Raw genomic sequence first — 71,437 nt, 5'->3', positions numbered from 1 at the left:
CCCTCTGATGGAGAAGGATAAGAGGCTTAAGGAAGCTTCCTGATGGGAGAGACTGACTGAGGGGGAAACTGGGTCTTGTTCTGCTGGGTGGGACCATGCTCAATAAATCTTTAATCCAATTTATTGCCTGGAGAATCCGGACAGAAGAGTCTGGAGGGCTATAATCCATGAGATCACAAAGAGTCAGACACAACTGAGTACACATGAGCACATGTGTGTATGTACGTGTATATATATATATATATAGATGATTCACTTTGCTAATATATATATATATATCAGCAGCAGACACTAACACATAATTGTAAATCAACTATAGTCCAAAATAAAAAAACCTTACATTCAGGTTTGACCCAGCAGACACTGAGCCAGTACCAATCACACACAGAGTAAGACTCTGGATGCAGAGGCTGCATAAACCAGAGACAGGCTTCTGTCCCCAAGGAGTTTCAACTCGTTTGGGAGGACGGGCAATGTGTGTTCAATGCAGTTTGCTTGATAAAACAATTTTAATGTTGTGCCAGATAAAAACAAAATTAATCAGCTGTGTAGTAAAATTCCTTAGACTGATTAAAAATGTAAAATTTGTTGCTATTTATTGTGATATTTATTCCTGCTGTAATCCTGTCATTGCAAGTACATTCATTATGCTTAATGTTTTTATTAATCTGCCATAAATCACTCATGGGATAAGAGTCACTCTCCACTTTGTTTTATGACTTAAAAAAAAAAAAGATATCCTAATTCTTTCGTAAATGAACTGTCAGTATAAATTATGCAATGTCTTTAAATTGTTAGACAAATTTGGCATATTTATTTTGTAATAAATTAAAATGCATACATTAGATTCTATTTCCCCACTTATGTGCAATATTACTTTCACTGGCCCAAAATATCGCATCTAATCCTTTCTAAAAGTCACAAGTTCTGTGACTAATTTCTTGTGCTGACATTAAGAGCAAATTGTTGTGATGCTCATATATCACTGCCCTGACTGTTTGCGACCTCATGGACTGTAGCCTGCCAGGCTCCTCTGCCCATGGGATTCTCCAGGCAAGAACACTGGAGTGGTTTGCCAATTCCTTCTCCAGGGGATCTTCCCAGCTGAGGGGTCAAACCTGCATCTCTCACGTCTCCTGCATTGCAGGTGGATTATTTACCGCTGAGCCACCAGGGAAGCCCAGGTGTTTAGGAGGATGTAGCTTGACTCCTGGTGCAGCAAACGAAAAATATTCTCCCTCTAAAAGTATAAACATGCACTTATAGATATTAGACATACAGAGTCCATAAAAACATCATACTCCACTGACAAGAACATGAAGTTCAGGCACACATCCCCTCCTAAACTCCTGTTTCCTGTCTCTCCACCTCTAAACCCTCAAGGAGCCATGGTCCTTACCATGACTCTAGGTCCAGCTGCAGCTCAGACAGGCTGCTGGCTCTGAGGGGCTAGAGGAAACCCCAGGGGGACTTAGAGGATGCCAGAATCTTCCACAGGGCTGGGTCAGGGTTCCAAAGTCCAGTCCCAGAAAGCAGCAGGGGACCAGCTGTGCTGGGGGAGGGGCAGGCAGAGGTGACAGGAGGGTAGCGGGAAGGTCATCCAGCGCCAACGCCGGCCTCCAGCAGGTGCCACTGTAGGGGGTGGAAGGGTGGGGTGCTGAAGGCAAAGGACCACTACGTTCCTCCATCACCCCCAACCCTGAGGAAGCAGGAACTGTGGGCCCCATTAGGTGCCCATCACCCTGAGCTTTCGGCCTTCAGCCTCCTGGCCCCCAGGCCCACGTAGACACAGGCTACTCCCAGAGGAGGTGAGGCCCAGGCTACTCCCAGAGGAGGTGAGGCCCAGGCAGACCCAGCAACAGGAGGGCTTTCGGTGAAGCTGGAGCCACAGTCCCGCGATCCTAACTGTTTCCTGACAATCCAACACAGCAGATCGCACACCCGAACAAAGGTTTATTTCCAGGGGGTCTGAAAGCTGGCAGGGCTTGAATTGTATAATTCAATGCTCTTGACTGGCCTGTCAGGTCACATTCTGAATCCTCCAAGTTAGGTAACAACTACTATTCAAGGGAAACCTGAGCCAGAATCTCATTAGAGATAAATCAATTCAGCACGCCCTGCATGCAGTCTTGGGAGCTGTCCTGGATGAGAGGCCAGGGAGACCGCCGTTGGGAGCTGCAGCCTGGCCTCCCCCCATCCCCGGGGTCTCAGCACTGATGTGGCTCCTCCTTTTCCAGTAAGTCTTCTTAGGAGTCATCCCACAACAGGACGAAAGGAAAGAAATGACACCCTCAAGGAGAATGAGAGGGGTGAGAGTCAATACAAGCAAAAACGAGAGACAGAAAACCAGACCGGACCTTCAGAACCAAAGCCCCGAAGGCTGGAAGGCAGATGTTGACCCTGCCCACAGAAACGACTCCAGGCTGCAGCCAGGCTAGTCGGAGGCTCAGGACACCTTCAGAGCCACCTGGCTCTCCCACTTCTCTGGCGCCAGAGGACTGCCGGCCCAGTGGCAGGTGAGTTACACATCGATAAGAGGCTAGCAGATGACAGGCCATCATCTCCTCTGTCTCTTATGGGGAATAAGCGACAGTGGACTTCTAACATAATTAAATGCTATGTTCATGTGCCAGCCAGAGGTTCCTGAAGACCGGCTGGTTAGCTCAGTCCATTTGCAGTCATTAGCACTACAGGCCAAGCACAGACACACGGACTTGTAAACCACTGAAGTCAGCCACGTGGACCCAGCCTTGCAGAGCACTCTCCTAACTCCACTCGGATGGCTCCAGACATCACCAGCCAGTGTCACTGGGTGTGTCAGCAATTTTTGACTGCCTTTCTCCCTGATCCTACAGCCCGTCATTTCCATTCAACACAAGCAAACTGGCGCATTCATCAGTTCATACGCACAGTCACAACATTCCCCAAGGAAGGGCTGATTTCAAGACATTTTAGGCTTCCTATTAAAGCAAAAGGAAAGGTTCATTGAAATGAATAGCGGAAATGCTGATCTATCACAATAGAGGGCCCTTGAACCATGATGCTGAAAAACCAGCCACTTAGTAGTCTTTTGCAAAAATTTACATGAATTCAGTCCCACACTCATCCAGGATTTATTTGCAGCTCTGCCTTTTTGCCAGCTGCCCCAAATAAGGGAGAAACACGCTGGTAACAGATCTAAAACACTTCACCAGAGAGAAAAGCCAAATCAACATGACATAGATGGAGCCCAAAGCCTGGATGGCGTTTCCCACTAACCAACTGAATGACAGATTTTGTATTTTTACACGCCTGCCTCCAAGATCCTCCAACATGTAGTTCTAACACCAATTCCAATATGTTATTCAGCAAAATTTATTGGCCTGGCTTACATGCCAGAATCTGTATGCGATGAGATTGAAATGCCTGCTGAAGAGAAGGTGCAGAGTTTGTGTCTGCCTGAAACTCGGGTGTGGTCCCGCCAGGAGGAGACTCTTCTGTATTGGGTCAGATGATTCGGCTGGGTCAACCCCTGCATGGCTGCAAGCAGTGAAGAATGATTCGCAAGCACACTTGCCCACCATGGAGAACACACCCCACAACTGTTCCTGTAGCAATGGTAGATACTGCACTTGTTAGGGAGACAGGGCAGGGATCAGAGTGAAGCCGGGCACACTTGGGTGTGTCTCCTATGATGGGGAAGGAGTTTCAATCTATTGGGAAACTTAATTTCCTTGACAAGGCTCAAGTTACAGTGGTACCAGCATCAGAAGTAAGTTCAGCTGCAACCCATCACTGTGGTGATAATCCCTGTGTAGCTGTCCAATGCCCCCATGCTGCTGGCTGCAGAACCTGACCCCCCAACCCCCACCACCCACCCTCGCCGCCCCAGGGCAAGACCTGGACTGCCAGCTCCCTTGACCAGAACCTGGCAGAGGGAAAGGCCCAAGAGGAAGCCAGTACCCATGGAAAGCAGGGCCTCTGGGCCTTCAGTTCTCCTAGACCAGCTCTTTTCGCCTTTTGCAGGGCCAACACCTATTCTCCCCACCCCCTTTGTTCCTCCTCACCAGGCTCCTCTCCCCTGCCGTCTACCTAGGCCGCTGCCCACCAGGTTCAGCTGCACCTTGGGGCTCCCCTCAGCCTTCGTCCCAGCTAGAGCCACTTTTTATCATAAGCACCCACAAGATAAACAGAGGACAGAATTCCTTTCCTTCCTTCCTGTGTGTGCTTAGTCGCTTCCGTCATGTTTGACTCTCTGGGCTCCCATGGACTGGAGCCCACCAGCTTCCCCTGTCCGTGGGATTCTCCAGGCAGGAATACAGGAGTGGGCTGCCATGCCCGCCTCCAGGGGATCTTCCCAACCCAGGGATCTAATTGGAGTCTCTTATGTCTCCCGCATCGGCAGGGGAGTTCTTTACCACTAGCGCCACCTGGGAAGCCCCTTCCTTCTTAGTTCTAGCACATAATTGCTGAAAAATGAGTGAAGCGTGGAAATCACCAGCACAAAAACCACACCCCGACTCTCTCACTTCCCCTTGGAGTTCTCAGGTGTGGGGTCCACGGTCCCTGCCACCCAGGTCTGCAGGCTGCAGGTGCCCCTCTAGGCAAAGTTCAGAGCAGAGCAGCACTTGACGGGGGCACAGGGTCTCCCGACTGGAGCTCCCGGGGCACCTCTCTGCGTCTCTGTTTCTCACTTGCCAATCAGTGACATGGTTGTCGCTCAACTTTGACCCACGGTGGGGAAGGGGATGTCTTCCCTTCCTCCTTCCAGAGGTGACTGTAAACTCAAAGACCAGAACAAAGGCTACACACAAGAGATCACTTTCTCAGAATCCACAGGAAACACGGCTCTGAAGTCCAGTTTTAGAAAGCCCCCACCGCCACCCACCTCCCAGGCTGGCGCTCTGCAGAGAGATGCCCTCCCCGACCTTCCTGCACCAACACCTCTCCTCTGGGGAAGACCCTGCACATGGAGGCGACTCCTGGATTCATCCCTCTCCTGCCCATAAACCACGTCCCTAATCCGAGTCACAGTCTGGAATGAAATCCGGGGGCAGCAGGCTCAGCTGGAAGGTGCCAGGGCTTTGCCATGGCCTCAGAGGGCAGCTGGAGAGGGTGTGAGCCCCAGCGGGGTCACCAGTCCTGCGAGAGCCACAGGCAGCCCCTTGCCCTGCCAGTGTCCGGCTGGCTGGTCCGACCACATACGTGCACACACCCCTAAGAGGACCGGCATCAGTGCTCCGTCTCCATCCAGAACAAGGAAGGGGATGCTTCCTAACACTGACTCAGGCTTCCCCCACCCGCCCCATGCCTGTTCAGGCTCCCAGGAACAAGGACACTGCCTAATGAGAGTCACGCTGCACCTCCCAGACTCTTCTGGGAAGGGGTCAGGTCAGAGCACCCACAGCCCCCAACCCCCTTCAAGGGGGGCTTCCCTGAGGACACGAGTGCTGGGGACTCACACGTGGCCTAACAGCCACCAAGTAAAGCACACAGAGGAGCAAGCAGCTGCCTTATCTTGTGCTGGTGAGGACCCCCAGACTCCCCAACACAAGCCCTGGTTGATCAACAAGCATACACACGGGTAACACTTCTGAGACAGCTGACCGGACACGCTTCCCGCCCACATGCAGCTCTCCATCTGAGAAAACCATGACAGGGGCAACTTGAAGTTCTGGGAGTCAGTGTTTTTCTTTTACCCATATGACATACAACTGTGTTTCTCAAATGAACCCAGGTGTCACCTGGACGGCCTGTTGGACTTGCCAGCTCCGGTCCACTCTGCCCAGGAGGTCTGGGCATGCCAACCAGCCCCAGCTAATCTGAAGCAGGGGGCCAGTCCCGCCACAGTCAGCTCCAAGCGCTGGTCCTGCCAGGTAAGCGACGAGATCCAGGAGAGCCGCAAAAAAGGACGTTCCTTCTAAACGGTTAATCTGCCCTCCCTGGTGCCACAATCTCAACAGGAAAAAAACAAACACAATCTATTCTAAGAGTAACCTGTAATTAGAAGGCTACGACTACGCTGTAGAAGGAAACGAGGGGAGAGGACAAAGGAGTTTGCGGATTAATGAGCAATACCACGCGGAACTCTGCAGCCACAGACTGATAAACAAGGACCTGAGACTGGCTCAGCAGACACGCCCTGACCTCTGAAGCTGAAGAAAATCCACTGGGCCAAAGGTCAGATCTGAGGTCTCACTGACATCACTCGGAGGAGCACAGCCATTCAGCAAATTGCATATGATGTAACTTTGTTCTAGTATTTTTCCTTACAATTCTCAGAAAGGATATTTTTTTTGCAGCATTATTTTTTAACTGTCATTTTTTAAAAATTATGAACGTATGACAACACATTTCCAGGAGGCTTAGAAAACACAGAACAAAGTCACATATAGTTCCACTATATATCACAATTATTTTTAAGTAGATAAATTAAGATTTTTAGTTGGAGTTTCAACATAAAAATCTCAAAAATTAAGAATGAAAATATAGAAAAGTAGAAGGATACAGTAGACCTGAAAAGTACCATGAACCAATTCAATATAATAAAGATTTATGCAATTTTCACACAACAGTATAATACAAATTCTATTCAAGTTCCCATAGACTGTAAACTAGGAGACACTGGAACATATCCAGGGACGTAAAACCAGGTGCAAAAATTTCACGGGCTAAAGGTATTGAAATCATACAGAATCTGTTCTATCACTGTGGAGTTATGTTAGAAATCCATGTCAAAAGATACTTGAAAATAACTCACATGCTTTCAAGTGCAATGTGACAAGGAGAGATCTTTGACTTAATCATCAAAAGCCTCAATAAAATTAGAAGACTGAAAAAAACACAGAGGGTGATTACAGAGAAGAAAGCATTTAAATGAGAAATTAATATTAAAGATACTTTAAAATCCCCATGTATTTGGAAATTAAATGTCCACTTTTAAATGATGAGTGTATTTAAGGAGCTGTATTTATGGGCTTCACAGGTGTCATAGTGGCAACGAATCTGCCTGCAGAAGATGCAGGTCCCATCCCTGGGTTGGGATGATCGCCTGGAGGAGGAAATAGCAGCCCGCTCCAGTATTCTTCCCTAGGAAATCCCATGGACAGAGGAGCCTGGTGGGCCACAGTCTCTGGTGCCACAGTCAACTGAGCACACATAAGACCAAGAAGCTGTAACAAGGAAAATTAGAAAATATTTGTACCAGAATTTGTTGCATGCAGCTGAAGCTGCTCAATGCAACTAAACACAATGTGGAATCTGGAAAAGAATTTTTTAAATTAATGAAGTTGAAATATTATAGAGGTGCATAAATTTGTCATTCACTTATTAAGCATAGTCTCAATGAGGACAGAGAATGTCCACAGGAGCTTGCACAGCCATGCTGCCTGGGTTCAGTGGAGAGGAAGGAAAATAAATCAGGGTCAGGTGTGTCAGATGGAGACAAAGCATACGGAACAGGCAAGGTGCCCACAAGGAAGCGCTGAGAAAGTCAGAGAACATCCAACCTGCAACGGGTGTTGAAGAAGTAAGTCTGCAAAGGGGTGAGCAAGACGAAAGGAGGCACAGAAAAGCTACAGGAACAGAGGTGTGACTTTGCATGGTAAGTCACTGGGATGGGCGACATGCTAATTCAGAGAGGGAGCTGGGGGCCAGTTCATGCTTAAACTCAGACTTTATCCTGAAGGCACTGGGAATCCATGTAAGAATTTTTAGCAGACATATTGAAATACAATTTGCTTAGAAAGAAGAGTGTGTGGAGACAGGATGGATTGAAGAGATCACTAAGGGAGTATCCTTCTGGAACGTCATTACTCTGGTTGATGGCCAAGATCATGTGACTGAAGAGGGTGGGGCAGGTGGTGGGTCTGCCCCAGCAAAGTCTACTGGCAGGTGAGTGGGCCAGCAACTAGCTAGACAACAGGGGAAAGTGGATGAGGGACTCCGGGACGACGTCTGTAAGGGTGTACAGCCGAGAAGAAGCGTACCGGTCACCGAGCTAGGACATGCAGCTGAGGGGCAACCACAGTTCATCAGTTCTGCTGGGGACAGGCCGGGTGCAAATCCTCACCCATCCTCTCCCAGGCTAGACTCTTCGCGCTGAGGACCGCCAAGGGGCCTGGGCAAGCTCAAGAGCAGGGTTCAGGAGGCAGGGACATTGACGGGAGAGAGAGGCGGGGACCCCAGCACAAGGCAGGGCTCTGAGAAGTACCAGAGTAAGCTTCCCAGGAAGTTCTTTGCCTGTGTGACCTTCCACGACAGGTGGTGTCCCCCAGCACGCTGGCACTGCCCTGGGACCAGACGAGGGGAAAGTGATGCCGCCCCATATGGTAGGGGATCCCACCATAGCGTAGAATCTGGTGGGCCAGCGCTCCCCGCATCCCACCCCAGACGGGAAACAGGCCTCACCCCACTGATCTGAAGGCATCTCTCTGGGGCCTTTAGTTGACGCCTCTCCAGCCTGCAGACTCTCCTTGCTGGAAGCTCTCCATTTCCGTCCTCTCCTCGGTGACCGTGACCCAAGAAGTTCTCACGCCCACTTCAAGTTGGTCCAAGGTGGCCGAGCGCAGTCCTGCAGGGCCCTGGAGAGTGTGGGGTCTCAGAGGAAGACCTGTTTGAAGACAAAGAGGACTATCATATTGCAAAATGACCTGAGAGTGAGGACAAGGCCTTAAGGTTTGAAAAACCAGGTGACAATGTCGTGTCCTCGTGCGGTTGTCAAAGATGCTTCCTACCCTGGAGACGGGAATGAAGGGTTCAGGCTTCCTGAAAGAACAAAACAGCTGAAAGTTCCTGAGCTCATGAAAGTAATGTTAAAATAGGGTTTCTAGGTCCACTCGCTCGTGAGCCAGACCCCCTCCACGCCCGACGCGGCCGCTTCCCGCGCACCTGCGCCCGGACCGCGCACCTGCGCCGCCCCTGCGCGGCCCGACCCAGAGGCCCGGCTGCGTCCAGACGCGGCGGCGAGCGGGCGAGCATGCTCAGTCGGGTCCTGACCCGCTTCTGCGGCCGGGCCGGCGGCGGGGGTCGGCACGCTCGCCCGCGAGGCTCACAGAGGACGGGGAGAGAGCGGCGTGGGGAGAGCCGAGCAGGGTCAGCCTGCCCTCGTGGGGCTCCAGCCCGGCGAACGTCGGCCCCCGCGGCGCCGCGATAAGTCCGCCGCGCCGGGTTTTCGCCGCAGCCCTGGGGGCGGGACCCGGGAGCTGGTGTGGGCGTGTCTGGGCGTGGCCGCCGCGGTGGGGGCGGCCCTAGAAAGAGCCGGGTCCGGGTCCCCGCACCGCGGGGTCAGGCGGGTCTGCAAAGAGGCTCGCTTGCAGAGCGAGGCCGGGCCGCTCAACTTCTGCAGGCGCCTTGGAAAATGTCTTTTCTTACTGAAAAAGCCCAGCAGTGGTCACTAGAGAAAACTTGGAAACTACAAGTAGTCTAGAAGGAGCTCTAGAATCCCGAGGGCCGGCTCAGAAGCCGCCGGTTGACATCCCGCTCCTGCGGCTCCTCGCGGCCGCACTGGGTCCCTGCAAGGGTAGGTGCGGGAGCGGTGCAGCGTCGCGAGTCCAGAGCGGGTCCCCAGCCTTGAGGGCGGGAGCCCGGGACTCCCCCGACACTGCCAAGGCCGCACGGAGCGGGAGCTGGCTGGGGACAGCCGGGCGCGGGGTCCCGCCGCGGGGCCGCTAGGACCGAGGGGCCGCGCCCCACCTCCCGGCCCTGGTCCCTCCCCCGCGGGCCGGCCCACCGCCCCCAGCCCCGCCGCTCGCCCCGCCCCGCCGCGCTGCAGCGAAGACCCGGCGGCGCCGCGGCGCGCGCACTGGGCATGCTCCGCCCGGCCGCTCGTCTCCGCTCAGCTCTGCTCGGGGAGGCTGGGCTCCGGGAGGCTCCGCAGCCCGCACATCAGCCGGCGCGGGGGCAGAGACAGCCGCCGAGAGGCTGCGGGCGTCGGCACGGCGCGGCTCCCGGGCTGGCCATGGCGAGGAGCGCACGGCAGCCGCCGGAGTGGCGAGGCGGCGTCAGGTTAGCCGGGTTAGCTGGGCGCCGGCGGGTGGGGCGCGGGCGGTGGGGAGCCCTGCACCGCGTGGTGGCCGAGTCGCCCCGGTCGCGGCCGCGCAACTTTGGGGCGCTGGGGCTGGAGGAGCCCGCGGCTGGGGCTGCGCTCTGGGAGGCGCCCGTGTCCCCGCAGTGGGCTCCAGGGTCGCAAGATGTTACGGGATCCCAGAGCAGCGGTTTGGGGACACCGCGTCCCAGGCTCGTGTCTTAGCCCTCCCACGGCGAGGAGCACGGTGTGCACCGCGCGCAGCCGAGGAGCCGGCAGGTCTCGGAGGAAAGGGGACGTCAAGCCACGGCGGGGCCTTCGCCGATTCCGGGCCGCCCGGATCACCGGACCTTAGTGACCGGGATGAGGGGTGTGCACTGTCCTGGGCCCCGCAGGCCCCGAGTGCTGGCGGCGCATCCTGGTGCCGCAGGAAAGCGGGGAGCTATGTGCTCAGGGAGCCGCCGCCTCCGCTGGAGCTCCCGGAGTTTGTCGCATTTGACTCCATAGCAAGTTGACATCGAATTGCTTCATGGCGTGGAATGGGAAAACGTGCTTCATCGGCTTAACAAACAGAGTAATTGCAAAGCCGATTTATTTTAAGCTCGACCATTAACCCGCCTTCCCGTCCAAAAAAAAAAAAAAAACTTGAGCCTGCAAGAGTTATAAAGAAAACTAGCAAAAAGGAAAAAAAAAATGTTTGTAGGTGCATTATCTGCTCACGGTGTAGAAAAGAATCTGTTATGGTTGAATTGTCATTGTTTTTCAGAAGTTGGGGTACTGTAACTCTCTTTATTGTGCGGTATTTTATATGTATAAGAATTTGGAAATACCGTGTGGCAGAAGCGCAGTGTTTTTTTGATGAAGTTTTCTCACTTTTGCTTCTAAATGAAACATTTTTTCTCAGTTGCTACTATGCTGAACATAGTAAAATTGTTCAGGATGAAATGGAAGATGGAAAAAAAATGTTTTCAGAAAGGAGTAAGTTAGAACAATGCAGTTCTACGGGGCTTATAACTTTCATGACAAATGCAGTTTGTAGATCCCACCACAGTTTTTGCTGGTTCTTGAAACATTTAGCACCATTACCACCCTTATGATTACTGGATTTCGGGAGCAAGGGAAACAATCCTTATTCCAGCGGGGAATAGTTCTACCTCTAACTAAAGTTCTAATTCTCAAGCTGGTGTCCAAAAGCACCACTTAGTGGATACAGTTGTTTTATTTATGAAGCGTGTTACAAAACATCTGCTCTGTGCTCTTTATAGACTCTAATAGACTTTTGAGGTATGTTTGCTTTTCATTGGGTTGTGAATAGCTTTTAATGTTTGTTCGTGGGTGAGATGGTGCCAGCTCTCATTCCAAATGCTCTAAACCATTTCCCCATGTGGGCTGTGTGCCCTGCCTGTAGGTGACTGAGGTTTAATAACAAGAGCATTTGACTCCATAGCAAGTTGACATCGAATTGCTTGCTTCATGGAATGGAATGGGAAAAATGGGAAAACAGGTTGCACGTGTCCAGACAACAAGAACAGCAACATGCTGACTCTTTCTGAAAATTAGACCTGCAATTCTTCATTTTAGCCAAAAAGTTTGGTTGGTGGTGTTCATTGCTCCTAAACGTTTTTCTTAGTGTATTTATAGCAAATTTTAGAAGTTTGAGAAAGAACCAAGTCAAATATTGAGAAAATGTGCTTCCCCTTTCTGTAGAAGTGCATCCAGTTCAAAATCTCCTGTGTATACTACATACATGTAAAGCTTATCTGGTATGGTGGGACTCGTGTTCTCAGACTGCTTCCTAATACCAAACAGTTACTGTGACGAAGTTGCTTTTAACCCACAGCACAGTAGTCAGCTGTGGTCAAGAATCATTTCTTAGAATTCAGGAGTAGTGCATGCGCCCGGTCACTAACTCGTGTCCGACTCTTTGTGACCCTGTGGACTGTAGTTCACCAGGCTCCTCCCCTGTCCATGGGATTTCTCAGGCAAGAATACTGGAGTGGGTTGCCACTTCCTTCTCCTGGGGCAGAAATAGTGCAGATAGTAATTCCCCAATGCAGCATCTAACCAAGCATTTGGTGTGTGGCTCACCCTTTTCTAGCCAAGCCCAGGAGGACATTTGACAGCACTTTGTGGTCTATGGCAAATCACAGAGAAGTTAGAAAAGGGTTTCCCTGGTAGCTCACTGGTACACAGTCTGCTTGCCAATGCAGGAGACACGAGTTCGATCCCTGATCTGGGAGAATCACATGTGTCGTGAGGCAACTGAGCCTGTGCTCCACAACTGCTGAAACCCATGTGCCCTAGAGCCTGTGCTTTGCAACACGAGAAACCTCTGCAATGAGAAGGCTGTTTGCTGCAACTACAGAAAAGCTTGTGCAGCATGAAGACCCACCACAGCCAAAAAATAAATAAATAAAATTATAAAGTTAGAAACAGCCCTAGATGCAAATGGTTGATTTTAAGTTCGCTGAAAAACCTCCCTGGAATGGTTAAAGGATTAAAGGGCTTGGTTGATGATGTGATAAGGACCAGTGAAGAGCTGTCAGAACTAGTTTCTAAGTTATACTCAGCACAGAAGCCCTGTGTGTTTATTGGTCTTGCCTCTGCCTGAGGTCTTTACTCATTAAAACATCACATTCATTTTTCCTCCCCACCATCTTTATAGTCAAGCCCCTAAGGCTGCAGAAATGAGTAAGACATGGTGATTCACAATCTAGTCAGAGAGATAGGCTTGAGCACAAATAACAAGGTAAGTGCCGCCCAAGAGGCATCTGTACCAGGAACGGAAAACCTGGAAGAAGAAGGCCCTTGGGGTGGGCGGGGAGGGGGCCTCATGATAATAGTGATAATAATAGGAATGCCTGAGGAATTGGATAGGCGTCTTCTGACAGGAAGTGGGCTCTCCAGACGGACCACCATGATGGTAGTTAAGCTAATAATGCCCTCGCTTCCTGCCCAAGATGTCCACTTCTGGACTTTGCAGGTGTGATTAGATGGAGGGTCTGGAGATGGAGAGATTGTTCTGAGTTATCCAGTGGGCCTCACGTCATCACAAGCGGGCTTGCAAGTGGAAGAGAGAAGCAGAGAGTGTGTGTGTGCATGCTCAGTCACGTTCGACTTTTTTGTGACCCCATGGACCTGGTGGCTCAGAAGGTAAAGCGTCTGCCTGCAGTGCAGGAGACCCGGTTCAATCCCTGGGTCAGGAAGATCCCCTGAAGAAGGAAATGGCAACCCACTCCAGTATTCTTGCCTGGAGAATCCCATGGACAGAGGAGCCTGGTGGGCTACAGTCCACGGGGTTGCAAAGAGTCAGACACGATTCACTATGGACTGGAGCCCACCAGGCTCTTCTGTCCATGGGGTTTCCCAGGCAAGAATAGTGGAGTGGGTTGCCATTCCCTTCTCCAGGGATCTTCCCAACCCAGGGATTGAACCTGAGTCTCCTATATCTCCTGCATTTCGAGCAGATTCTTTACTGCTGAGCCACCAGGGAAGCCCAGTCAGTGTCAGATGCATGTGAGGAAGACTCGCAGGCCATTGCTGCCCTTGAAAATGGAAAGGCCAGGGAACGGGGAGGGAGGCGGGGGCAGGACAGCCTGTGGAAGCTGGTGAAGGTGAGGACACGGATGTCCCTCCCGCACCCCCCTGCCAATTCCTTGCTTAGCCCATCCTGACCCATGTGGAACTTTTCACCTGCAGAATCGAAAGATAACAGAGGTGTGTTCTAAGTCACTAGGTTTGTGACTTGGTGCCAATGGCACCCACTCCAGTACTCTTGCCTGGAAAATCCCATGGATAGAGGAGCCTGATGGGCTGCAGTCCATGGGGTCGCTAAGAGTCGGACTGAGCAACTTCACTTTCACTTTTCACTTTCATGCATTGGAGAAGGAAATGGCAGCCCACTCCAGTATTCTTGCCTAGAGAATCCCAGGGTGGGGGAGCCTGGTGGGCTGCTGTCTATGGGGTCGCAGAGAGTCGGACACGACTGAAGCGACTTAGTAGCAGCAGCCTTAGGAGGGAGCCTGAGAAAGGTCATCGGACCGTACACAGGGAAAGGTCTGGTGTGATGGGATCGGGAGCTGGGGCAGAGGAGTTTGGATTTCATCATATTCTTGATAAATAATGGAACATCACCTAAGGACTTCTAAACAGGAGCCTGTGATAGACAAACTGCTGCTGTTTTATCTCCCGAAACCCCAGGATTCACCAGGCAGTTTGACACAGGGTGTGTACCCTGAGGTGGTCCGTGGCAGTGGGGAATCTGGAACCAGCGTGTCATATAACTCAGTTCTCCTCTTTAATCTGAAATGACCTTCGTCTGCATGTGTGAAATTAACAGCTTAACACAGGACTTCCATGGTGGGCCAGTGGCTGAGACTCCTTGCTGCCGACGTGGGAGGGCCTTAGCTTCACTCTCTTGTCCAGGGAACTAGATCCCACACGTCACAGCTGAGAGTCCACATGCTCCGACTAAAGATCCCGAGTGCCGCACAGAAGATGGAAGATGCCATGGGCTGCAGCTAAGACCCAGTGCAGCCAAAGAACTAACCTTAAAAAAGAGCTTAAGAAAACTTGCATTCTCAGTTTGTCAGTACAGGAAGAGCGGAGATAGTAAACCAGTGGAGTGGTCACATGTTGGCTATTTTGTTTCTGTTCCTTGTCCTCTTTTTTTATTAAAGTATAGTTGTACACTATTATATAAATTACAGGTATACAGTACAGTGATTCACACCTTTTTTTAAGGTTGTACTTCACCTGTAGTTATTGTGAAATTTGATTGTGTTCCCGTATTTTACAGTATATCCTTGTAGCTTATTTTGTTATTTAATTTTTACAGTGTTGTATCTCTGCTTACAACAATGCAAATCAGCCGTAATGATACATATTAATACATCCACTCCCTCCTGAGCCTCCCTTCCCTCCCTGCTCCACCCCTCTAGTCCGCCACAGAGCGCCAGACTGAGCTTCCTGTCACTGTCCTGCTAACAGACAGCTGCTCTGCTGAATACGCACGGAGCACAGCAGACGTGAACACGGGGCGAGTCTGTGGGCAAGTCAGGTTGCACGTGCTACCTTGAGGCGATGCCAGGTCACTGGGCCAACTCTGACCAGTGGGCGGGAGCTGTCTGTCATGTCATGGGCTTGCAGGGACTCAGCTGAGAAACTGCCACCCCCATCAGCAGCGTTTGCTGTAGGCTCCGTATTTGCTGGGGGGCAAGTGACAGTGACCATACCAGGCACCCTAACTTACGGGTTTAAATGTTAAGAAATCCAAGCATTCTTTCCAGTCTCTTTGACGTACAAGGGCTTAATATCAGTCCTGTAAAAACCTGTAGTTGGGGTAAGTTTACATCTCTGTGTGTCTGGAAAACCAAATCTGAAGAAATCTTCTACCTTAGGTGTGACAAGAGTAGCTCCAAGCTGAAACGGAACTACATGTAGAAAAATTAGTAAGGGAGAACAGGTGTTTCCAACAACATGGTAAAGGAAGCCCTGTGCTGAAAAATCCAATCCTAGGAACAGCACTGAGACGTGATCAAAACTTGCCTCAGTGAAAACACAGCTGTGAATCTACAGTTTCGCTTCCGTCTGCATAACTTTGTAAGGTTTATACCTAGACTTCCTTAATTGAGTATGAAAATGCAATAACTATTATTTTACACTGTACAGGGCAAGCTCCGTATAAGCCATTCTGTCTTGAAGCTCCTCTGCCTTAGGCTCTGGGATACAGGTTTGCCATTCTCTAAGGGTTTATCTTTCCTTTCCTGGTTTCTAACCTTACTCCTCTCATCATGAGGTCCATTGTGTTCCTTCTGGGTGATCTGTTTTTCTCCATACCAGTCACCCACACACCAGTGTCTCCAAATCTCTGCCTTCAGATAAGCCTGTCTCATCCATTCACTGATTCATTTCAGCAAATATTGATAACCTGAGAGCTTATAATCAAGGGGAAGGACAGCTGTGCACAAAGACGATTACAGTGAAACTGTGAGGTTCTGGGTGAAGCTGGGTGAGTAGAGGACTGTCCGGGGCTATCTGGGAAGTCCTGGTTGGCTTTGAACCAAGACTTGAGGGCTGAGTAGGGGGCTCCAGGTGTGTGAGACTGTGGAAAGCAGCATGTCTAGAGGACAGGGGTGCTGAGAGAGCTCTGGAATGAGGCTCTAGAGGCTGGCGGGCAGGAGTCCGAACGGAGTGTGTCCTGCCATGGACTTCAGTTTTATACTGGTGGCAGGATGAGGAGCTGGAGAACGTCTGAATCGGATCTCTCAGAGTCAGCCCGCTTCAGCAGCCCCTCGGTGTGTGGACTGCAGGCGGGCCGGCAGTGCTAGTCAGGAGTTAGCACTAAACCAGGCAGAGCCCTGCCTGCGACAGCCGCAGGGGCAAGGAGGGGAGAGGAGGCGCCTCTGTCAGGTGTGTGACGGCCGCTTCTAGAGGGATCGTGGGCCGCGAGACCGGCCTAACCAGAGGGAACTGAAGCTGACGGGGGCGGAGCAGGAAAGCCCGGGTTAGTCAGTGTCGCTCCCACTCTTCACAGCCCCATGGACTGGAGCCCACCAGGCTCCTCTGTCCCTGGGAATCTCCAGGCAAGAATACTGGAGTGGGTTGCCATTCCCTTCTCCAGGGATGGAACCCTGGTCTCCTGCATTATAAGCAGATTGTTTACCATCTGAGCCACCAGGGAAGCCCCAGGGCTGTAGTCAGAACTGCATTGCTGCAGGGCACAGACTTCCTAAGCCAGGCAAGGGAGAAAGAAAGAAGGGATTAATTCTCTGGTGATTATCCAGCTTGGTTGGTCAGTTTTCATTCCACTGCCAAAGAATGCTCAAACTCCTGCACAATTGCATTCATCTCACATGCTAGCAAAGTAATGTTCAAAATTCTCCAAGCCAGGCTTCAACAGTATGTGAACAGTGAACTTCCAGATGTTCAAGCTGGATTTAGAAAAGGCAGAGGAACCAGAGATCAGATTGCCAACATCCGCTGGATCATCGAAAAAGCAAGAAAATTCCAGAAAAAAATCTGCTGCTTTATTGACTACACCAAAGCCTTTGACTGTGTGGATCACAACAAACTATGGAAAATTCTGAAAAAGATGGGAATACCAGACCACCTGACCTGCCTCCTGAGAAATCTGTATGCAGGTAAAGAAACAACAGTTAGAACTGGACAGGGAACAACAGACTGGTTCCAAATTGGGAAAGGACTACATCAAGGCTGGATATTGTCACCCTGCTTATTTCACTTACATGCAGAGTACATCATGAGAAATGCTGGGCTGGAAGAAGCACAAGCTGGAATCAAGATTTCTGGGAGAAATATCAATAACCTCAGATATGCAGATGATACCACCCTTATGGCAGAAAGTGAAGAGGAACTAAAGAGCCTCTTGATGAAAGTGAAAGATGACAGTCAAAAAGTTGGCTTACCTCAACACTGAGAAAACTTAAATCATGGCATCCAGTCCCGTCACTTCATGGCAAATAGCTGGGGAAACACTGGAAACAGTGACAGACTTTATTTTTGGGAGCTCCAAAATCACCACAGATGGTGATTGCAGCCATGAAATTAAAAGACGCTTACTCCTTGGAAGAAAAGTTATGACCAACCTAGACAGCATATTAAAAAGCAGAGACATTACTTTGCCAACAAAGGTCCATCTAGTCAAAGCTATGGTTTTTCCAGTAGTTGTGTATGGATGTGAGAGTTGGACTATAAAGAAAGCTGAGAGCTGAAAAAATGATGCTTTTGAACTGTAGTGTTGGAAAAGACTCTTGAGAGTCCCATGGACTGCAAGGAGATCCAACCAGTCCATCCTAAAGGAAATCAGTCCTGAATATTCATTGGAAGGACTGATGTTGAAGCTGAAACTCCAATACTTTGGCCACCTGATGTGAAGAAGTGACTCATTGGAAAAGACCCTGATGCTGGGAAAGATTGAAGGTGGGAAGAGAAGGGGACGACAGAGGATGAGATGGTTGGATAGCATTATGGACTCAGTGGACAGGAGTTTGAGTAAACTCTGGGTGTTGGTGATGGACAGGGAGGCCTGATGTGCTGTGGTCCATAGGATTGCAAAGATTCAGGCAGGACTGAGTGACTGTACTGAACTGAACCGATTATCCAGCTTCTGGTCAGAAGTCTGGGGCTTGCCAGGGAGACTGAAAGGAAATCAGTGTGGGTAGAATTCCTAATTCTGGATTTAGAAGGTGACTCTTTTAGAAACTGGGAAAAGGAAATGCCAACCCACTCCAGTATGCTTGCCTGGAGAATCCCATGGACAGAGTCTGGCAGGCTGCCACCCACTGGGTCGCAGAGCGTTGGGCGCGACTGAAACGAGTGCACTCTGCGCTCTGTTAGGCCCTGGGCTGAAGTTGCTTCTTTGTCATCAGTGGGAAAGAGGAAGCTTGCTGGGCAGATATTTAAATAGCGGCCCAACCCTTTCCTTCCACTGAGGATTTGAGGTGGTTGATGGTTTGAGGAAGAGTGTAAGGGAATCGTTTGCTCCTTAAAAAAAAAAAAAAAAATCAATGAATTGGGGTCGGTACCCATTGACAGAGCTGGAGGTGGCAGCCTGGGGTTCCTTAAAGCAGTAAGTCTCCTGTACAAGACGGGACATGATTATTTCCATGCTGGTCCCTTTACAGAGGAGCCTGGTGGGCTACAGTCCACAGGGTCACAAAGAGACATGACTGAGCAGCTAACACTAACCTGGGCTTTCCTGCCCCCACCTCCCCCTCCCGCCTGCCGCTTCCATCTCTCTGGTTAAACATGTGTGGTGGACAGTCTCTCAGCCCTCAGTCCCTCTGGAAGGGGTCGTCACACAGCTGACAGGTGCTCCAGCCCCGCAGGAGTTGTGATGCCTCTTCTCCCTTCTGCCCACGTGGCTGCTGTGTCCAGGGCTGTGCCTGATTTAAGTGTTTCTCCCCTTTGATTAGCACTTTCCCCCTACTTTCTTAAATGTGCCAAGAGCTCTGTGATATTTGTAGCAGTGGGGGCCATCCACGTTGGCCCACTGACTCCTGTGTCCACTCTAAAGGGGTAGTTAGGTATATAGGCCCTGTGCTTTCTTAAAGGTAAAGAGCCCACTTTCTGTGGCCCTCGGCAGGAGAAGGCATTGGAGTGAAGACGGCCATCGGGTTTGGCTCCAAGCTTCACCCAGGTCTTCACTCTGGGTCTGCGCTCCCCAGGATGGCCGTGAAATGGCTTAAACTTCCAGCAGCTGTGGAGCTTTCTCGCTTCTCAGATGCTGTTGTTAGTTTCATCCTATAGATTTCTGTTCCTGGACGGGGTGGAAGGAAGGCTTTTGTCCTTCAGGGTTTGGACAGCCCTAGATGTTGGTCTCTGAGTGAACCTAGCTCTCATTAGACATCCCAAGATAACCTGGCTTTTGAAATCCATTTTAAAATGATTTTGAGGAACTTGAAATTAATTTCCAGAAAATGCTTGAATATTACTAATCCTTTGCTTTACTGGGGGCTGGGCTTTTCCCCCTGTACGTCTGACCGCAGGATTTCTGGTAGGCTTGACCCTTCTGCCTCTGTAGCGGATCCATCTCTTCCTTTCTCTGGGTTCTGGCTATCTCCTCTTCCTCCACTGGAGTAATAGATCTCTGTCCTGAAATCCTCTTTTATCATTGCGCCTAAGAAGCCCTGGACTGAAGGAGTGCCTGGATTCACTGGCATTCTCAAAATGAGCACACACAGCAAATGCATTGCATGTTGTTGGTGCTGGTTCAGTGGCTAAGTGGTGTCCGACTCTGTGACCCCATGGACTGCAGCTTGCCAGGATCCCTGTCCTTCACTTTCTCGGGGAATTTGCTCAAACTCATGTCAGTTGAGTTGTGATGCCATCCAACCATCTCATCCTCTGTGTCTGCTTCTCCTCCTACCGTCAATCTTCCCCAATATCAGAGTCTTTTCCAATGACTTGGTTCTTGCTGCCTGAGTCCTGCTAAACTGTACTGTGGGAAGATTTTTGTTTTAAATGGGTGGGCCATGCCCTCCTGGCTAAACCAAGCCATTGCTCCTGCTGGAAAACTCTTCCTGTCTCCTTTTCTTGCCCTTCAAGTCCTGGCTAACCCCAGTGAACATTCTGGGACCTTTCCAGCTGGCCTTCCTCTAAATTTCTGCTGTATTTACTCAGTTTAGTGCTTAATTATGTATTGCTCTGTATACAGGTATCACCAAGAATATAAGCGCCTTGAGTGTAAAGATCTGGTCTTAAGAAATTTCTTAAGCCCCAGAGCAATATGAACTAAACTGATAATAGTGGGCCTCCTAAATACTTTGAGTTCCAATTAATTGAGATGACTGAGTCTTAATTGCTTTTATCACTGAGAGGACTCTAACTGTCCACCTGAGAAATCATCGGGAACACCTGGAGAGTGTGCTCAGCCTAGCAGGGCCTTCTCCCGTTAGAGCCTGGAGAGAGGCAAAGCTTCCTTCAGAGAGTGCACTGTTGCTGTTCGGTTGCTCGGTCGTGTCTGACTCTGCAACACCAGGCTTCTGTGTCCTTCACCAACTCCCAGAGCCTGCTCACACTCATGTCCATTGAGTCGGTGGTGCCGCCCAACCATTTCATCCTCTGTCGTCCCTTCTCCTCCTGCCTTCAATCTTTCCCAGCATCAGGGTCTTTTCAAATGAGTCAGCTGTTCGCATGAGGTGGCCAAAATATTGGAGTTTCAGCTTCAGCATCAGTCCTTCCAGTGAACACCCAGGGCTGATCTCCTTTAGGATGGACTGGTTGGATCTCCTTGCAGTCCAAGGGACTCTCAGGAGTCTTCTCCAACACCAGGGTTCGAAGCCTCAGCTCCTCGGCACTCAGCCTTCTTTATGGTCCAATTCTCACATCCGTACATGACTACTGGAAAAACCTTTGTTGGCAAAGTAATGTCTCTGCTTTTTAATATGCTATATAGATTGGTCATAGCTTTTCTTCCAAGGAAGAAAAGCATTTTTTAATTTCATGGCTGCAGTCACCATCTGCAGTGATTTTGGAGCCCAGAAAAATAAAGTCTGTCACTGCTTCCATTTTTTTCCTTATCTATTTGCCATGAAGTGATGGAACTGGATGCTGTGATCTTAGTTTTTTGAATGTTGAGTTTTAAGCCAGCTTTTTCACTCTCCTCTTTCACCTTCATCAAGAGGCTCTGTAGTTCTTCTTCACTTTCTGCCATAACGGTGGTGTCATCTGCATGTCTGAGGCTAATGATATTTCTCTGGGAAATCTTAATTCCAGCTTGTGCCTCATCCAGCCTGGCATTTCACATGATGTTCTCTGCATATAAGTTAAATAAGCAAGGTGACAACATACAGCCTTGACAAACTCCTTTCCCAATCTGGAACCAGTCTGTTGTTCCATGTCTGATTCCAACTGTTGCTTCTTGACCTGCATACAGGTTTCTCAGGAGGCTGGTAACGTGGTCTGGTGTTCCCATCTCTGGAAGAATTTTCCAGTTTGTTGTGATGGAAAACACTAAATCCACGTTTTCAACTTTCTTCTGGTGTTTTTGTGAAGATAATTTTCCACAGTGTCACATTGAAACACACTTAAACTTTAGGGAAGATTGACCTTAAGATATATGCATTGAACTCAGCTAGAAGGTTATTCTGGTTCAGTCGCATTTTGGAAATTATTGCTCTATATGCAGAATTTTAAAACAACTTAAAAAATATGAAAATATTTAAAAACCGCCATCTGAAAATGGCAGTTATGGCAGTTTGGCCGTTAGTGGCATTAGCCAGTTTGCCCTGGCCGTGACATCCAACCCCCAGTCACTGTGGCCAGGTGACAGGAGCCCCAGCCAGGGTCACAGGGTCCTGTGGGGCCTCCCCGGTATGGGTGGGCAGCTTGGGCTTGGTCTCTTTCGCTGTCAGTGTAAACAGATCTACACGGTTCTTCCCATGTCACAGGGTCGTGGCAAGGCTCTGAGAGGTAGTATCCCAGGGTGTGTCTCGTAAATCATAAATGCCGGATGAGTATAAGGGATGTTGTTTTCGTGCTGTGAACAAGAATTGAATCTAGTAGAGTTGGAATTACAGGATCTCTCCTGTCTTTGTTAAGATCTGGTTCTTAGAGAGAGCCTGTTAAGAGCACTCATGTGACCACTTTGTGACAGCGGGGCTGGTAAGGAGAACAAAAGCTTTCTAACTGCTCTCTGCAGTTATGAGCATATTTTCTCAAATAGATGAGATTTTATTCTGATGAAGGAAGACTCCCCAGGTGCTCCAGTACCTCTGCAGTAACTCTCAATGGCCCTAATCAGACACCAGGGAGACCAGGAGTGAGGGATGGTTTCGACTCTGTGAAATATAAATGCCATTTCCGCAATCATAGGTACGTACCAGAGTCCCATAAACCTCACTCAGCTCGCAGGCCTGAGTCCTTGGCCCTGCCCACGCCCTGGCCTCTTTGCCCAGGGACTCGTGGGCAGTGCCCTGCCTCTCCTGCAAGGATATGTCGACGGCTGAACCCTAGGGAAACCGAAGTTTATGTTTTAAACTGAGATTTGTGGTAAAGAATGGACACAGTTACCTAGAATTCCTAAGAAATTGGTAGAATTTGGAGGAAAGCAGGGTCTGCATGGATGACCAGTAAGGTGTGTGTGTGTGTACTTACTTGTGTATGACCCTTTGCAACCCATGGACGGTAGCCCACCAGGCTCCTCTGTCCATGGGATTTCCCAAGCAAGCCTGCTGGAGTGGGTTGCCATTTTCTATTCCAGGGATCTTCCCAACCCAGGGATTGAACCCATGTCTCCTGCATTGCAGGCAGATTCTTTACCACCGAGCCATTTGGGAAGCCAGTAAGGCAGTCTGTGTAAAGAAAGAGCTCAGAAGCAGCTGGCAATCTGGTCTTCCGTCCCACTTAATTTCCTGCAGGAGGACCTTCGTCGGCAGGCTGACACCTCCCAGCTCCCTCCCTCCATAGCACAGCCACACCCCTGCTTGTTGTGGTCACAGGATGGTGGGTTTGGAGAAGAAATAACCAGCCATGCACCCCAGTCAGTGGAGAAACCCCCGCCCCCCCCACCCAAGCCAGTCCACACGGGGCATCACCGTTGACCAGTGGGAGGTCGTCCATGTACAGGTAGATTGGGGTAAGAAAGGGGCTTTCTCTGCCACGGCCTTAAGTGTTTACCATGTGTGCCAGAATCTGAGAAAATCTAAGTGCACGATCGCTTCAAGCCTGAACATCATATTTAGGAAGCAGGTTAAGAACGTTGGTCTCTGGTTTATGCAGCCTGTGGGGGGAGAAGGCTACCCCTCCATCGAGGCAGAGCACCGGCCTCGTGGGCAGGGCTCAGGATCAGCACATCCATCACGCATCACTCCAGAACGTGGGCGCCTCTGCCTGCTGTTCCAGGCGGGAAGGCAGTGCTGGTCTGTGGAGACGTCTAGGCTCCCAGATGCGCCCCAGCTCCTGTCCGGTCTCACTTTACACGGAGGAGCTTTTATTTACCAAATACATCATGAGCGTCTTGGAAATGGACTCACAGTGAAATTAACAAGGAAGGATGGAAGGTCAGCTGAAGCTATGCTGTAGATTAGCCAGTAAGAGAAAATTAATTGCTCTAGAATAAAAATTTGACTCTCCCTATAGCAGCATGCGTGCATGCTGAGTCATGTCTGACTCTGTGCCACCCCATGGACTGTTGCCCCCCAGGCTTTTCTGTCCATGGGATTCTCCAGGCAAGAACACTGGAGTGGGTTACCATTCCCTTCTCTAGGAGATCTTCCCACCCAGGGATCAAACTGATGTTTGATCGAATCTCCCTATATACACTTTCCAAAGAATAGGGAGAATGTTTTGAAAAGACATAATTTAGTTTCAGTTGCCTTTTTTTTCTTACTAAGTGGAAGGAGAATCTGGAAAAACACCTAGTGATAGAGACAGGAAGAGAAAGTGAGAAACAGCTCAAGGTGCTTCTGTACCAGCTTTAAGTCTGATACATAATCTGATCATCACAGGGTCAGAGCTGAGAGAAAAATGCCAACCCAGCATCCTCACCTTCTGTCTGCCTCCTGCCGTGCTTCGAGATCAGGTTTGGCAGCACAAAGGTACCCCCTCACCAGTGGTTGCATCCCATTTGTATTCAGTCTCCAGGGTTGGTTTATTCCCTGAACTGTCAGATTTCTGAGGAAGTATCTCTCTGATCAAGTAAGGACTTTCATTAATTGGGCCCCAAACTGTTTTAGCCTGTTCATTTGAAATGAGAATTCAAAGATGTAAAATACAGGCCAAAACATCAATAAACTCTTCTGAAAGGTACTCTTGTGATTAGAACAGCCCTCAGTGTCTGTCTCAGCTGCCAGAACGATGAAAAACTGCCTTTATGGAGCCAAGAGGTTTTAATATGATATCAGATCTGATATGGGCATGACTTTTTATCCTGGTTTGAAGCCACTAAACTGTGTGTCCCCAGGCAGTCTGTTACCTTCTTTGTTCTCTCTGTCTTCAGTTCAGTTCAGTTCAGTCGCTCAGTCGTGTCCGACTCTTTGCGACCCCATGAATCGCAGCACGCCAGGCCTCCCTGTCCATCACCAACTCCTGGAGTTTACCCAAACTCATGTCCATCAAGTCAGTGATGCCATCCAGCCCTCTCATCCTCTGTCGTCCCCTTCTCTTCCTGCCCCCAATCCCTCCCAGCATCAGAGTCTTTTCCAATGAGTCGACTCTTCACATGAGGTAGCCAAAGTACTGGAGTTTCAGCTTCAGCATCAGTCCTTCCAATGAACACCCAGGACTGATCTCCTTCAGAATGGACTGGTTGGATCTCCTTGCAGTCCAAGGGACTCTCAAGAGTCTTCTCCAACACCACAGTTCAAAAGCATCAATTCTTCAGTGCTCAGCTTTCTTCACAGTCCAACTCTCACATCCATACATGACTACTGGAAAAACCATAGCCTTGACTAGACGGACCTTTGTTGGCAAAGTAATATCTCTGCTTTTGAATATGATATCTAGGTTGGTCATAACTTTCTTTCCAAGGAGTAAGCATCTTTTAATTTCATGGCTGCAATCACCATCTGCAGTGATTTGAGAGCACCCAAAATAAATTCTGACACTGTTTCCACTGTTTCCCCATCTATTTCCCATGAAGTGATGGGACCAGATGCCATGTCTTAGTTTTCTGAATGTTGAGCTTTAAGCCAACTTTTTCACTCTCCTCTTTCACTTTCATCAAGAGGCTTTTTAGTTCCTCTTCACTTTCTGTCATAAGGGTGGTGTCATCTGCATATCTGAGGTTATTGATATTTCTCCTGGCAATCTTGATTCCAGCTTCTGCTTCTTCCAGTCCAGCGTTTCTCATGATGTACTCTACATATAAGTTACATAAGCAGGGTGACAATATGCAGCCTTGACGTACTCCTTTTCCTATTTGGAACCAGTCTGTTCCATGTCCAGTTCTAACTGTTGCTTCCTGACCTGCATACAGATTTCTCAAGAGGCAGGTCAGATGGTCTGGTTTTCCCATCTCTTTCAGAATTTTCCACAGTTTATTGTGATTCACACAGTCAAAGGCTTTGGCATAGTCAAGAAAGCAGAAATAGATGTGTTTCTGGAACTCTCTTGCTTTTTCCATGATCCAGCGGATGTTGGCAGTTAGATCTCTGGTTCCTCTGCCTTTTCTAAAACTAGCTTGAACATCTGGAAGTTCAAGGTTCACGTATTGCTGAAGCCTGGCTTGGAGAATTTTGAGCATTACTTTACTAGCATGTGAGATGAGTGCAAATGTGTGGTAGTTTGAGCATTCTTTGGCATTGCCTTTCTTTGGGATTGGAATGAAAACTGACCTTTTCCAGTCCTGTGGCCACTGCTGAGTTTTCCAAATTTGCTGGCATATTGAATGCAGTGCTTTCACAGCAGCATCTTTCAGGATTTGAAACAGCTCAACTGGAATGCCATCACCTCCACTAGCTTTGTTCACAGTGATGCTTCCTAAGGCCCACTTGACTTCACATTCCAGAATGTCTGGCTCTAGGTGAGTGATCACACTATCATGATTACCTTGTTTTAAAAAGCCAAAACAAGCAGAAAACCCCACCAAAAAAAAAAAACAAACACCTTTGAGAAGAGACGCCCAGGGTTTTCCAGACCTAACATCTTGTTCTGTGAAGAGATACATGCAGTGGACCTGTTTTTATCTTGCCTGACAATAGTCTTAGGTGAAGATCCCTGGAGGAGGGAACGGCAGCCCACTCCAGTATTCTTGCCTGGAGAATCCCATGGGCAGAGGAGCCTGGTGGGTGACAGTCCATGGAGTCGCAAAGAGTTGGACATGCCTGAGTGACTAACACTAGCAGAAAACCTTTTAATACTGTTCCTTTTCTCTTACTCCTTTTCTAAACATTATATTTATAAGTTTTATTTTATATGATTCCTACTTTATTCCTCTTTTTAAAATATTTATTTATTTTAAATGTATTTGTTTTTTAATTGAAGGATAATTGGTTTACAGAATTTTGTGGTTGTCTGTCAAACATCAACATGAATCAGCCATAGGTATACTTGTGTCCCCTCCGTCTGGTACCCACCTGCCACCCCTGCCCACCCCTGCAGGTCCAGTTCGAGTTCCCTGCGTCACACAGCAAGTTTCCATTGGCTCTGCTTTACGTGTGGCAGTGTATGTGCTTCCATGCCACTCTCCATGGAAAAGGGGAAGAAGACGGCAGAGGAGCAAGATGCTTCTTACTTTTAATCAGAAAAGGCACAGCATGTGGAACAAAATGAAGATCCAAGAAGGGTTTCTTTCTATGCTGGATACATTTAAAAAATTAAGTATTACAGAGATGACATCTTGGCGCCTCTCATTCGTTGTTAGGTTTGAGAAACAGTGATTTAAAACATCCATTTTTGAAAAGTTAGGTGCCTTTTGTGTTTCACAAGAATAACCAAGCGTACAGTGCTGTAGAGGCCTGAACATCAGTGTCGTTCATAGTGTAGAAGGAGACCTTTTGCTCTAGCTCCTTCTGAATTGTTCAGTGACCTTGCCAACCTCATCTGGGGGTCACTCCCCCGTTACCTGTGTGCAACTCATCCTTGATGTACAAGTTTGTATAATGTTGGGGCTTCCCTGGTGGCTCAGTGGTTAAAAAAAAAAAAATCTCACCTGCCAATGCAAGAGACACAGGTTCGATCACTGGGTGTGGAAGATCCCCTGTCCCCTGGAGGCGGAAATGACACCACACTCCAGTACTCTTGCCTGGAGCATCCATTGGACAGAGGAGCCTGCATGCATGGGGCTACGGTGCATGGGGTTGCAAGAGTCGGACACAATTTAGTGACTCAGCTACCCATCATCGTCATATACATTTCTCCACGTGCCAGGTCCTGTCCAGTCACTATGGTCTCTTTGGCCCCTAGCCCCCTTGTTGAACTCCTTTGTCATTAGATCCCAGGGTCACTTCCTGTAGCAGGTTCTTCCTGGACCCTGAACCACTGCAGCCTCCTGTCCAGAACCACGCGGCTCTTTGACCGCTGTCTGATAGGGCGGTTGTCCCACTGTCCTGTGACTGTCGCTTTACTCTCTGTGTCCTCCTTCTCGAGTCTGGAGGACTAGGGTAAGGACCTGTCCTCCCCGTGTGCTCCACACCCCAGCAGTGCGCCTGGCATAGGGAATCTCCTCAATTACTGCGCAGTGGTGTGGACGGATGCTGGGTGCTTCCAAAGATGCTCTTCCTCCTTTCACGTAACCTTCACATCTCTGTCTGGGTGGGGAGTTAGCTTTGTGTGATGCAAGGCGTCAGGATCCCTGCACAAGCAGATTCCAGAGTGCATGTCAGGAAGAAAGAAGGACCACACGACCCTCTTTCTCTAACATGACTTTGGACGTCGAGACAGAACTCTGCTGATTGAGGACTTAAATGCTGGGGCTGGGCTGCAGTTAGCCATGCAGGAACATGCTTGCTCCACAAAACTCTTCGTCTTGGCTTTAGACACCCTTAGCTTGTGTTCGGGCATCTCCCTTGTAGCTCAGTCGGTCAAGAATCTGCCTGACCTGCCTGCAGTGCAGAAGACCCAGGTTTGATTGCTGAGTTGGGAAGATCCTTTGGAGAAGGAAATGACAACGCACTTCAGTATTCTTGCCCGGGAAATCACATGGACAGAGGAGCCTTCCCGGCTACAGTCCATGGGGTCACGAAGAGTCAGACGTGACTGAGCAGCTAAACAGAGCACAGCCCGTGTCCAGACGTCACCTTCACTACCTGAATACTCAAGTGACTGGAGAAAGAACGGGCTGGTAGAATTTTGTCATTTTTCTTTAAAATTGCAAAAGAAAGTCATTTTTAAACCATGTTTGTAAAAGAAGGTTTGTTTTTGTTTAGTCGCTCAGTTGTGTCCTACCGTTGGGACCCCATGGCCCACCAGGCTCCTCTGTCCGTGGGACTTCCCAGGCAAGGATGCTGGAAGTGGTTGCCATTTCCTTCTCCAGGAGATCGTCCCAACCCAGGGATCGAACCTGCATCTCCGGCACTGGCAGGTGGGTTCTTTACTGCTGAGCCACCAGGGAAGCCCAGGTTAAAAAGGTTAGTGTGGGTGTTTTTCACTGATTATAAGACACAGGAAAGGAAGTTCCAGGAAGAAAGCCAAACTAGGGTGGTGGCAGCTGGCTATCAGTTGTTTCGTGTTTTTTTATTTTGTAGGTTTTTTTAAAATTCGGTCTACTCTTTTTTTAAAAGTCATTATTGAATTTGTTACAATATTGCTTCTGTTTTATGGGTTTTTTGGGGGGAGGTGGCGGGTGGCTGTAAGGCATGTGGGCATAAGCTCCCCAGCCAGGGACTCAACCTGCCCCACTTGCCTGGAAGGCAGAATCTTCACCACTGGACTTCCAGGGAAGTCCCAAGGCTGTCAGTTTTCAATGTTAGCATCTACGACGTACTGAGTTGTGTCAGGACCTCTCCATTTCACAGGAAGCTGAGATTTCCCACCACACCTGAGGAGTAGGGACCGATCAAGAATGTGTCTTATCTAAAGGGTGGCCTCTGTGCTGCTTACGTCACTTATGCACAAGTGAGAGCCAGTGATAACTCTTTGTAGATGCTGTAACAAAACGCCGTTGTATGAAGTATAAAATTATTCATCACAGTTGATGGGGAAATGCCAGCATGGACCCTGCCAAGAAAAAAACAATCATGTACATTCATGTAGTTCAGAACACCCTGACACAAGAGGCCCTTTCCCTTCCAACTCCAGATCTTCATGCTCAATAGTCATGTTTTATTATAGGTGAAGAGACAGCAAATAAGACTCCGCAAAGCATTTTATTAAAATGCATTTAGATAAAATGCAGTTGTTTGGAAGTAGGGGAAGGGCCAAGCTGAAGAAAGGACCTTTGATGCTTGCTAACTCTTTTCTCTTTTGTTGCATTTATTTTTAAAGTCAAGTATTCTGTGAAAGTTTTCCAAGCACACCCATGAACCTCAACAATTTGTCCATTGTGGCCATGGGTAAGCCTGGTTTGGGGATCTGTGGTCTTCCTTGTTGTATTCTGAAGGACTGTGTTTTAAGCTGGTGGATTTCAGCCCTCATGGTTTATCCTTCAGAGGCTGCAATGTCTTTCCAAATGTGACGGTGATATTAACTGAACTCCTCACGATGCCATGTGCAAAGTCTGACAAGCTGAACAAAGTCTGTTTGTGGAACGTTTTCCCAGCGTGCAAAGGGACGTGATGTCTTTCTGTTCTTTTGGCAACTCCTGCCTCTTGAGCAGCTGCCTGGGGCTTCCACCCCAGTGTGGCTGCAGAGCAGGTGTGGAAGGAAGGAGGCAGGACCTTGGGTGCTGGGGAGGGAGGAGACTCTGCTGAGCTGCCCCGTGTCCCTGGGAAGCCAAGGTCTTGTGTGGGAGGGGTGTCAGCGAGTCTGGAACAAGCTGTACCTGCCCTGGGACAATTAGGACTGGCGTCTGCACCACAGGACTCCCAGGGTGGGGGCAGAGCTGGAGTGGGGCGGGGTACTGGGGAGGCCAACAGCAAATACCCATTCCCAGTGTCGCCAGCCCACCCCCATGCTCCGGCACCGGCAGAGCACGCTGAACTAACTGCTGGCTCTCACCGCAGGCCACTGTGCGTAGACGCGGCCCATAACTGCATTCTATGGCATGTTGACCCCGCAAGTCTGTGGCAGTGTGCCTGGCACAGAATAGATACTTTTGTAAAAATCTGAACTTGAAAGGACATGGCATGAAATAGGGTGAATTCTTAATTAAAAACTGTTAACTCATTCACATGCATTAAATGCTTTCTTTTCAAAAGTAAATGTTCACAGAGAGTTTTAGAGTAAAAACTCCTGGATCACAAACAGCCCATCAATGGCACATTCTGTTCTCTAAGTGCCTCAGTGACTTTTCAGATGGGGAAGGAGGGGAGGGATGAGTCGGCTCCCTACTTGGCCTGCATGGGAGTGGGGGGATGCCTCAGCCCCTTACCTGGTAAGGTCTCTGAGGGAACCAGATGCCAGTCCGGAACAGTTGTGTGTTTCTAGCCCGGAACACTGATGGACATGATCGGAAGATGATTGGACAGTAGTCTCCTCTTTGTCCTCGCCGGCACAGTGTGTTGGAAAGTAGAAACCAGGTGGCCAGCCTTTGTTTGAAAGTACCTCTGATTTATGTATCTTAAAGCCTAGTGCGGTCTCCCATTTACTGTATTCTCCCTAATTGCAGGGGAGAAAAAAAAATGTCAGTGTGCTTACTACACATATGCATGAAAACCTCTCTCCTACTATGTCTTCTTTCTGTTTCTCTCTGAGGTCCTTGGTCACCGTCTGCACAGGCCTCCCCCAACTCCAGGGAGTCAGAGTGACCCCAGGCTCTGTCCATGGTGCTCATGCTTCTCAGACCCATGGTTGATCATTTGCTAAGTCGTGTCCAACTCTTTGCAACCCCATGCACTGCAGCATGCCAGGCTCCCCTGTCCTTCACTGTCTGCCAGAGCTTGCTCAAATTGGTGTCCATTGAGTTGGCAGTACTATCCAACCATCTCATCCTCTGTCTCCCCCTTCTCCTTTGCCCTCAGTCTTTCCCAGCATCAGGGTCTTTTCCAGTGAGTCAGCTCTTCATGTCAAGTGACCAAAGTATTGGAGCTTCAGCTTCAGCATCAGTCCTTCCAATGAATATTCAGGGTTAATTTCTTTTCGGATTGACTGGTTTAATTTTCTTGCAGTTCAAGGGACCCTGAAGAGTCTTCTCCTGCACTGCAATTTGAAAGCATCAGTTCTTCAGTGCTCAGCCTTCTTTATGGCCCAGCTCTCACACCTGTGCACGACTATTGAAAAAACATAGCTTTGACTATATTTAAAGTCTGCATTTACTGCATTTTCTCTAATTGCAAAAAAAAAAGTCGTGGTGTATTTACAGCACATAGTCATGAGAACCTGTCTCCTGCTATGACTTCTTTCTCATTCGCCCTGAGGTCCTTGTCAGCATCTGCCCTCGCCTCCCTCTAGGGAGTTGGAGTGACCCCAGGTGCTGTCCACGGTGCTCGCACCTCTCAGATCTGAGCTCCTTCAAAGGAACCATGGCTGGAAATCATTTGTCATGATTTCCAGTGGTGGGATGGCAGTCACAATGTGTTCAACAGAACTGAAAACAAGACGTGATATAACTTAAACTCAAGAAGCATTAATTTCAGTGAAGGATTCTTTGTACATTGTATTAGTAATTTTTATTTATCAAGCCAAGTAATGCATGTTTGACATACATGTGATCATAAATCCTTGTAAGTCTTTACTAATCAGTCTGTTACCAGTAGTAACCGACAGCCTGGTTGTCAGGGGGGTTAGACCTGGGATCCTCGCCTAGTTGCTGTCAAACCTGGCCCATGTTATCAAGCAGGTCAGCTTGATAACTCCTGCTGAAAGAAAACCACAAGATGAGCCACGTAGAGAAAACCGTAGTCTCAGGGGGTAACGTGTCATGATCCTGGGCCCCCTAGTTGCTGCTGGAGAGTCACGTGTGGGCTGTCCAGGACAGGAAGGCATCCAGCCCTGTGGGGAGTGTGTGTGTCTTTCCTACTGAAGAAATCTGTGACCTGAAGCTGCCTTATCATCCCCGGTACCTCTTCAGTGTTTTTATCCACACAGTTAGAATGATAATTTCTACTTTTGAAGACAGATTCATTCATTCAGCAATTCACTGGGCATCTAAAGTGTCGGGGAACATGTCAGACTCCGCAGAGACAAAGACGAGGTTGACAGTACGGTCTGGAATGTATTGGCCTCGGGAAAGACATCAGCACTAGTGGAGCAGGAAGAGTGTAGAAACAGACTCATTGTGTTTGACAAGGGGTCAAGGCCAGCCACTGAAAAAGGAGGGTATTTTCTATAGATGGTGCAAACACGGCTGGATGCCCCTATGGGGAAGAAATGAACCTTGGTCCTTCCTCACACCACGTACAAAGTAACCAAAGTGGGTCCGTGGAAAAGCTAAAACTGGAAGGGGCGCAAGAGTGCTTCTGGTCATGATGGAAGCATTCCGCATCTCGTGTATTGTGGTGGTTACATGGCTGTGTAAATCTGCCCAAACCTATTAAAATGCATACCCCAAATGGGTACTTTGTTAAATTTGTCAATTGCAGCGCAGTAGAGTTGATTTCTGGCTTCCCCGGAGGCTGAGCAGTAAAGAGTCTGCCTGTCAGTGCAGTATACGCAGGAGATGTGAGTTTGATTCCTGAGTTGTAAAGACCCCTGGAGGAGAAAATAGCAACCCTCTCCAGTATTCTTGCCTAGAGAATCCCATGGACAGAGGAGCCTGGCAGGCTACGGTCCAGGGGTCACAAAGAGTCAGATGTGGCTGAGCACGGGCAAAGTTGATTTTAAAAGAGAAATCGTATCCTCTCTCTCCCCTGCTTAACATTTTTCGGTGAATGTCTGATGAAATCCAGGTTCCTTACTCTGTCCTCTAGAGCCCTAGGAGGTCTGGACCCGTCCAGTTCTTTGACACACCTGGCAGTGCCCCATTTGCTTGAGTTGTTGGCTCTTCCTGGAATGCCCTTTTCTGGGGCCTGGGTGATTCCCAAAGAGCTCCAAGGCCACCCCCTCAGGGAAGTTCTCCAGGATTGCCTCATTTGGCACTCAGGTGCATCATGGTGTGTTTTTCAAAGCACGTGTGGTTATCCGAAGTTCTTATACGCACGGGATTTACTCTGCTTTTCCCCATGAGGATGTCATCTCCACAGGAAAGATCTGTATTGTCTGTTCGTCTGTCTCGGGGACCTAGAATAACGTCTGCCCCTAGTAGGTATTTCCTGCCGGCTCAGAAGGTGAAGAATCTGCCTGCAGTGCAGGAGATATGAGTTCAATCCTGCGGGGAAGGAAATGGCAACCCACTCCAGTATTCTTGCCTGGGAAACCGCACGGACAGAGGGGCCTGGGGGCCTGCCGTCCATGAGTCACGAAGAGCCGGAGCCGACTGAGCCACCAACACCTTCACTTTCGCAGTAGATGTTCAGTAATTCTTTTTGAATAGAAGGGATAAGGAATCCAGATTGTGTAGCACAGCAGTGCAAAGATGCAGATTCTTGCTACAGAAAGCAGGGGTGCCGTGTGGCTCGTGTTTAGAGCGGCTCGAGGGGTCGGCCTGGAACCTGGGCCAAGACTGAAGGCCGGCGGTCAGCCCAGAAGGCTCCCTCCCCGCTCCTAGGGGAGGGACACGGAGGCCCCCAGGGAGGGCCCTCAGAGGACACAGACACGGGGGGCCCGCCCAAGCAGTATTCAGCAGGTGGAGTTCACGGTGTGGTGTTAGGGTCGTTCGGAGGGGAAGAGGGTGGTGGTGGGGTTGCGAACTGTCCCTGCGCCTTCCTGCATAGACGGTGCCCCAGCCTGTTCGGCAGATTGACCAGCTGGTCTGAGGGCACTGACACCACAGGGCATCCTGGTGAGGAAGTGCGTGGGCTGTGGGTGGTGCTGGTCGCAGGGTGGGGGTCAGAACCAGGAATCTGGCCCAGAGGGGGCTCGGGTGGGAGGTGGAGGGACTGGGGGAGAACGGGGAGCACCGTCAGTGGGGGCTGGGGCACAGAGACCACACAGGAGGAGAGGATGGGGAGAGCCGCTGTCACAGGGACAGCTGCCACGGGTCTGTTAAGGAAGAGCCTGGCGATGTGAGCAGGATCCGCTTCAACAGAGAGCGGGTGGACACCGAGGGTCCCCATTAGAGGAGCTGATGGCAGCTGACGGCTTGCGGCTGAGAGGCAGGAGGCCTCCCCAGTGGGTGGGGGGCGGACGAGGGGACTCAGCCCTGCACCCTGTGGGGGGCAGGCCATACCACCACTGGGCCACAGTGTTGGTTCTGTAGCTGGAGAGACCGTGGAGGGAAGAGGATGGTGGACCCGCAAGCTGGGATCCTGGCTGGGCCGGCGATGTGCCGTGTTTCTGCGAGCATGTCGTGGGTGCAGTTCATCCCCAGTTCTGTGCGGGCCTCTGCGGTGGGAGCCAGGACGTCCCGGGGCGGGTTGCATCCCGCTGGATGCTGGCAGGAAGATGCGGTCTTGTAGGGGGCAGGGGGGTCCTGTGTGCCCGGGTGCTGGCCGGGGCAGTGGGGGCAGCCTGAGGGGAGTTGGGAGACCAGATTCCCCAGAGGGGGCACTGAGCAGGTGGGGTGCAGGGCAGGACGGCTACTGAGAACCTCAGAATGACCTGGAACTTCAGAATTCAGAATGTGGAGAGGAGAAAGGCCCCGGGGTGTGGCCATGTGCTTAGTGGGTGAGATGGAGGGGAGGGCAGCAGGCGAGGGTTAGATCTTGGGTGAACAAGTGCAGCCACCCACCATGTCACACCCTACATCCCAGGAGGCACGTGAAGATGGAGACAAAGGAGTTCAGTGAGTGACGTGGGCCGGAGGGGAGCGTCGCAGGGCCAGAGGGCCTGGAGTGGTTGCCTGAAAGGGGAAGGGCATCCCAGTCGGGGGAGACCCCGCTGTGGCAGACCCCGCTGTGGCAGACCCCGGGGTGCACTGCAGCAGGCAGAGCGCCTGTCCAGCAGCAGAGAGAGATTCCGAGCACCCAGTGCACCCCAGGGTCCACGAGGGGACAGGTTGGGGGTGGGAGGAGGCCTCTCGGTGCTGACTGAGGGGACCTTTGAGCCCTGCAAGGTCGTGTGATATAAAATTACGCTGTTCTTGCTAGGAGTCTTATGTTTCAGTAGCAGAAGTAACAAACTCGTATATCATGATTTCCATGAACATTTGAAACAACTTCATATTGGGTGTGCTATTTAAAAATTAGCCAGATGTGTGTTCTAACTGGGCTTCTAACATATTATAAATAATCATTTTAAAGTATGAATGCTAGTATTTATGCATTTTTTTTTCTAAACAGGGTTTTAATCAGGAGCCAGCTCCATGGAGCCAGGCCAGGTTTGGCCCCTGGCCTGCTGTGAACAGAGTGCCACCCACTAGAGGATTCCCCCGGCCGGCTGGCTCTGCCGCCTTAAAGAACAAGCGAAGAAGATGGATGGAGTGAAGAGACATCTGCCTGCGTGCTTCCTGCCTCCTGTGCCCTTGTTAATCGTAGTGTCCACGCTGGCGACCGCCAGCAGTGTGACCAGCAGCACTTTGAACGGCACCGACGTGGCGGTGGGCTCCGCGCCCGTGGTGGTTGCCAGAACTGACCATATCATCGTCAAGGAAGGGAACAGTGCCTTGATCAACTGCAGTGTCTACGGCCTTCCCGAACCCCAGCTCAAGTGGTACAATTCGGCGGGCAAACTGCTGAAGGAAAATGAGGAGGATCGAGGGGGAGGTAGGCCATCCCGCTACTCCAGAGGGGTCGGGTGGGTGCCCCAGACGTCTCTGGTTCTTGCTCACATTGTTTCAGATCTTCTTGAGTCTTGTTCTTTTCGGGCAAGAGAGAGAAACAGATACCCTTAAGGATTCACAGCAGCAATGAATTCATTTTTTTCACTCTTGACTCAGAAAACAAAAGGCAAGCATTAGTGTCTTTTAAAAAGCCTCTTAAAATTTCACAGTATAATGCATACTAATTGCTGTAGGGGTGGATGTAAAGTGGGTTTTCCTTACGTGTCTCATTCATAAGGGAGTTTTCCTTTGTTTCATGGAATGTAGCAGTTGTCTATCGTTAAACGGGTTTAAAGGCCATGCTTTTTTAAAGCATTTTGCTTGCTTATTTGCGTGTGCTGGGTCTCTTGCTGTGCGGCATTTCTCTGGTTGCACAAGCAGGGGCTGCTCTAGTTGCAGGGCACGGGCTCCTCGCTGTGATGACTTCTCTTGCTCTGGAGCACAGGCTCAGGGCCCACGGGCTTCAGTAGATGAGGCACGTGGGCTCTAGAGCTCAGGCTCAGTAGCTGAGGTGCACATGCTTGGTTGCTGCGATGCATGTGGGATCTCCCTAGACCAGCGACTGAACCCATATCCTCTGCATCGGCAGGTGGATTCTTAACCACTGGACCCCCAGGGAAGACCCTCAAGGTCACGCTTTTTGAAAGCAGGCTCTGTGCAGCTTCTCGCTAGCAGCCAGAGATCATCTGTTTCCTGGCAGCCTGGCTGAAGTTTCTAGACTGTTGGCCAGGAGCTGGGGGGGAGGCTGCAAGAGGGAGCAGCAATGATGGGGCCAGAGATCTTGCCCACTAGAAGGAGCCCTGGAGACTGTACAGGCCAAGCGCCTCTCTTACGTGGCTTTTCCCTGGGCCCATTGTCGTTAGCTGTGGCCAGAACCTTCCATGCTGATACTACTCTGGTCACAGAGCTGATCCATACTGATGGTGGGCAGACGGAACAGCCCAGCCCCTTCCTCTCACTGCAGGTCAGGAGGAAGTGACGTCACACCTGTGAGGGGACGGTAACCATGGCAACGTGCACATATTCAAGTCCTGGACCCCAAGGGTTTTTCTGCAGGGCTAGGGATTCCAAGGACACTGAAGTGACCAGGGACTCCAGACTGAGTCTGCTGCCCCCTTAAGCCTGGAGCAGAGGTGGTCCCCAGTATAGAGGGCCATGGCGGGGACTCTGAGACCTGTGTCCTGGTGAGAGGAGAGTATGGGCACAGAGTGGGCCTGGACTTCAGCAGTGATGTTTCAAGGTCTGTCTTGGAGTCGTACTGACCACTCCAAGGAGATCTCGATGGTGTCCAGTCGGTCTCGGCAAGTGGACCTGTGCCTCATGTCTCTCTCTGTGCTTTGGGTGGTTGAATGCCCTGGAGTCACCTGGGGTCACTTCCCTTCCATCTGTGGGCACCGGGGGTGGAAGGAGCAGACACCGGTGGCCTGAAGACAGACGCTAGGTTCAGGGCTCGTCTTCCAGAGCCCTCCGGTCCTATTTGTAGCTGCGTTCGTGCTGACAAATCCCTTGGCTATTCTAAAGCCTCATGAGGAAAAACACACTAGATTTTTTAGAAGAACTTGTGATATTGGTACTTAACGTGCCAGCTCAGCTCTAGTGATTACCTCACATAATAACAGTCATTTCAGGACACAAGTAACACGGGGTAATATTCAGAACTGCCGAGCAAGACAGAGGAAGTGGAACGTTTATCCTCAGCATAAAATTTGAGCATCAGTGTGCCACTCGAGGAGCCAAGGTCTTGAAGTCTTCATTTATGACAGGAAGATGTCCACCTTCTAACCAGGATATAGATTTCAGTTTCTGGGCTGATCAGCTAGGAGTTTACATGGAGTGGTATTTCATTAATAACTCAACAGAGGTGGTTGCCACAGTGTGGGAACAGTGCTAACAGCCTAGAACGTTAGTTACGTGCGTGCACTGCACTGCTGCCTGGCGCTGTGCTCAGTACCCAGTCGTGTCCGACTCTTTGTGACCCCAAGGACCCTGCAGCCCACCAGGCTCCTCTGTCCATGGGATTCTCCAGGCAAGATTACTGCCGTGGGTTGCCATTCCCTTCTCCAGGGAATCTTCCCAACCCAGGGACTGAACCCTCATTTTTTGCATCTCCTGCAGGCAGGTTCTTTACCACTGAGCCACACACCACCGCTGAAATCAAGCAAGATGAGCGTAACTCCCATTAACAACCACGCCTTTTGACTAAGGCCCTGTACCGTGTTGCCCAATTTGTTTCTGGTCCTTACAGTGGGCATGAGGTTTCGTGGCCTTGATCCTCACGGGTCTGGATTGAGAAGCAGGGGGATGGAGAAGACAGTACTCAGCAGGGTGTGGCCAGGTTGGGCTTTATTCTCCCTCTGTGCCTACCAGCACCTGCTCCTCCTCCAGGTCTCGGCAGGCAAGGGGTGGTGAAAGCCCCTGACCAGACAGAACAGATGAGAGGCTGGATGGTCAGTGCACCAGCCCCGTCACCGTCACCAAGAGGCAGTGCTAGGGCCCCACCGTGATGCACATGCGAAGCATGCATACACCCAGGTGTGTTCAGAACCATTTGATGAGTTGCCCACCATGTGTGCTTTGGGATTCCAGGAGTATTTAATACTTCCATTTCTTGCTGGTGCTGAGAAAGTGACACAGCTGTTCCTGGTGCCAGCCCTGCGGGTCCTAGAAGGCACGGGTTGTTGCCTCTTGCTGGTGGGAGCAGCAGCTGGCTTGCTTTGTGTCCCTCGTGTTGTCATTTCAGTCCCACAGATCAGGAGAGGCCACTCTATGATCTGTTTCTGGGGGACTCTTTTTTTTTGGAGTTCACCGAAGGGCACATTGGGGCTTCCCAGGTGGAGCTAGTTGTAAAGAACCCACCTGCCAACACAGGAGATGAAAGAGACCCGGGTTCAATCAGGACAATTCCCTGAAGGAGGAAATGGCAACCCACTCCAGTATTCTTGCCTGGAAAATCCCATTGACAGAGGAGCCTGGTAGGCCATGGGGTCACAGAGTCAGACATGACTGACGCGACTTAGCAGGCATGCAAAGGACATGTTTGAGGTGATCCACCGTTTTACAAAAATAACCCAGAGCTCCAATAATGTGAGCAAGCACAAATGGCCACAAAATATCCTTTTTTTCGGTTTTTCTTTTGCTACAGGTGAGTAGCCATATATAAGTGCCAGAAAGTGTTATAAAAATGCCCCTGTTATTTCAGGTATGAATTATCCACTGTATTTTTGCTGTAGTTTCTTACTCTGACTTTAAACCATGAAAATGCACATTGGCACCTTTATCAGATGATAAATAACAAGCATTTCAAGAAAGTCGGCTCCAGAAAAGGTATAAGCCTGGCAATCATGCCTGGCTCAGTTATGTTGGAAATTCTTACTTCAAGTGAGGTTTTAGGTTTCCCCATGGATTTGTTCTCCATTCTCTTGTAGCATTCTGTCACCAAAAATAATTAAGAATTATCTCTGAAAATAAACACGCCCAGAGTTATCTGAGCCGAGTTATATGAAGCTCACAGCTCTTTCATGGCTGCCCCACCTTTGTAGAATTCATTGTTACGAATTTTGGTTTAGTTTACGTAGCTCTGGTGTTTTTATCCTCTGCTCCTGCAGATGTTTTTCGTAGCCTGTGAGATGCTTTGGAAGGAATGATGCTAAAGCTGAAACTCCAGTACTTTGGCCACCTCATGCGACGAGTTGACTCATTGGAAAAGACTTTGATGTTGGGAGGGATTGGGGACAGGAGGAGAAGGGGACGACAGAGGATGAGATGGCTGGATGGCATCACTGACTCAATGGACGTGGTGAGTCTGGGTGAACTCCGGAAGGTGGTGATGAGCAGGGAGGCCTGGCGTGCTGTGATTCATGGGGTCGCAAAGAGTCGGACACGACTGAGCGACTGAACTGAACTGAACTGAACTGAGATGCTTTCACCTCCTCCTGCCAAGGGACCGCAGGAAACTGTGCTGGTCACGTCTTCAGACCTGAGTGAATCTCCGCCACCCCAGCATATCCAGGAGGGGCCAGTGCCCACAGCAGCAAGTGTACATCACTGTCTGCCTCTCTGATGGAGCGTGGAATCGTGTGTGGACCCCTAAAAGTGCTACACTGAATTCTTCTTTTAGTAAGTTAGACATTTGAGGTTTAAAAAGTTGACTCCTCAAAATTAGACAAAATTTGTGTAATTGCAAATATACCACTGGAAATTCAGCAGAACCGAACAATGACGGCTCTTTGAGCAAGTTCCTCCACTTTTCGGAGCCAGTTTTCCCATCTGTAAAGCAGAGATCATCCTCTTTTACCTCCAGGCAGGGTTGTGAGCCTTCCATGATGTATTAGATGCTCCGTATGGTACCTGGAGAGGCTTCCCAGGTGGCTCAGTGGTAAAGACTCTGCCTGCAATGCTGGAGATGCAGATTCGATCCCTGGGTCGGGAAGATCTCCTGGAGAAGGAAATGGCAACCCACCAGTATTCTTGCCTGGAAAATTCCATGGACCAGGGAGCCTGGCGAGCTACAGTCCATGGGGTCGCAAAGAGTCGGACATGACTTAACAGCTGAACAACAACCGTGGCGCCTAGAACACACCACGACATCGGTAAACGGCAGCTGCGTCACTGTGAGCGGTCACTTCACCCTTGTTCTGTACAGTCAAGACCCCAGTGCTTCTATCTCTGCTTCATAGGACAGTGTGTTTTGTAAAGAAAGGAAATAATTGTCTGAGCAATTTCTGATTCACTCTCTCAAGTTCTCAACCTTAAAAAATAAAAAGCATGTCTATCCCTGAAGTGTCATTTAAAATCTTGAGATGACACTGTAGTGGCAAGGGAGGCACCTTCTCTTCCATCAGCCACCTCCCCCTTCCCGGCACGTTCCCTCTGTGTGCAGAGGCCCACTGACCCCCATGTGGTCCGGCCGTGGAGAAAGCAGTGCGTGTGGATGCTTTAGGGGATGTTATGCACACAGTATACTTTCTTTTGGCCGGAGCCAGTGATTGTCTCACCCAGAGGGTACCAGCCAAGTCTGGAGGCATTTTTGGTAGTCGTGGACAGGGCAAGAGAGGAGGGAGGGGGAGATGACGCTACTGGTATCTAGTGGGTGGAAACCAGGAATATTCTTAACATCCCACAACGCACAGGACAGCCCCCTACAGAGAAGTGGTGTTGCTCAGTCAGGTAGTCATGTCTGACTCTTTGAGACCCCAGGAACTGTGTAGCCCGCAAGGCTCCTCCGTCCATGGGATTTCCCAGACAAGAATATTGGAGTGGGTTGCAATTTCCTTCTCCAGAGGATCTTCCTGACCGTGTCTCCTCCATTGACAGGCGGGTTCTTTACCCCGAGTCACCAGCGAAGCCCTGCAAAGAATTATCTGACGCAACATGCCAGCCCAAGTGGAGAAACCCTTAGTTCAGTTCAGTTCAGTTCAGTTGCTCAGTCATGTCCAGCTCTTTGCAGCCCCATGTACACCAGGCTTCTCTGTCCATCATCAACTGGAGAAACCCTGGCCCCACCTAAAGAAGGCTCTAAAGAATCATTCCACAGTCAGTTAAGTCATCTGTGAGAACCCGTAATGTAGTTTCCCGTGAGAGCAGTACTTTGGTTCATTTTCCAGAAGGAATCATGTCAGAGGCCAGCCTGCTAACGGGCCACCGTTTGTAGTGTTTCTTCAGAGTGGTGCTCCCTCTGAGCAGTGGGAAGACCCTTCCCTATCACTCTCAGATGAGGACAGCCGAGATACCAAAACGGGAAGTCATTTCTCTCCACCCAGTGCTGGGCACTCTCAGAAGCGACTCTTGCCAGCCTGCATGCAGTGGTGTGTTGGCACTTTTTTAAAAATGAAGATTATCAGGTTGAATTAGCTGGCGAGTCAGATGTTTCCTTTGACAGGAAATGAAAAGATGGCTTCCTTTCAGGTATTCTTGATTCTTTAAAGCAGAGCACAACAGCAGGCTGTGTACACCCTGAGCCTTCCCCTGTTCCCCCCCTTCCTGAGCAGAGAGCTGAACTAAGCCGGGATGATCCCAGGCTCCTCAGCCCCACGTGATGTAGGAAGCAGCTTGTTAGCAGCCCCAGGACTGGCTGAAGAGGCCGCTCAGGAGGATGGGACCCAGGGGCACGGGGGCCTGGCTGCTGCGGTGTCTATGCCCTGGGTCTCTGCAGTGGCTGGGCTCTGGGGAGGCGGGAAGGGTGGCTCACACCTGTTGCAGAAGCCCCGTGACATTCATGTGGGGCTCCGTTCATATTCAGTTCTGTTTTGTAGAAAGGCTGGATGCCTTCCCTGAGTCTCCTCTATTTCACAAACTAGAGAATAGGCCCCACAATTACAGATAAGTGTGGACTCAGTGCAGCATCATTCGACTGTGTGTTTGCACTTCCTTTCTCTCTGTGTAAACGTTATCAGGACCCTCACCTCCTGGAAAGTCTCAGTTGATTTCATGAAAATAACCTCCTTGTTTGGACAGATCCCGCATGTCTAAATGAGGTTGTGAGCAGAAACTTAATCTTCTCAGACCACCTATCAGGGTTTTCCCGGTGGCTCAGTGGTAAAGAATCTACCTGCAATGCAGGAGACGCTTGTGATGTAGGTTCAGTTCCCAGGTCAGGAAGATCCCCTCAAGCAGGAAATGGCAACCCACTCCAGTATTCTTGCCTGGAGAATCCCATGGACAGAGGGGCCTGGCGGGCTACAGTCCATGGAGTCACTAAAGAGATGGACATGATATGCAGAGCACATCATGAGAAACACTGGGCTGGAAGAAACACAAGCTGGAATCAAGATTGCCGGGAGAAATATCAAAAACCTCAGATATGCAGATGACACCACCCTTATGGCAGAAAGTGAAGAGGAACTAAAAAGCCTCTTGATGAAAGTGAAAGAGGAGAGTGAAAAAGTTGGCTTAAAGCTCAACATTCAGAAAACGAAGATCATGGCATCTAGTCCCATCACTTCATGGGAAATAGATGGGGAAACAGTAGAAACACTTTCAGACTTTATTTTAGGGGGGCTCCAAAATCACTGCAGATGGTGACTGCAGCCATGAAATTAAAAGACGCTTACTCCTTGGAAGGAAAGTTATGACCAACCTAGATAGCATATTCAAAAGCAGAGACGTAACTTTGCCGACTAAGGTCTGTCTAGTCAAGGCTATGGTTTTTCCTGTGGTCATGTATGGATGTGAGAGTTGGACTGTGAAGAAGGCTGAGTGCCGAAGAATTGATGCTTTTGAACTGTGGTGTTGGAGAAGACTCTTGAGAGTCCCTTGGACTGCAAGGAGATCCAACCAGTCCATCCTAAAGGAGATCAGCCCTGGGTGTTCATTGGAAGGACTGATGCTGAAGCTGAAACTCCAGTACTTTGGCCACCTCATGCGAAGAGTTGACTCATTGGAAAAGACTGTGATGCTGGGAGGGATTGGAGGCAAGAGGAGAAGGGGACGATAGAGGATGAGATGGCTGGATGGCATCACTGACTCGATGGACGTGAGTTTGAGTAAACTCTGGGAGTTGGTGATGGACAGGGAGCCCTGGCGTGCTGCAGTTGATGGGGTCGCAAAGAGTCAGACATGACCAAGTGACTGGACTGAACTGAACTGAGCTAAGGACTAAACCACATCTACTCCTATCCATGAGTAGATGAACCATACATTAGTGGTTTACCCTTTCACAGAAAGACCTCTCCAAGGAAAAAGAGAGATCCTTTCCTTCTAAGAAATAATTTAAGGGACATTCTAAGAGCTTTGTATCATGATGTTAATTTTTTAAATTTATTTTTAACTGAAAGATAATTGCTTTACAGTATTGCTTGATTTCTGCCATGCATCAACATGAATTAACCATAGGTGTACATCTGTCCCCTCCCTCTTGAACCTCCCTCCCTCCTCCCCCTTTCCCACCCCTGTAGGATGTTACAGAGCCCTGCTTTGAGTGACCAGAGTCAAAACAGCAAATTTCCATTGGCTCTCTATTTTACACATGCTAGTGTGTATGCTTTTCATGTCAGTATACGTCAAGGCTGTATATTGTCACCCTGCTTATTTAACTTATACACAGAGTACATCATGAGAAATGCTGGGCTGGAGGAAGCACAAACTGGCATCAAGATTGCCAGGAGAAATACCAATAACCTCAGAGATGCAGATGACACCACCCTTATGGCAGAAAGCGAAGAATAACTAAAGAGCCTCTTGATGAAAGTGAAAGAGGAGAATGAAAAAATTGGCTTAAAACTCAACATTCAGAAAACTAAGATCATGGCATCTGGTCCCATCACTTCATGGCAAATAGATGGGGAAGCAGTGGCAAACTTTATTTTTGGACGGGGCTCCAAAATCACTGCAGATGATGATTGCAGCCATGAAATTAACAGACGCTTGCTCCTTGGAAGAAAAGTTATGACCAACCCAGACAGCATATTAAAAAGCAGAGACATTACTTTGCCAACAACCATCTAGTCAAGGCTATGGTTTTTCCAGTAGTCATGTATGGATGTGAGAGTTGGACTATAAAGACAGCTGAGCACCAAAGAATTGATGCTTGTGAACTGTGGTGTTGGAGAAGACTCTTTAGAGTCCCTTAGACTGCAAGGAGATCCAACCAGTCCATCCCAAAGGAGATCAGTCCTGGGTGTTATTTGAAGGACTGATGCTGAAGCTGAAACTCCAATACTTTGGCCACTTCATGTGAAGAACTAACTCATTAGAAAAGACCCTGATGCTGGGAAAGATTGAAGGCAGGAGGAGAAGGGGACGACAGAGGATGAGATGGTTGGATAGCGTCACCAACTCAATGGACATGAGTTTGAGTAAGCTCCAGGAGTTTGTGATGGACAGGGAGGCCTGGTGTGCTGCAGTCCATGGGGTTGCAAAGAGTCGGACACAACTGAGCTACTGAACTGAATGCTTTCCTGGGCATGATAATTTTTGATGCTGAGTGGTCCTCAGGATGGCTGGACAGATGGGGGTTCTGGCAGACATGGGTTTGGAGGAGAACTGTGCTTACAGCGTCTCCGTGGAGATGTACTGTCATCTCTGTACTGTCACCTTTCTCAAGCTGCTTCACTTCCGGGAGAGGTTGGTACTCTGGTTCTGTCCAGCGGTCATTTGACTGGAAGGTGCTGGCATGGGTGTTATTCCTGACCTGTCATGTTGAATCATGGTATCCCATGTACTGTGGCATTTCTTGGGTTTTAGCTGTCACCACACGATGCTTTTGACCTGCTTCTCTAGTTGCTGGACTGGTCCCCTGACCCAGTTCTGTGGATGTGAGCTTGTGCCACCCTGAGTGACTCGCCCTCTGTGTGCCCAGGCCCCAAGGTGACTAGCAATACAAAGTCAGCCACTTTCCCGGCCTGGGACCCAGATGTCGGCTTTGCCCAGAGGGTGTCAGCTGGGAGGAAGTTTCCAGAACTGTGTCCCCAAGAAGACAGATGCTAAAAAGATGTTTCCATGCCCTTGATTTTCTTACATTCAGTTATATTTTCCTGATCAGATCTAGGCCTGCCTGATTTGAAGCATTTCAAGAATCCTAGAAGTGGGTAACAGATACATTCATCTTGAACTTTGGTAGATTCCAGAAACCAGCCTTGCAGCAAGGTGGAAAAGTTACCTGTTTTAAAAGTTACTTGAATTTCTTTAAATTTTGCTATGATTTAACCACAAGTGATTTTGTGTACTTAGGCGCTACCTGCGTTCCATTTTTTTGTGACTTATTCATCCAAGTCCTTTCCCCCCACCTCTTTTTCTTTTTTATCCTTCTGGGTTATTGCCTTGATTTTTAGGCATTCTTCGGGCTTCCCAGGTGGTTCTGTGGTAACGAACTCACCTCCAGTGCAGGAGGCACAGGAGATTTGTTGGATCCTCGGGTTGGGAAGGTCCCCTGGAGGAGGGACTGACTACCCACTCCAGTGTTCTTGCTTGGAGAATCCCATGGACAGAGGAGCCTGAAGGAGCCTGACGGTCTGCAATCCATGGGGTCACAAAGAGTCAGACACGACTGAAGCAACTGAGCACACACACACGTAGGAGTTCTTCATGGTTTCTAGTTACTAAGCAATTGTCAGATATTCTAGAAGTTTCCCCTACTCTATCATTTGCTTATAACTTTAGTATAACATATATCATAGTGTGGAACTTTTAACTGGGGAGAAGTCTGATCCATCAGGGTTGTCTGTTGGCAGTTTCTGGGATTCTTGAAATGCTGAAAAAGGCTTACCTGTCCCAAGGCCATGGAAATATTTTCATGTCTTCTTCACGTTATGTTTTACATTTGGATCTTCAGAGTACTTGGGATTTATTTTCATGTGTCAGTAAACTAGGAGTTTAACTTTATTTTTTTTTTCGAACAGGCCATCAGTTGTCCCACTGTTGTTTGCCTCCTGATTTGAAATGACATCTCCCTTAATTTAAAATCCCCCCACGCGCCACCATCTGCATCTGGACCGCGAGGTCTTCTCCGCTGATTGAACCAGGGCTCAGAGCCAGGGAAGAGGTGGGGCGGCCGGGCCTCTGCCTGCAGTTCTCTGCCCCTGCAGCACATGGGCTCCCCTCCTTTTCACACATGTCCCATCATCCCCTCTGGCCTTGGAGGGCTTTCTCCTCCTGTTCCTCTCCCCACAGCCCCAGCCCCACCCAGGACCGCACCCTCCCGTCCAGCAGCATCCACTCAGGGCACGTGCCACGCACCCTGGCTTGGCAGGGAGTCTGCGTCCCTCTCTCCATATGACTGGTCTCTGCAGCCAGGGGTCGTGTCTGATTCATCCTTGCATCTGCTTTCTCTGTCAGGGAGCCTGGAGACAGACGATGTGTAAACTAAGGCTTGTTGACGGAATGCATGAACAAGATAAAAAAAGACAGCTGTCCTTCTAAAGACGTCAACTTTATCACACAGTGAGGCTTCAGCCTTCAAGAATAAACAAGGTTCATTATTGGATAAAGTCCACAATAGGTGTTATTCTAAGGACCCATTGTTCTGGGCTAAGAAGCAGAATATACACGAAACTAACAATTTATGCACTGACTATCCCACTGGTTTCCCCCAAACGAACCACAGGTGTCACCTAATTGTGTTTTCTGCAGACGGGGCCTGTTTTGACCTGTGACTAGGAACTTCTGACGTGTTTGAGTCTGTATCTGCATTGAATCGCTTGGGCCCAGGCCCGATAAATACATGTCGGTGGACAGTTTCCAGGCAAAGCTGTGGTTTTTCCAGCGGTCATGTATGGATGTGAGAGTTGGACTATAAAGAAAGCTGAGCACCGAAGAATTGATGCTTTTGAACTGTGGTGTTGGAGAAGACTCTTGAGAGTCCCTTTGGACTGCAAGGAGATCCAACAAGTCTATCCTAAAGTCCTGAGTGTTCATTGGAAGGACTGATGCTGAAGCTGAAACTCCAAAATACTTTGGCCACCTGATAAGAAGAACTGACTCATTAGAAAAGACCCTGATGCTGAGAAAGATTGAAGGTGGGAGGAAAAGGGGACGACAGAGGATGAGATGGCTGGGTGGCATCACCGACTCAATGGACATGAATTTGAGTAAGCTCCGGGAGTTGGTGATGGACAGGGAAGCCTGGTGTGTTGCTGTCCATGGGGTCGCAAAGAGTCAGGCATGACTGAGCGACTGAGCTGAACTGAACTAGACAGTTGAACACATCCCTGAAGATAACTATAAAATCCAAGTTCAGAAACCCTTTGACTAGTCAATAAAGTGTTGGTGTCTTGTAACTAGTATGCATTTCTGCGTTTCACTTTTCTATGACAGAATACAGCCATCACTAAAAGCATAGCTGAGATGCTTGGAGAAAGCCATTTATGTTCCCGTGAGGCGCCTGCCTCCTGACTCCAGCACTCTCTTCTGCTCCTCGTCTCCTACACCCAGGTTCCTCCTTCTCTGACCTTGAACTCGTAGATAATTCCTCCACAGAGGGAGTGGGGATGAAAGGGTAGGAGGTGGACAGATTGATCCCAAGTGTTCCCCATGCAAATAACCTCACCTTCTCCTGTCCTGCTGCTGTATTTCCTACCGAAGTGAGAACGGTCAGTGTGAGAAGTTCCCACAGATAGATTCTGTAGTTCTCTTGAGCTCAGCACCTTCCCTGTCTGTCATAAACCTTCAGTCAACGAGACATGTTCTCTTTTTCTGTGCCTGCTGTGGTCTGGTGTGATCCCAGGCGGTGCAGTTGGTAAAGAATCCACCTGCCAGCGCAGGGGGACACAGGAGATGTGGGTTTGATCCCTGGGTCAGGAAGATCAAATTGATCATTTCCCTTGCTCAGATGATTTTATATTTGGATAAATCTGCTGTATCACATCTGAAGCCTGATATTCAAGGAGTGAATAGACAGGGTAGGAGGCTGGCCCTTGCCCGTGTGGACAAGGGGAGGCTTCACAGAGGGGGTACAGGTTGGTCTGTCCACGCACGCTCACAGGAGACTGGAATCCACCTGATTTCCCGCATCTTCTACTCTCAGAGAGAGGACACTGGCTAAGTTGTTAGAAGCCGGGTGCTCAGGGACGCCAAGAGCCCCTCTCCACAGATGTTGCTCCAGAAAATGTGACAGCGCCTTCTATGGCAGGCTTCCCACCAGGTTCCCCAGGCCAGCGAGGGGTGGGGGTGCTGCAGGCCCCCACGGCTCCAGCCAGCTTCCCTGAGGATGGTCCCTGAGGCAGAGGACCTGGAGTGATGCAGGCTGTCTCCTGTCTCACACTCCCTGGGGACCCTCATCACTTTAATGCTCACAGATTGTTTTTTTTTTTAAACAGTTTCTAGTTGCTTTGGGGAAATATCAGACCTCTCATTAGGCTTAAGTTTATGCCAGAGGGGGACGAAACAAACAAAAATGCAATGTGATAACAGACACTTGGAAGGAAACTATAGTTAAGCTACCCCATCTCTCAGGAGAGCTTCTCTGGCTCACTTGGGGACATGAGTGCTTTTACGGAAATATCCGCCAGCTCTCAGAACTCCCCCAGGGCCAGGCCCAGCCTTGTGTCTCTGAGGGCCCATCTTGGGGAGATGGCATGGGCTGCAGAAGGCTCAGACCCAAAACCTGAAAGGCAGACCTAGGGTCATGTTTCCCGGGGCTCTGGGGTCGGGTCTTTAGACCGGCGGGTACACAGGCAGATGAAGGATGAACCCCTGCTGCTGCTGCGGCTAAGTAGCTTCAGTCGTGTCCGACTCTGTGCGACCCCATAGACGGCAGCCCACCAGGCTCCCCCGTCCCTGGGATTCTCTGGGCAAGAACACCAGAGTGGGTTGCCATTTCCTTCTCCAGTGCATGAAAGTGAAAAGTGAAAGTGAAGTCGCTCAGTGGTGTCTGACTCTTCGTGACCCCATGGACTGCAGCCTACCTGGCTCCTCCGTCCATGGGGTTCTCCAGGCAAGAGCACTGGAGTGGGGTGCCACTGCCTTCTCCTAGCAAAGATTAATTCAGATTAAGAACCTGATTCCCAGGGTAGTGCTGGATCCTTTCCGGGCCAGACAGGAAAGAGTTTGTCTCTGTTTCAATATTCTCCATGGGGTGAGGCCTGCTTTCAACCTGCTTTGTTGTTCAGTTGCTCAGTCGTGCCTGACTCTGCAATCCCATGGACTGTAACCCACCGGGCTCTTCTGTCCATGGGATGTTCCAGGCAGGAATACTGGAGTGGGTTGCCATTTCCTTCTCCATTCAACCTGATGGGTCTATTGTTTATTTGCAAAGCCAAACCAAATTGATATTTATTCACACCCAGCTTCTGAATCTCCACAATGTAGCTCATTGTAGAGTCTGAATGAATAAGTCATGTTTCCATCAACTGAGGATAACTTCAATCTCAAATATGAGAAACCCAGGTAAACAATTATAATTTAACTGATTTACTTCCCTGGCAGCTCAGATGGTAAAGAGTCTGCCTGCAGTTCAGGAGACCTGGGTTCAGTCCCTGGGTTGGGAAGATCCCCTGAAGGAAGGCATGGCAAGCAGTATTCTTGCCTGGAGAATTTCATGGACAGAGGAGCCTGGGAGGCTACAGTCCATGGGGTCACAAAGAGGCGGACAGGACTGAGTGACTAACGCTTTCACTCTAGTTCTCAGGTTGATCCCAAAGTACTTTATATTCTTTATACTTTATAAACAAGAACTTTCCAGTGAACGTATATTCTGCAGTGTCTGCAGTGCCATGCTCACCGGCAGGTGAGAAAATCAGATGCCACATTAAGGAATTCCCTAGTCATAACAGCACAGTGCTTTTCCAGACTGTCTGTGTTTCTAATTTTTCTCTAGAATGTGGAATTGCACAGTATGATTTGGTGTTCAGAGTCCAACTTGTTGGGCTTGAACTCGCATCTAGCCCAACTGATTCCTAACTGGTGCCCTTGAGAGGGGGTTAGAGGGCCCCTCCTTCAGTTTCTCCATGCTATAAAATGGGCTGGTGCTCATGACTCTTTCCTGAGTCTGTGGATTAAGTGGGCTCTTCCTCTCCCCATCTGTCGAGGTCACCATTCACTGTCCCCATCAGCAGCAGCAGCAGATCTGGTGGTGGGAGGTGTGCTCAGAGCTCACCGTGCACACCATCAGTGGTGGAGGGGGGTGTTCTCTGTTCACCGCCAGCCTCCGGAGTGGTGTGAGGCACACACAGTGCCACATGGACCGGTCACTGTGGGGAGCAGAGGGCCCGGCTGACCCTGTCCTCCTTCTCCCGCAGGAAAGTGGCAGATGCATGACGGCCTCCTGAACATCACCAAGGTGTCCTTCTCGGACCGAGGGAGATACACGTGCGTGGCCTCCAACGTGCACGGCACCGTGAACAACACGGTGACGCTGCGGGTGGTCTTCACGTCGGGCGACATGGGCGTGTACTACATGGTGGTGTGCCTGGTGGCCTTCGCCGTGGTGCTGGTGCTCAATGTCACCCGCCTCTGCATGATGAGCAGCCACCTGAAGAAGACGGAGAAGGCCATCAACGAGTTCTTCCGCACGGAGGGCGCTGAGAAGCTGCAGAAGGCCTTCGAGATCGCTAAGCGCATCCCAATCATCACGTCAGCCAAGACGCTGGAGCTGGCCAAGGTCACGCAGTTCAAGACCATGGAGTTCGCCCGCTACATCGAGGAGCTGGCACGCAGTGTGCCGCTGCCCCCACTCATCATGAACTGCAGGACCATCGTGGAGGAGCTCATGGAGGTGGTGGGCCTGGATGAGCATGGCCACCAGAACTTCGTGCGCCACACGCCCGAGGGCCAGGAGGCCGCAGCCGTCGACGGGGACGAGGTCTACACCATCCCCGACGCTGACTCTGATGCCTCGTCGCTGCACGAGCAGCCCCAGCAGATCGCCATCGAGGTGTCTGTGCACCCCCCAGCCCGCCGGGAGCCCTCGGACGACCAGGCCGCCGGGTCCCTGGAGCCCGGAGACGAGGAGGAGGACACCGAGCCGTCGGCCGAGCGCTCCCCGGAGTCCGCGGCGCCCTCCACCGAGGTCACGTCGGCGGCGCTGACCTCCGAGGAACCAACGCCCGTCGAGGTGCCGGACCGCGTCCTGCCGCCTGGTCTGCTGGAGGCCGCGGAGCCAGCCAGGCCGCGGGACGGGAGCACCCATGTCGTCTATGAAAGCCATGTCTAACAGTGTAACCCCCCCCCCAACCCCGAAGCTATGCACACCCCGAGATTCAGGGCCACCCCTCGGGACAGATGCAGGCCGCCCTCGCCGCTAAGCCTTACCGGAGACGCCGGTCGTAGGTAGGAGTCTGGCCCCCGCACGCACGCCCCGGTCGACCCCCAGCCAAGGGGGATGCGAGCACCATCTGGGGAGCGGGGGTGGTGACCTTGGGCAGGTGTCTGTCCACGTGACACGAACCTCAGAGGCTCTTCTCCGCCAGATAACCTTAACTGCAGCTGCCCCTTTGGCAGAGAACACTGACTGTCGGAGACTCTGAGTTCACAGCCCTGTCCGGGGCACAGGGCGCTGCTCTCCTGTTGAAAAAGGGGTCTGCCAAGGGAGCAGCTGTAGTCCATCCCTCCGCGGCTCTGTTGCACTTTCTTCTCAGTTTTGCCCCATCACTGTCGCTTTATAACCCAGGCGTTGTGACTTGAATGCTGACTGTTCCTGCGGGTCCGCTCCCTTGACCACTCTGTCCTTGTTCTCCCCCCTCCCCCACACACCCCAGACTTTTACCTCGAAGGCTTTGGTGTCAGGGCCGATTCCCACGAGTCATCTTAACATTCCAAAGCAGCTAGCTACCAGCCTCCTGATGTTTGTCGTTTCCCAGGCCTGTCTCCATCGGTTGCTTTTTTTGTGTCTTCATTTCCAGTGAAGCTGCTGTTGTAAAACTGAGAGAAGAAAAAAAAAAAAAAACCTTGCCCAGGAATAGCACTTTAATAGCCAAATAAAAATAGGTTTACCCGTCCCATTCTGAGAGCCTTTGGGTGAGCTCAGCTGAGGTTGGAGGGAGACCATGAACTTGAATCTGCCCAGACTGCCCGTGGAAAGCCCTGTTCTTAGTCTAAGCAGTGTCCCCCTCCAAGCCAGCTGCTGCTTCGTCTGGAAGGCATGTCACCTGCGGAGACAGAGGTGCCTGAGGAATCTGTTTAGGTGGGGAGCGGGGGGCTCCCGCCGTGGCTGCCATGGACCATGGACGTCAGGGGACCCCAGTGCTTGTGTTAGGGCAGCAAGCATGAGGGTCGTGGGGGTCGCCCCACCAGGCCCACTCCTGTTAATTGCATGGCTGACTTGTCCATCCTTGAAGGGGCAGAGACGGGTTAGGATAACGGCATCATCATGCCAGCATTCTTGAATTCATTTTCAGCCCCCACTAGAAGGCGGCTGTATGTGAGGCCAGAGTGATGTTTCTTAGAAGCCGAAGCTCGTTGCCTCAGGCCCGCCCCTCATTGGCCTGTGCTGGTAACCACTGTGGGCTTTGTGCCAGTGGGGGCCACCCCACGCACTCGCTGGCCCCATCTCAGTGCTTCCCTTGCCCACATAAGCCAGCCAGCATCATCACCCTGCCCTTCTCCACAATCGCTTGCAGGGTTTCACTGTCCTCGCTGGTTCCTCTAACACTTTTTACGCTGAAAATCAGTCCTGTTGCAAATACAAGGAACCAGCTTACAAAACTCAAAGCTTTTTGAGACAGTTGTGGATCTTCCTCCCCCAAAAGCATTAGAGCAACATCCGCAGTTTAGATGTAACCATGAAAAGAAGAGATATAATTTCCTTGCCATTTACGAGCAGGAGTGCCATAACCTTGAGGTCGTCATGAGTGTCACAGCCACGTCATGGGTCCACAAAGGTCCCTTGGGCTGCACGGTTGGTGAAGAGACCCAAGGCTTAGTCCTCACGTCCTGACTGTCTGCGTGAGTGAGGCTTCACCACGTCCCTGGGTTGAATCTCTCTCATCTGCCAAACACGGAGGTGGTACTTGGGTCCCCAGATCCCACCTGGTTCTGACATTTAGAGTTTTGTGGAAAGTTTGTCATCTCCCATGATGCCCCCCCTTACACGAGACAAGGAGTCTTGGGAGCAGAAATGGGCCCGTGATGTTATTAGATGCTTTTGCTGCCAACTTCTTCAGAAAATTCATCTGGGTCTGGAGCTGAGAACAGAGGGCTTGGCTTCAGTGGTTTCTCTGTGTAGAGATAACTGATGTGAAAGGTGGTCTGACTGGACACACAGTTGGGTCAGATTCCTCTTGGCCTCAGATGACCCATTCCCATCAGTTTGGAGTGGTTTGGGTGGTCACCTAAAACATGAGAAGTGAACAGTCCAGAGAAACCTTGACCCCCGCATGGGCCCCCTGGACAAAGGTTCTCTGTATATGGCCTGTGGAGAAGTTTCATCACCACGTCTTAGAATGTAAACATTTTTCCACTTGTGGAGGTCAGCGGATCCTTACCATGGATCTGTGCACCCAAAGCCACAATAAGGGGTCCCCAAATGAACTTTTTCCCATTCCGTCCCCTTCTCCCTCCAGCGAAACCCACATACAGGTTTCCACGTGGAAATGACAGGAGAAGGCATCTCCCACCTGGATGTTGGATACAGATAGTTAAACACAGGCAAACTTTTTTAAAAGCAGGAGCAGAACTGAGTGACCAAAGAATGTTTTCATGTTGGTTTTAGCTTCTTTAGACTGGGGAGACTATGTAGATTTTTAACATGTTCCCCTTTAAGGCATCAGAAAGCTCTTGATAGAATAATATTAGTAGCCAACCAGAGATGAGGCTGGCTTACTACAAAGATGTCTCTGTCTCTCCCTGTTTATGCTATAGCTTCTTTATGAAATAGAAACGCTCTCCCACTAGAATAGGGGACAGAGACAGTTTCATGACTTTCGCCTGGTTTTTCAAAGATAAATGTTCAGCTTCATAGAAATTGATAGAAGTATGGCTACGTATGGCTCTTTGGGGCAGTTTTGCAGCTTAACACTGAATCCCAAGCCATGTCCCTTGGGCCTTAGGTCATTCTTCTCAAAAGCAAGCAGTTTCTGGTTTCCGAATCATCTGGTCATATCTATAACAATTTTTTTTTCTTGAAGTTCCGAAAATGATTCAGATATGTGTGCATATTTAATTCACTGCAATGACCTGTAAGCTTGGATGATATTTATTCTAAATGGGGGAAAAACAATTTTATATTGCAAATCTATGTAATTTATAATGGTTTTGTTTTATATATATTTTCATATCTTTAGGGCACATCTACTATTCTCATCTTTTTGTATATCATACTTGACAAAAAGAGATCCTAATACTTGACTAAATCTCTAAGAACCAGATGTGGCATCTGTGACGTATAGAAATCGCTCTAGAAACACCTGAATGTCCTCGCCCGTCCTGAGCATTATTGTGCTGTCATTACACCCAGAATGATTGCTGACGGGCATTGGTGGTTTTTTCCCCAAAGCCAAGGCCCAAAGTCCTGACCTCCCACACAGTGGAGTCTGGAATCCTTCGGTCCTTTATTGTGTGTTTCATTTTTAACTGTAGACATCTGTGTTGTTCAGACTTCCTTTGAAGGGCACATGGGATAAAGCAGTTTGGTGGAGACTGGGCTTGAACGATGGCTGTGTAGCTTATTCACTGGACTGATAACATTTCAAAATATAATACGTGGATTGTTACTTATTGGTGACCTCGAATCTGTTCAGCTCTTTAGCCTATGAAGAAAACGTAAGGCAGAAAGAATGTTTGCCTGTTTTGAATAGATAGCCTCTAAATGTAGTGCCACCAACATAAACCAGCTCAACCCTAGAGACCCCAATCCCTGCTGGCTGAGGAGCTGTTTCAGAAAGGCAAACCAGCCCACCTGTATATGCAGGTTAAATTTCAGTCTTATACCAGGGCTTCCCTGGTGTCTCATACAGTAAAAAATCTGCCTGCAACACGGGAGACCTGGGTTCATTCCCTGGATGGGGAAGATCCCCTGGAGAAGGAAATGGCAACCCACTCCAATATTCTTGCCTGGAGAATCCCACGGACAGAGGAGCCTGGCAGGCTTCAGTCCATGGGGTCACAAAGAGTCGGACACAACTGTGTGACTACCACTTTCACTTTCTCACCAGTGCTAAAACTCCTCATGGCCCCAGTGGTTCTGTGAACAGGGGTTTCATCTCAGTGTTTCTTTGGGTGAGAAAACAGAGCATTTCGCTTATCTTTCAGATACTCTGTTTTACACTCAGCACAGTTCAGTGACTACCCAGTATCCATCTTCACACACGCTTTTTGCATTCTGTTTACATCATAATCCCTGTTTCTGTTCTGGCTTTTTAGACTAATTCATTGGTACTCTTTAAATAGCCACCAAAGCTCATTGTATAGTCACCCACATATTTTGATCTCTGTTGATTCCAAGGTTGGGTGTCTCTAGTGGCTCAGCAGTAAAGAATCCACCTGCAATGCAGGAAAGGCGAGTTTGATCCCTGGGTAGGGAAGATCCCCTGGAGAAGGGAATGGCAACCCACTCCAGTATTCTTACCTGGAGAATCCCATGGACAGAGGAGCCTGGCAGGCTACAGGGGCAAAGAGTTGGATACAACTTAGCAACGAAACCACCACCATCTTCAAGGTATTAGTCATTTTTACATTCACCTATTTATTGACTTCAGTTTCACTTTTCACTTTCATGCATTGGAGAAGGAAATGGCAACCCACTCCAGTGTTTTTGGCCTGGAGAATCCCAGGGACGGGGGAGCCTGGTAGGCTGCTGTCTATTGCGTCGCACAGAGTCAGACACAACTGAAGCGACTTAGCAGCAGCAGCAGCAGCAGCAGCAGCAGCAGCAGCAGCATTCATTGTAAAATCCTCTAGTAGATAACAAAGTTCATCTTCCTAATGACTTATAGGGTTTCTACAGTGATTAACAAGATCTGGATTAAATCAGTGGTGGGGTGAAAAATCGAATAAAATAGAATTGCTTATTTTGCTTTCTGAAAGACTGAGTGTCTGTTATACAAGAAAATATAATTAAGACTTTTTTAGAGATGTCATTTGTAAGAGGTCTAATGCTCAGAATGCCACCACCGAACTTAAAGCTCATAGAGAATGTAAAAATAAAGCAAATAGGTCTAAGAATGTTCCTGCATAAATTGTTTTTATTTCATGAAGAATGTAAACCTTCAGTGTATCTCTCAGACACCCTGGCGCTGCTCACAGAAGGTGCTGCCACTTACGTTTGATGTGCTATCCCTCTGGTTCTGAATGTCCATGGTTAAAACTGGGAAATAAGATGGAAAAATGTATCTGGGTGGAAATGTCACTCTGTTGATTTGTGAGCTATAAATGTTCACCTTTTTAAAAATAATTTAAATATATAAGCAAATGATTAATATTTAAGTTGATATAGCAGCAAAAAAAAAAAAAAAAGTGAGCCATCCTGTACTTTGGTTGTTGCTTTAATAAAGGATTTGCACAGGTGTGCAGAGCGTGTCACGTCCCTGGTCGAGGCTGTGTGCATGTAGCCTGGTTTACTCTTTACTTTTGTAGGAAGTATGTGGGCAGTGCGCGTCCCTACCTTTTGTATCTGTGGCATATCTTAGGGGAAAGGGGGTAAAGGAAGTAATTTTTATGTGAATATACAAACTTGATCCAAAGTCAAAAATCTTAACTCTGTCCTAACGAACTTGATGGCCATTTATTTATATCAAGAAGGAATTTTAACATGTAACATCAAGCTTATTGCAGAAAGTCCACAAAGACCAGGAAACTCAGCCAAGAGAAGGTGTTAGTTGCAGACCTCACGGAGAAACCTGAGGCAGCACCCAGTCCAGGCCGGATTGCTCTGAATGTGCCCGCTGAGAGTTCTCCGAGCTGGGTTCCTCTCAGATTAGCTGAGATTGTTGTTCAGCTGCTAAGTGGTGTCCGACTCTGTGACCCCATGGACTGCAGCACGCCAGGTGTCCTTGTCCTTCACTATCTCCCAGATTTTGCTCAAATTGATGTCCATGGGCTCAGTGATGCCATCCAACCATTTCATCCTCTGTCACCAGCTTCTTTTCTTGCCCTCAGTCTTTCCCAGCATCAAGGTCTTTTCTAATGAGTCAACTCTTCGCATCAGGTGGCCAAAGTATTCGAGCTTCAGCATCAGTCCTTCTAGTGAATATTCAGGGTTCAGATAAGGCTGTGTATATGAGACAAGACTGAATGACACCAGATGGGAAAGAAACTAAATTTTGCTGCAGTCTGAAGAGGCAAACAAAATTATTGAGTGGGTTACCCAATAAACTATGCACAAAACTAATATCTGTAAGTTCTTCAAACAAAAAAAGCTTTAAGAGTGCTGCAGTGGCATTAATGGAAACTTTAACAAATGTGCCATCAGGGAAGAGAGAATAGGAAAGTTTTCTCCTAACTGTGTAATGTTGACTGGTAGATATTTTCAGACTCGGGACAAACAGCTGCTAATTTTTGTGCTTATATTTTTAACAGGTTTTGGAATAGTCCATTCTTTCATGGGCCTTAATCAAAAGAGCCTAGGTAAGGCTTCCTCTGAGGGATTTTCAAGTGTGTAGTCACAGAGTTGGAAATTAATTTTCAAGTGTGTAGTCACAGAGTTGGAAATTAAGTGTCAGGTTTTCTGATTTCCCTGTCTTTTAAGGCAGTCGCTAACACACATGGTTGCACTCTACTTGAACACTTCTGGTGAAGCGGAGCCTGTGACCGCATGGAGGACATGCTCTGGTGTTGGTAGGTTTTAAGTGCCAAGTCAAAAATCTTAAAAGTGGTCCTACACTGGTCCTTGTTCAGCCATTTGGAACAGAAAGCATGAGTTTGTCCTGCCGCGATTAACTCATCCTTTTACCACCAACCTGAAAAGACATTATAAATGTATTCATGTTGCAGAGAGGATTACCAAAAAATGTGGGTGCTCCTGACACCACTAAGGCTTCCCAACTGGCCCAGACGGTAAAAAATCTGCTGGCAATGCAGGAGACGTGGGTTCGATCCCTGGGTCAGGCAGATCCCTGCAGAAGGGAATGGCTACCCACTCCAGTACTCTTGCCTGGGAAATCCCACGGACAGAGGAGCCTGGTGGGCCACAGTCCATGGGGCTGCAAGGAGTCGGACACGACTGGGCCGCTAGCACTTTTGCTTCACTGGCACCACTACGTTAATTACAGATCACGCGGCTCACACTCTTGAGTTTAGGTGGTTTCTGCCAGCGGGGTGTTGGAGGCAGAAGTCAGACGATTCTGGTGCTCCCTCGGCCCCTGAGATACCCTGAGGCTGCAGTTTACTAAATAAAAAGACAGTTCAACGGCTAGAAAATGAAAGAATCAGCAGATGATTGAAATGAAAGCTCAGTAGATGAGTATGTTTTGGAAAGACCATTAGAACTGATGTACTGAAAGAAATGTGGGCTTCCCAGGTGGCTCAGTGGCAAAGAATCTGCCTGCAATGCAGGTTCAGTCCCTGGGTGGGGAAGATCCCCCAGAGGAGGAAATGGCAACCACCTCCAGTATTCTTGCCTGGGAAATCCCACGGACAGAGGAGCTGGTGGGCTACAGTCCATGCGGTCACAATAGAATTGGATGTGACTTAGCAACTAAAGAAACAAAAAAATTTAATGAACATATGTATGTGTTTGTGGCTTATTGAGGTATTTTTAAATAACAGGTGAAGGAAAGCCTGTGCCAACTGCAGTTAACTATTAGGCAACATGAAGATGCCAAGAGTAAGAATTTCCCTAAGATAGTAACTCATATTAAATAAGCTAAAAAATAAGCACAAAGGTTGATTTTTCAACAAGCAAATTTCTCGTGATGTTTTTCTTATAGAGTTTTCTTATAATGAATTTAATTTTAAAGCTCATTATGTAATAGAGATCCCCATGAATCATGCAAAAAATCACCTGTACATTGACCTCTAGCTAGATTAAGGGATTTTTGTTGTTCAGTTTACATGCTGTACAGCGTCTATTTCTTGAAAGCTCTCATGACTCCTATGAAGCTCAGGTGCATTGGAGACCCCGAGGGGATCCGTGTCTCTGACTGTTAAGTCTGATAGATTATTACACCTGCTGTGGCACACTTATTCCTCCCAGCCATTTGATGAGGTGAATAAAGTCTTCCCAAAGCTTTAAAAGTACTCTTAATTCTAAACATCAAGGTTTCTACATGAAGTGGGGAAAAAATGACAAGTTCGTTTGAACAAAGAGAAGTCTTCAGTTCCAGCTGGTCACGTGGCCCTCACTGTTGGATGACATTTCCTGTCTTTGCTGCTAGCATTCCTTACGCTCTGGGCCAGAGGACGAGGCTACTATGCATGAGGTAAAAGGCTTGATTACGGATAGAGACTGTGAGAAAATTCATCTACCAGGTATTAGACCCTTGAACATAAAAGAGGTACATTTTAATGTTGGCTCTATTTGAAATTATTTTAAACCTGAAGCTTTACAAAAATTAGAACCTGGCACCAGATGACACAACCCTTATGGCAGAAAGTGAAGAAGAACTAAAGAGACTCTTGATGAAAGTGAAAGATGACAGTGAAAAAGTTGGCTTAAAAGTCAACATTCAGAAAACTGAAGATCATGGCATCCAGTCCCATCACTTCATGGCAAATAGATGGGGAAACACTGGAAACAGTGACTGACTTATTTTGGGGGGCTCCCAAATCACTACAGATAGTGATTGCAGCCATGAAATTAAAAGACGCTTGCTCCTTGCAAGAAAAGTTATGACCAACCTAGACAGCATATTAAAAAGCAGAGACATTTACTTTGCCAACAAAATATGGTTTAAAGCTATGGTTATTCCAGTAGTCATGAATGGATGTGAGAGTTGGACTATAAAGAAATCTGAGTGCCAAAGAATTGATGCTTTTGAACTGTGGTGCTGGAGAACTCTTGAGAGTCCCTTGGACTGCAAGGAGATCCAACCAGTCCATCCTAAAGGAAATCAGTCCAGAATATTCATTGGAAGGACTGATGCTGAAGCTGGAACTCCAATACTTTGGCCACCTGATGCAAAGAACTGACTCACTGGAAAAGATCCTGATGCTGGGAAAGATTGAAGGTGGGAGGAGAAGGGGATGACAGAGGATGAGATGGTTGGATGGCATCACCAACTCAATACACATGAGTTTGTGTAGACTCCGGGAGTTGGTGATGAACAGGGAAGCCTGGCGTGTTGCTGTCCATGGGGTCGCAAAGAGTTGGACACAACTGAACTGAACTGAACCACATCTGTGGGCTTCCCTGGTGGCTCATTGGTAAAGAATCTGCCTGCCAATGCAGGAGATTCAGGTTCAATCCCTGGGTCGGGAAGATCCCCTGGAGAAGGGAATGGCAACCCACTCCAGTATTCTTGCCTGGAGAATCCCACAGACAGAGGAGCCTGGCAGGCTACAGTCCATGGGGTCGCAAAACAGTCAGACACAGCTCAGCAACTAAACAATAACAACAACCATATTTGTAGATTAGATTACTTCTATTACTAGAAGTAATTGTGAAAGTGTTACAACCTTAGAAATTAAATTTGTAGGAGAAAAGAAATGACGGCTGATGTGAAGAATCTGGGATCATTACATTTTTTTTATGTGCAGAGTATAACTATCCTAGCTTTTTGTTATTACAGTAATTAGTAAGATACATTAGTGATATTTATGAAATTCTGCCAGGCAGGTCTTAGGAAAAAAAAATTTTTTAATATGTCTTTAAAAATTCTTATAGATGGATAATTCTTACATCATGCTATTTTATGTTACCTTCTCCCATCCCATAATGGATTAGAGGTGATTGAGTTAAACATATTTTACTTTCTGTGCATCCTTTGAATTTTGGAACTGCTGTGTCTGACACAGGCTCACTAACTCAATAACCTGACTACCATATTAATCAAAGATTTTACTCCCAATCATTTTGAATCAGTAACACTTTAAGAATGACTCTTGAAGCAGGACAGCTGGCGTAATCATCTTATGCTCTTGTCGGGAGCTGAAATGGAAGGTTTTGTGCTACAACGCGAGCAGAAGATGATGACGCCATGCTCAGAGACTGGATGTTTGGATCCCCTCAGAAACCGGGGAAATCCCAAACCCCAGGGTAATGTATTTGGCCATGAGGCCTCTGGAGAGTAGTGAGGTTGTGAGGGTGGAGCCCTCAGGAATGGGGTTTGTGTCCTTAGAAAAGAGGCCCAGAGGGCTCCAAGGACACAGCGGGAAGACAGCTGTCTCTACCAGGAAGCCGGCCTCAGAAAACAGTGCCTCTTCAGAGCCTTGGTTACAAACTCTGCAGCCTCCAGAACCGTGAGCAATGAATATTTTTTGTTTAAGCTGCCAGTGTGTGATAATCAGACTTTCTGTGCTGAGAATTCTGGGTGCCCGTGGGGTTGTAAGAAACAGCACAGAGAGATGGCAGGTACACATGACCAGTTGCCCCAGGGGTCACCTCTTAACAGCAGCATCGTACACCATCACAGTCGGGGCCCCAACACTGGACCAGTGTCTCCAGTGTCAGCCAGGTGGCTCTGGTTTTACACACTGTGTGTGTGTGCATGTAGTTCTGTGACATTTCACCACATGTGTACGTCTGCACACCCACCACCACCACCTCCAAGACATGGAACATTCCAGGAGGTCAAGGATCCCTCAGTTACCGTTTTATAACCTTCCTCCTTCCCACCCCAGAACACAATTTTTTTTTAAATATGCAGTAAACTTAATTAGATAACTGAAGTTTCTCTGGAACCAACTGTAATCAGTGTGTTTTTCCGATAGTACTTGTTCAGTCTCTCAGTCATGTCCAACTCTCTGCGACCCCATGGACTACAGCACACCAAGCTTCGCTGTCTTTCACTATCTCCCTGAGTTTGCTCAAACTCAAATCTATTGAGTCAGTGATGCCATCCAACCATCTCATCCTCTGTCACCTCATGCCCTCAATCTTTTCCCAACATCCGGGTCTTTTCCAGTGAGTCAACTCTTCCCATAAGCGGGCCAAGATATTGAAGCTTCAGCTTTAGCATCATATTTCCCAATAGAAATGAGTGTGCAGATTTGTTTCTTGGTGTCTGAGTTCCTGTTGCTTTAGAAGTTCTGGTACAAGGCAGGCAGACAGGTGTGGTTTCTGAAACCAAGGAAAGACCGCCAGACATGTGAGTCCCTGGAAAGCCCTTGAGAAGGAGGGGCTCGAGGCAGGTGTCTTGTTGGCAGGGCCCTCGGACTCCCAGATCACAGCCTGCACCCAAGTGCAGGCGGAAGATGCAGAGCAGTGAACAGAGGTCTGGGGGCTCTGTGCCTCGGAGAGTCTCAGAGACGATGTCCTCCCTCCACAAGGGCAACATCCCCTCCGGAAGTGCCACAGCTAAGGCACAGAGTGGTAACGGTCAGTGGGAAAGACTCGGACACCCTCTGACACTGCTGATCTCATTAGCCTCCCCAGGGTAAGACAGGAGCCGGAGCCTGTCACTGTTGATGCCGTGTTAGGAAGGCGTGAATGCCGCTTACCATCTCAGGTGTTGAGACCAGGATAGCTGGCCACAGTTAAAGGTCCTCTGCCCAACCCAGGAAAGTGTAGGGGACAGCTTCCAGAACAGGATCATCTGATGAGCCTTGAAGAGTCCTCATTCAAAGCCACTGAAATGGCACCAGGAAAGATTCCTTCCTTCCAGATAACATTGTTCTACTGTGCGAATACCTGGACTCGTAGTCACATCAGGCATTATGGATAGGTGGTCTGGATTGGTTTACTCCAGTGATTCTGCCTACCAAGCACTGAAATCTGAGTGCCCAGGAGTGATGAGCATGGAGGGGAGTGGGGAGGAGGGATGAAGGTCCCAAGGGGACTTCTGGGAGGCCAGCCGTGGCCGGAGGCCCTGAGCAGGCTGATCTGGACGCCAACCTCTTGAAAGCATCAAAGGAGCTGCCTGAGGGAAGCAGAGGGAAACTGAGAAACCGCTCTCTGTACTGTTAGCCAGCCTGGATAAAAGTGTATTTTTAAAATATGCCAGCTGGTAAGTGCATTAGCTTGTGTGAATCCACTGTTAAAATTAAGGAAATTACACTCCTTGGCTTCCCTGATGGCTCAGATGGTAAAGAAACTGGCTGCAATGCAGGAGGCCCGTGTTCGATCCCTGGGTTGGGAAGATTCCCCTGGAGAAGAGAATGGCTACCCACCTAATTTCTAGCCAAGAAATCTTCCCTCCAGTCTAGGTCCTGCTTATCTCCTCGGTGACACGAACCTCAATGCCCAAAGTATTTTGTGCTAAGCTAAACACAGTGGGCTCCTGTTACAGAGGTTGTTAAACCATTTATAAGAAATGATGCCCTGTGGTACTAGGGAGGGCAGACTTCCCTTTAAGCAGCAACACTGAAGCCTCTTTCAAATATTTGTTTATTTTGACTGTGATGCATTCATTGGAATACCTTGTCTCCATCAAGATCAAAAGTGTCTTTTTCATAACTGCCGCTGCAGTAACCTTGCTGTTGTGTTTTCCGCTCCAAACTCTGGGCAAAATACCAAGTCTGCACACCTCAGTCTAACCATGATGTTCAGATGTGTTCAGGACTACCTAAGTTTAGCTGTGTTTCCTATGCACAGGCTGTTACATCACAGCCTTATCAAATTATTTATGCTCATTTATCAACAGTGAGATGGAACATTTCCTGTCAATTTTCATGTCAGACTATTTAGATAAAGCTGGAAAGAAAGTGAAAGTGTTAGTTGCTGAGTCCTGTCCGACCCTTGGCAACCCCATAGACCGTAGCCCGCCAGTCCCCTCTGTCTCGGAATTTCCCAGGCAGGAATACTGGAGTGGGTTCCCTTCTCCAGGGGATCTTTCCCACCCAGGGATCAAACCCGAGTCTCCTGTGTTGCGGGCAGATTCTTTACCGTGTGAGCCACCAGATAAACCTTGGTAAACTCTTAAGTCTTTTCTTTGGTTTCCCCTTTATAACAGGACACACCCCTCTTCTTCCCTGTCCTACAGGCAATGTAGCCCAAAAGATGGTCCTATGTTCTAAAGAACAAAATAGTTGAGTCATTTTCCCAGAGACTATAAGAGATTCTCCAGCTACCAGACAGAGCTCTGTGCAGATAACAACCACATCTGACCCCCCACAGTGCTCTCAGCAGAAGCAGAAAGATGCCAAGCCTCTAGTCAACATTAAATGAAAACAAATACGTCTTGCAGCTAATTAGGATCTATTGGTATTGGATTAAATGTCTTCATTCACAGGGCCCAGTGAAGGGTAAAATGTACATTTTGAAGAATCTCTTTGATGCTAAAACCATGCTTGTAGAGTCTTCCCCCATTCTCAGGATAGGGTAGATTTCTTTTCCAAGGAATAGAATATAACTCTTTTCTTTCTGTCAACTTTAACCTAATATATATTTTTTAAAGGGATGTTTAAAGGTCTTTTGTCCACTCTGGGGCTGTCTTGGTGAGACCGCTTTCCACAAATAGAAACCTGCAGTGAATTCAAGGCAAAGAAACAGTGACACTGAAATCACCTCTGTGTTTTCATGCCGTGTGTTCTGCAGGCACTTCTCAGATCCTGGAGGGTTAAGTAAAATAAAAGTGCAGCCTTTCTGCAGCTCAGAGATCGGAGGGGACAGCCCCTCACGCTGGGGAGAGGTTACAGCTTAACCCCCAGGCTGCCCTGACTGCCTCCTGGGTTTCTTGTAATCTCAAACAAAATTCGCATGGAGGATCCCATTCCAGAAGCCCATCCTGCAATCTCCTTCAGCCTGTGCCAGGACAGACCCGCCCCGGAGGAAAAGGAACCACACACAACTGAGGGCTTTAAATGCTCCTAAACAGCCAGGGGTGTGTCCCCCTCCCTGAGCTGCTTCCAGGGCACAAACAGGGCAGCTGTGCCCGCTGGCCTCGTTGGAGGAGCAGGACGACAGGCCTTATCCTGTGAGGAAATCATTTCAGGGCTGAGGAGGCCCTGGGCAGGGCACAGCAGGCATGTCATCCCAGGGCCATAATCCCTACTGATCCCTCTCAGAAACAGCAGCCCCAGTGGGGGTTCAGTGGTTGAGAATCCGCCGGCCCATGCAGGAGACGCGGGTTCGATCCCTGGTCCGGGAAGACTCCGCCTGCGCTACAAGAACTGAGTCTGTGCTGTGGAGCCCCCGGGCCCTGGAGCCCGTGCTCCGCAACAAGGAAGGCCACTGCATTGAGAAGCCGGAGCACCGCAATGAAGAGCAGCGCCCGCCAGCCACAACTGGAGAAAAGCCCCGCGAACAGCGAAGACGCAGCATCGTCTAAAACAAATGAACGCAGTCATCTTTCTTAAAAAGAAGCAACTGTGGAAAATCAAGAGGATGGTCCTGTAACGGCAGAGCCGCGTCACCACGGGGCACATGCGCGCACTTGCTGTGGGGAGGCTGACATTTGAATTGTGAGAATCCCTCACCCCACGTCACCCACCTGGGCAGAAACGCACCCACGACTGGATGGATCGGCCAGATCTCGGTCTTGGTCCTAACGCCAGCTTTCCATCTGAAGGTTGAGTAACAACCCAGAGGCAGTGGTGAACGGGGAATTCCTGGCCAGATTCCACACGTTTCTGCCAGGCTCCAGGGCAGCCACTTGGCCACACTCCCCTTGGCCGCACTCGCCTGGTTCTGTAATCGCTGCCGCCGGCATCCAAGACAGGCTCGGATCCTGAGCTCTGTCCACCAGTCATCCCTGCCCTACCCCTTGGTAAGTCCCTTTCCCGACATTTCCAGTCATGGAGGCTAACCCCTAGGTGTTACTCAATTACGGGGCAGAAACCCTTTTGATCCTCTGTAACTCAACTTTCCTCTGCTTCTTGACTGTGTGTCTCTGAGCTGCCTTTATCCCCACGGGATGAAGGGCCTGTTCCATCCTGATGTGGATCCAAGGTAGGCCCAGCTGGTTTTTACTTTTATGTAAATACTGTGCAAATAAAATTTTAATTGCTCTTACTGAATACTAGGAATTCTGTTTTGCCAGTTATCAACTGCTTACTTCGTAAATGGTCCCTAAACTGAGTCAAAATAAATCCTACTCTATTATCTGGTTACATTCTCTGCTTACCCAATAAGCAGTAAGTTCATGGAAATGAATAGGGTTTATTTACGCTACAGTTTTCCTGATCTGATAACCTCTGGATCTACTTCTGTTTTATACTGTGGATTAAATTTAAGCTGACTCTTGTGACCCTATGGAATGTAGCCCACCAGACTCCTCTGTTCATGGGGATTCTCCAGACAAGAATTCTGGAGTGATTTTCCAGGCCCTCCTCCAGGGGATCTTCCTGACCCAGGGATCAAACCCACATCTTCTGCATTGCAGGTGGATTCTTTTACTGCTGAGCCACCAGAGAGGCCCCAGATTAAAGCTAAATAGCAGGGGAAAAATTAAGGGTAGGAAGATGTAGAGGATTATCCTAGAGGTGTCTCAGAGTCTCCCCAGCATGAGCCTGGGGTGCATTTTTCCTGCAGATCAGCTGAGTAGAGGTTTCTGCGGTCCAATCAGACCTCCTGGTGTTAACTGGTAACTAGATAACATGCATCTCATCCTCTCATGGTGCCTACAGATAAATAGCAGAGTATCACCTTCATCAGTAGAGAAGCCCACTCAGCAAAGAAATAGGCATCTGTTTAAAAGGATCCTTCATTTTGATATGGGTATCTACAACCTCTTGAAAAGTGGTATTTTTCACTAAAGCAAAACAGTCATTTTTTGGTAAAGTTCCAGTGATGATCTTCAAATGAAAGGCCAAAAGTACTTCTAAATTTGGAGAATCATCCTGAAGTATGGATGTTATTCAAGCTCTCTTTCAGATTAAGAATGTCTCTGAAATAGAAAACAAAGGTATCTCTCCTTGTTTGCAGTTAACATGATTCTGAATTCATCTGCACTTAAAGAATGCTTCCTGGGACTTCGCTGGTGGCCCAGCGGCTAAGACTCTGCACTCCTAATGCAGGGGGCCTGGACTTGATCCCTGGCCAGGGAATTAGATCTCACTTGCTGCAACTGAGATCTGGTACAGGCAAATAAATAAATGAATGAATGAATATTTAAAAATCATTCTCCCTCATTTAGTTGATTGGTGACCAGCTGAACCTAATAATGTTCCTTTTTTTCCCAAAATTCTATTTCATTTTAATCAGATAATTCAAGGTTTTGAAACACGAAACAGAATTCAGCAGAAAGCCAACCCATCCTTACTAATTTAGCTTTCTTTATCGGGTGTTAGTAACAGTCAAAGAAATACTAGCCTCCAAGAACATGAAAATGAACAAGACCTGGTTTCTGTCCTCGACACTTCATCTTTTTAGAAAGTGAATAAGATACAGAGTAAATATCTACAATAGACGGTGTTTCAAAAAGTCATAAATGCCTTCTTTGGTAGAGAAATGAAATCCTAGTAAGTCAGGGGAGGAGTGCCATACTTTTGACTGGGAGAAATCGGGAGAACTTTATGAAGAAAATACAGTTTCGGGTAGTCTGTGAAGAGTAGTTGGGATTTGAGCAGATGGAGATGGACTCGATGTGAGGTGAGGGGTGGAGGCCACAAAGGGGTCCTGGGGCCTCCTGCTGGCTGGAGAAGAGAAGGGGAGGCACGGGGAGAGCGGCGGGGGAGCTGGGGTCTCCTGGAGGTCAGGGAGCAGGGAGGGCAGGACGGACTCCTGCTTTGGAAAGATGCTTGGGAGGGAGTGAAGCTCCCCGTGGGGACTTCAGAAGGCTCTAGGTGAGGGTCTGAACCAGGGGAGTGGCGGGAATGGCAGGGCGATCGGAAAGGATATGAGGTGTTTCTGAAAGTGTCCTCAGGGGCTTGGGCACAGTTCTGGAGTAAGAGGGTGGGAGGGGGGCAGAAATAAATTGGGGGTTTAAAAACTAAAACCTGATGCCTAAAAGAATCACACTGATGTTAGAGAAATGCAGAGGAGAAAGTGCGGGATACAGGACACGCCAGCAATTAGCACCATGACTGCTGTGGTTTTTACAAGCTGTTTTCAGCAACTTGAGACTGACAGATGTGTCTGTAAACACGGAGTCAGAACTGCTTCCTCTCGGTACCGCTGAGTTGGGAAGCCTTGCTCCCAGGACCGGACTTCAGAGTGTGCAGTGGAGCCTTGTGAACTGAAAATAGAACACAAACAACACTGAAAACAGAGTCAATAAAGAGAGGCTCATCTGTTTCATATATTGACATTCCGTTCAGTTCAATTCAGTTCACTCACTCAGTCGTGTCCGACTCTTTGCGACCCCATGAATCGCAGCACGCCAGGCCTCCCTGTCCATCACCAACTCCCGGAGTTCACTCAGACTCACGTCCATCGAGTCCGTGATGCCATCCAGCCATCTCATCCTCTGTCGTCCCCTTCTCCTCCTGCCCCCAATTCCTCCCAGCACCAAAGTCTTTTCCAACGAGTCAACTCTTCGCATGAGGTGGCCAAAGTATTGGAGTTTCAGCTTTAGCATCATTCCTTCCAAAGAAATCCCAGGGTTGATCTCCTTCAGAATGGACTGGTTGGATCTCCTTGGAGTCCAAGGGACTCTTAAGAGTCTTCTCCAACACCACAGTTCAAAAGCATCAATTCTTTGGTGCTCAGCTTTCTTCACAGTCCAACTCTCACATCCATACATGACTACTGGAAAAAGCATAGCTTTGACTATACAGACCTTTGTTGGCAAAGTAATGTCTCTGCTTTTTAATATGCTGTCTAGGTTGGTCATAACTTTCCTTCCAAGGAGGAATTTCATGGCTGCAGTCACCATCTGCAGTGATTTTGGAGCCCAAAAATATAGTCTCTCACTGTTTCCAGTGTTTCCCCATCTATTTGCCATGAAGTGAAGGGACTGGATTCCATGATCTTTGTTTTCTGAATGTTGAGCTTTAAGCCAACTTTTTCACTCTCCTCTTTCATTTTCATCAAGAGGCTTTTTAGTTCCTCTTCACTTTCTGCCATAAGGGTGGTGTCATCTGCATATCTGAGGTTATTGATATTTCTCCCGGCAATCTTGATTCCAGCTTGTGCTTCTTCCAGCTCAGCGTTTCTAATGATGTATTCTGCGAATTACTATAAAATCCTTTGTGGTGACGGTTGTTGTACAGCCTTGAAGTCATGTCCAACTCTTTCGACCCCATGGACTGCAACACGCCAGGCTTCCCTGTCCATCACCATCTCCTGAGCTTGCTCAGACTCATGTGCATTGAGTTAGTGATGCCATCCAACCATCTCATCCTCTGTCATCCCCTTCTCTTCCTGCCCTCAATCTTTCCCAGCATCAGGGTCTTTTCAGATGAATCAGTTCGCATCAAGTGGCCGAAGTATTGGATTTTCAGCTTCAGCATCAGTCCTTCCAATGAATATTCAGGGTGGATTTTCTTTAGGATTGACCGGTTTGCTCTCCTTGCAGTCCAGGGAACTCTTGAGAGTCTTCTCTAGCACCACAGTTCAAAAGCCTCAACTCTTCAGTGGTCGGCCTTCTTTACAGTCCAACTAAGTAGAAAATTCTACTGTTGTTCACAAGTCCTAAACCAGGGGATTTTTAAGACATGTTGAGCAAACAGCTGGAATCCAGCAGCTTAGTTCGGGTGCTTTCGGGCCTCCAGAAGGCAGAAAACCCTGCTCAACGTGGCGAGCAACGTTAGGATTCTTTTCCACTCTCACATGACAAGCACTCTGTCAGTGGGGAGTTTCTCAGAGTGATTAAACCGTCAGGGTCAATAAATAGCGAGGTCTCCTCCAGGCTTCAGCAGTCCTGTTTCTTCTGGTCCTTCACGGCGTTCCCTGATGATCTCCAGGTGGAAAAGCAAGTGTGGACATTGCTGTTCACACTGGTCATTTGGAAGCAGAAAAGATGAAAGGGCAATTTCTTATTATTCTTGTTTGTTTTCCTTGTTTTAAGGAAGGGAACTCTTTTTCATCAGTATACCCAGCAGATTGATCTCACATCTCTTTGTCCTGGATTTAATGACAGGCCTGTCCCTAAATCAGTCCCTGGCTTGTATCAGCTGTTATGCACAGCCTGTGGACAGGGCCAGTCTCCTGTGAGTTCTAACCACACCAACTATGAAGTGGGGCAAAGAGGGCCGAGCAAAATCCAGGTGATACTAGAGAGGAGGAAGTCAAAGCAGATGGAGGCTGGGAGACCACGTGGCCTTTGCTCTAATCCCAGTGGTGGGCACGCAGGGGATGACAGAGGATGAGATGGCTGGATGGCATCACCAATTCAATGGACATGCGTTTAAGCAAACTCCGGGAGATAGTGAAGGACAGGGGAGCCTGGCGTGCTGCAGTCCACAGAGTCACGAACAGCTGGACACAACTTAGTGACTGAACAGCAGCAACAGTGGTAGGAGGGAGAGAGGGAGAGAATGAACAACTGGAGGGTAGAGTTTTTTAAAAAACATTTTATATCCATGCATTTAGAAAGCGAGAGCAATCTGCCCTTATTTTCTGCCACCCAGGGAACTCTTGTAGCCATAGAAACGAGGACTGCTTGGAATCTAGTTCTCCAGCCTCAGTCACGGTTTGGGAGGAACTGGTACACCTGCAGGGAGCTAGAGCTCTTCCTAGGTGGGTGTGGGACCCGGGCTTCTGGGCTGGATGAGCAGTTTGGCAAGGAGCATGCTCACCCAGCCCAGGGAGAGGGCTTCCAGCTCCAAGCGCCCTCTGGGAGCAGAGAGGAGACAGCCAGTGGGAAGCACGGACAGGTGCTCTCAGGAAAGGAGAATCGTTGGTTCTGTCCTGAATACCTAGTGGTCATCGTGCTGTCAGACAGCAGCTCTTCAGCCTCTGATGTTCCATTTACACTCGCCTGACAAAAGCAGTACAACATGTCAGACTTTCTCAGGTTTGTGTAAACCCGTGTCTCTCAGGTTCCTGAGGGTATTTGCCTGTGCATCCAGCTCCCCTTTCTGTTTGTCCTGCCTCTGGGACTTTTCTTACAAGACTGGGGATGACTGATGTGTGTGTGAGGTATGGGTAAGATGCAGAAGGAGTACACAGCTGCGCTCTCCGCACCGTCATGTCAGTCTGACAGATGTGTGCATCAGCCACCACTGGTCAATAGGAAAGCCTGGAAAAATGCATGCCCAGCTGTCCAAACCCTACTGCCTGGATACCTGTCTTTACCGTCAGGGTAACAGCCCACCCTGTCTACACTTGTTAGGTCACAGACAGACTACCACTGCCAGGTGATCCAGGACACCCTTGCTGGCTGGGTGTCCTGCCACTCTCTTATAAATCAATATGA

The 71,437-nt window shown here is 49.0% G+C and overlaps 1 protein-coding gene across 1 annotated transcript; it reads left to right on the top strand.

The window, feature by feature from the left end:
* Nucleotides 1-35,450: 35,450 nt before the first annotated feature.
* MFAP3L (microfibril associated protein 3 like) lies at nt 35,451-51,381 on the top strand. Its single transcript, XM_052645342.1, has 2 exons — nt 35,451-35,742; nt 50,468-51,381. Exons 1-2 carry the CDS (start codon nt 35,451-35,453, stop codon nt 51,379-51,381), a joined length of 1,206 nt encoding a protein of 401 aa, XP_052501302.1.
* Nucleotides 51,382-71,437: the final 20,056 nt, after the last annotated feature.

Source organism: Budorcas taxicolor, chromosome 8 (genome assembly GCF_023091745.1).
Source record: "Budorcas taxicolor isolate Tak-1 chromosome 8, Takin1.1, whole genome shotgun sequence".
Taxonomy (NCBI): domain Eukaryota; kingdom Metazoa; phylum Chordata; class Mammalia; order Artiodactyla; family Bovidae; genus Budorcas; species Budorcas taxicolor.
This window is presented reverse-complemented; position numbering and strand designations above follow the sequence as displayed.

What these genes read in the sequence shown, in the direction of transcription:
- MFAP3L (XM_052645342.1), top strand. Translation starts at nt 35,451, where the DNA reads ATGGATGGAGTGAAGAGACATCTGCCTGCGTGCTTCCTGCCTCCTGTG. An exon ending in TGAGGAGGATCGAGGGGGAG is followed by an intron (nt 35,743 to 50,467) that starts GTAGGCCATCCC and finishes CTTCTCCCGCAG; the next exon opens with GAAAGTGGCAGATGCATGAC.